This window comes from Abramis brama (genome assembly GCF_963993115.1).
Source record: "Abramis brama genome assembly, chromosome: 5".
Classification (NCBI taxonomy): domain Eukaryota; kingdom Metazoa; phylum Chordata; class Actinopteri; order Cypriniformes; family Leuciscidae; genus Abramis; species Abramis brama.
This window is the reverse complement of record NC_139967.1, coordinates 20,371,854-20,442,122: the sequence shown is the minus strand read 5'-3', so window position 1 is coordinate 20,442,122 and position 70,269 is coordinate 20,371,854. Positions and strand designations below refer to the sequence as shown.

General features: G+C 39.6%; 2 protein-coding genes and 1 long non-coding RNA gene across 4 annotated transcripts; 1 reads left to right on the top strand and 2 right to left on the bottom strand.

Annotated features, from left to right (window-relative positions):
* Positions 1-9,955: 9,955 nt before the first annotated feature.
* Positions 9,956-23,979, bottom strand: LOC311083407 (myosin heavy chain, fast skeletal muscle-like). Its single transcript, XM_084114892.1, has 41 exons — positions 23,954-23,979; positions 23,761-23,797; positions 23,015-23,233; positions 22,777-22,920; positions 22,537-22,693; positions 22,403-22,430; positions 22,117-22,231; positions 21,871-21,963; positions 21,682-21,745; positions 21,490-21,588; positions 21,305-21,408; positions 21,077-21,215; positions 20,807-20,925; positions 20,563-20,712; positions 20,308-20,478; positions 19,916-20,216; positions 19,752-19,816; positions 19,582-19,669; positions 18,494-18,611; positions 18,276-18,399; positions 18,035-18,171; positions 17,674-17,929; positions 16,372-16,614; positions 16,090-16,266; positions 15,846-15,991; positions 15,671-15,761; positions 15,198-15,587; positions 14,996-15,122; positions 14,230-14,348; positions 13,820-14,016; positions 13,550-13,733; positions 13,291-13,456; positions 13,083-13,207; positions 12,670-12,978; positions 12,353-12,556; positions 11,146-11,271; positions 10,887-11,057; positions 10,671-10,775; positions 10,486-10,581; positions 10,238-10,369; positions 9,956-10,096 (listed from the first exon to the last, which is right to left on the bottom strand). The coding sequence occupies exons 3-41, from the start codon at positions 23,219-23,221 to the stop codon at positions 10,082-10,084; spliced, it is 5,802 nt and encodes a 1,933-aa protein (XP_083971018.1). The 5' UTR covers positions 23,222-23,233; positions 23,761-23,797; positions 23,954-23,979; the 3' UTR covers positions 9,956-10,081.
* A 13,847-nt stretch (positions 23,980-37,826) lies between these two features.
* On the bottom strand, positions 37,827-51,714 carry LOC311083410 (myosin heavy chain, fast skeletal muscle-like). 2 transcript variants are annotated; one of them, XM_084114898.1, is made up of 41 exons: positions 51,670-51,714; positions 51,491-51,526; positions 50,328-50,546; positions 50,090-50,233; positions 49,850-50,006; positions 49,716-49,743; positions 49,457-49,559; positions 49,199-49,291; positions 49,010-49,073; positions 48,818-48,916; positions 48,634-48,737; positions 48,413-48,551; positions 48,070-48,188; positions 47,824-47,973; positions 47,566-47,736; positions 47,173-47,473; positions 47,010-47,074; positions 46,814-46,901; positions 46,590-46,707; positions 46,384-46,507; positions 46,142-46,278; positions 45,798-46,053; positions 45,465-45,707; positions 45,182-45,358; positions 44,948-45,093; positions 44,767-44,857; positions 44,295-44,684; positions 43,209-43,335; positions 42,853-42,971; positions 42,576-42,772; positions 42,309-42,492; positions 42,038-42,203; positions 41,440-41,564; positions 41,018-41,326; positions 39,368-39,571; positions 39,160-39,285; positions 38,898-39,068; positions 38,709-38,813; positions 38,490-38,585; positions 38,249-38,380; positions 37,827-38,031 (listed from the first exon to the last, which is right to left on the bottom strand). In XM_084114898.1, the coding sequence occupies exons 3-41, from the start codon at positions 50,532-50,534 to the stop codon at positions 38,017-38,019; spliced, it is 5,790 nt and encodes a 1,929-aa protein (XP_083971024.1). In that variant the 5' UTR covers positions 50,535-50,546; positions 51,491-51,526; positions 51,670-51,714; the 3' UTR covers positions 37,827-38,016. The 2 variants fall into 2 exon arrangements, with proteins under 2 accessions (XP_083971024.1, XP_083971023.1); XM_084114897.1 differs by having other exon boundaries at positions 37,910-38,031; positions 50,328-50,542; positions 51,487-51,526; positions 51,670-51,683.
* A 14,138-nt stretch (positions 51,715-65,852) lies between these two features.
* Positions 65,853-66,926, top strand: LOC311083415. The gene is made up of 3 exons (XR_014606289.1): positions 65,853-65,944; positions 66,298-66,354; positions 66,846-66,926. It is a non-coding gene; the product is annotated as an uncharacterized lncRNA (long non-coding RNA).
* The last annotated feature ends 3,343 nt before the right edge of the window (positions 66,927-70,269 follow it).

Here is a 70,269-nt window from a genome sequence, read left to right as displayed (position 1 = left end):
AAAAAGATGAGAGAAAAGTGATCTGCCGTTTATGGCTCTGTATTGATGATGTCATCAATAGAGCTTACAAGGCTGTACCTCATTTTATTCACATGTTAATCTATTCTCAAGCAATCATGTGGGTCAATTCATATGATTGATTATTAATCATACACATATGATATCAAAAAGCATTGTTATAATTTGAACAGTTTAATAATATATAATGCATAGAAAGTTTTAAAATGCCATGTTATTTTCTCACACACAGACATCAACAATCGGCGTATGAATCTCAACAATGGTGACATTCAAATGAAAAGCTTCATGTTGCAATGTATGCTGGGTACCACCATAGTACATAATTCCCAGAATGCATTGCTGCATGCATAAATTATGTAGCTGAATTGTATTATTTTCTTTTATTTTTACCATGTGCTTTTATTTTTGTTGTTTTTTGATGTGACTTTTTAGTAGCTTGATTTGTGATGTTTAGAGTTTATCTGTTTATCAGAATATTTTGTTTGTCACCATTGTTGAGGTTCATATGCTGACTCTTGATATATGTGTGTGTTCCTGTAAATTTAAAAGTTTTGTGATTCGTAAATATGTAAAACACAAATGATCTGATCTCATGACATCACGTTGTAGTATCATAATACTATTACAACCAATTCTTCATAATCAGAGAACAGACTTTAGTCAACATCAGTAAATCACCCACTAGACATTGATACCCCATCATCAAAACACAACCATTAATACCAGAGTATATTGTTTCTTGGCTTTTATTGCCATAACAAGTTTGTCTTATAAAGACATGTTAAAGAAATAAAGAGTCAAGAGCCCAACTAAAGAAAGCACTAATCACGATCATGGTAACTTCAAATGAAATATTGTCAATACATCATCAACATCTAAACCCCCGTTATTTCTCATTAAGTCTGATTATGACAGAAATAAAGTCAGTCTTCTTTTCTCTTCAGTTGATTTCATCTAAAGCTGTGGCTTAAGTCAGTTGTTTACAGTAAAATCTCACTGTCAAATTTACTGAACAAAAAAGTACAATTCTGCTTTGCTTTGTGTGATTGTATGTGTTTTTGCACATAATGCTATAGTGGAGATATGTTGTTAGTGTTTAATGTTCTGTTGGGATTTAAAGGGTTTCTGTTAAGTTTTGTGTGTCACCATTGTGTTGAAGAGTAGAGCCTGTGCTTCAGTCCAGGATGAGCAGAAAAACACTGATGTTATGCTGCATGTTGCTTTATTTAAAGACAGTGACAGAGTGACTGTGTAGTTGCTGATGCATTGATGATGTTTTTAAGTTTTTCAACTTGTTCATGTGTGATGATGATCACTAGTAGGATTTAGTTAAATTGATGTTTATAGTTAACTCATAAAGTCTTTTTCTTAGTGGATTCAAATGAAATAATCTCACAGTATAAATATTTAATGGCAACTGACCAATCAATTTCCTCAAATGAAATGAGTTATCAGGTTTTTATTCAGTACATTATTAATAACAGTAACATACTGTAAAGATTACAGTAAAGAACTGTAAATTCACAGCTGCTCGTTTTGTTGCTTTTACAGGTGTGCTGTATAATTGTACAGTATAATTGTAGTTTATGATTTACAGTACTCTTGTTAAATTTACAGGCTTACTGGCAACCAAAATTGCCAGTAAGTTGCTGTAAATTCTACAGTAATTTTTTTACAGTGTACAAAAGACAAAAAGGTCGGAGGAAAATAACTCGAAAATGAAGTGTTACTATCAGACAAGTAATAAAACCCGCGTTAATATTAGAAAAGTTTTGTAGCGCTGGAGAGACATTAGAGAGCGGGAATGCCTGGAAACAGGCGCCAAGGCTGATACTGTATGTTTACAGTATATGGCTGCTGTGTATGTCCTTATAAGACAAAACTCATCAGTCTTCTGTGTTGAGATTGCAATGCAAAAATGTGTATATCTTATTTAGTTTGAAAACATACAATATATTAAGAAATAAATATACCCTTCATTTAAAATCAGACAATAAGTCCGTAAACAAAATATATTGAAATCAGGTTAGGATGGCATTCCGCTAATCTACAGTATGTTCCATTAAAAAGAAATACAATCTAAAATATTTTTTATGTTGTACTATATGAAAGCTTTTGTACAGAAAAATATGAAAGTGAAACAATATTTTGTTGTAAGGAAATTAAATTATGAAAATGGAAACATTTAAGAAATAAAAATGCATTTGCACCTGTTGGGCAATTATTTGTTATCAAGCCAGGTAAGAAGGATCAGTCTATTAACTGTCCAAGAGGACTGGATTCCAATGATTGAAAAAAAAGAATACAGCACAACCCTTATTAAAGAATTTATCTTGTTTTATTTCTTTTTTTAGTACCATCGTGGCCGATGTGGCAACACTTGGCGGCGTAAACGCCAGTGGGTCTTCGGGATGCTAGAGGTTGATGGTCTTTCCAGAAGACCCATTCTGAGACTCGTCAAGGACCGCTCAAGGCAAACACTTATAAGCCAAATTCAACGACATATCAGACCTAGAACATCAATCCTTACGGATGAATGGCGTGCCTACAACAGACAGCTTTCCCAGTACGGATATCGTCAGTATTCTGTCTGCCATAAAAGACACTTTGTTGATCCAGGGACTGGTGCTCATACTCAGCATATTGAGCGTGCATGGCAGAATTACAAGTTGGAAATATGGCGTCGTAGAGGAAATCGTACTCCTGAGTCATTGAAAACTCACCTCAAAATGATAGAGTGGCACCACTGGTTAGGTGTACGCCATTATGATGGTGTCTTAGGTAGACTTATTCATGATGTAAAAAAGCATGTCAAGACAATATAAATGTGTGCGATGCTGTAATTAACTGTTTTTGCAGTGATATGGACCAAATGCTGCATTGCTTAACCCCCACCATTGCACTGTTTTAATTCAATTTTGGGTGAATCGTTCTCCAAATGCAATAAAATATAATTTTATCAATTTTAATTATTATTATTATTGGATGATTGATTTAATTTCTCTAACACCTATTCATCTTCTTTAAGACATTTGAAATTGTCTATTATCTAAAAAAAACACATTATGAAATGAAAAATATCCATGACGCTGTTATAAAACTATTTGACAGATTATTAACACTTAATGACATTTTAATGACAAATTAAATGTGTACCACTTTACTTGAGGTCAAGAAATATATTCATGACACCATGTAAATATATTCATGACACCGTTATAAAACTATTTGACAGATTATTAACACTTAATGACATTTTAATGACAAATTAAATGTGTACCACTTTACTTGAGGTCAAGAAATATATTCATGACACCATATAAATATATTCATGACACCGTTATAAAACTATTTGACAGATTATTAACACTTAATGACATTTTAATGACAAATTCAATTTGTACCACTGAAGAAAAAAAAAATTGGTCATAAATTCATGACACAATTATAATGCCGGCCTCATGACAGTCAAAACCAACCACATGACAGTTTAATGTACTGTTAACCCATAAAGCTAAGTAGTTTCTTAAATTTGATAATTAATCTGCTATGTCATATTTTCTAACAGATTTATGACAGGTTATGTTTTCTTGGTAATGTCAAGTTGTCATTACCAGGACACTGACAAGTTGCGTTGTCTTGGTAATGTCAAGTTGTCATGACAAAGACACTGACAGGTTATGATGTATTGGTTTATGTCAAGGTGTCATAACAAAGACATTTCAAACAATGTCATCTTTGCATTAAAAATGTCATAATTGAGCGAATGACACTTAATGACAGTTGTCATAAACATGCATAAAAACTCCTTCATATTCATGACATGTGTCATGGCATGATTATGAAGGTGTCATGTTAGTCTTATGCACACCCCTTCAAGTAAAGTGTTACCCATTTCTATTTGAAAAATGTTGTTACTCATTAGTTCTTTAGGAGGTAAGGCTGTGGTCTAAGCTAAAAGTGATATACATGTAGATTTTTTTCCTTTTTTGGAGCGAGCAGGGGGCGATTTGAGTGGAGCGCGAAGCAAACCTCGTTGAGCGCTGAGCGATAATGAGCGGAGCGGCCTGATGTAGCTTTGAGCGGGGGGAGCGGAGGGGTGAACAGTTCCGTGAGCGATGAGCGGAGATTCTCACCGCTCCATTCTGCTCACATGCTCTGTATCGATCACAAGTTCAGTATGCCGTACCACAAGGCTCAGTACTAGGACCGTTGCTGTTCACTCTGTACGCTACCCTTAGGAGATATCATTAGGAAGCATGGCATTAGTTTTCCCTGTTATGCTGATGATACTCAGCTCTGATTTCTTCACTCCCAGACGAAACTTACCAATTCACAAAATTAATGGAATGGATTACTAAAAATTGGATGACTAGTAATGTCCTACTAAATGCTACTTAATTCTGAAAAAAAAAGAGATTCTAATTATTGGACAAAAAACGTCCTCACGTAATAACCTAGAATACTGTCTAACACTTAATGGCTGCTTTGTTAAGTCTTCATTGTTGGTTAGGAACCTGGGTGTGCTCTTTGAATACCAGTCTTTCATTTGAAAGTCACGTGTCTAGTATCTGTAAAACCGCATTTTTCCATCTTAAAAAATATCTAAATTTGACAAATGCGGAACAATTAGTTCATGCTTTCATGACATCAAGGCTAGATTATTGTAATGCTCTAATGGGTAGTTGCCCTGCACACTTAATAAACAAATTACAGCTGGTCCAAAACGCAGCAGCTTGAGTTCTTAACAGAACCAGGAAGTATGACCATATTAGCCCTGTTCTGTCAACACTGCATTGGCTCCCTATTAAACATCGTATCAATTTTAAAATATTGCTGATTACTTACAAAGCACTAAATGGTTTAGCGCTGCAGTACTTGAGCGAGCTCTTAACGCATTATAGTCCTTCACGTCTATTGCGATCTCAAAATTCCGGCCAGTTGATAATACCTAGAATATCAAAATCAACTGCTGGCGGTAGATCCTTCTCCTATTTAGCACCAAAACTTTGGAACAGTCTTCCTAACATTGTCCAGAAAGCAGACTCACTCTGTCAGTTCAAAGCTAGACTAAAAACACATCTCTTTGACCTAGCATACACATAACACATTATAGACTTCTATAATTCCATATTAGGCTGCATAGATTAGGCCAGCCGGAACCAGGAACACCTCCCATAAATCCTGATGTACGCGTTACATCATAAGAAGAATGGTCTCTACTCTAATATTAGTCTCTCTGTTTATACCGAGGTTTACCGCAGTCCACCGGATCCAGGCCGTATCCAGATCTGACGAAGGACCAGCGCCTGGACGCGACGACAACGCAGTCCGGAAGTGTCAGTCTCTCCTCTTCCGCCGGATCCAGGCCGTATCCAGATCCGATGAAGGACCTGCGCCTGGACGCGACGACAATGCAGTACTGAAGTGTCAACCAGTCTCTCTGTTTACTGAAGTGAGGTGGACCCCGGCCGTATCCAGATCAGATGGTGGATCTGCACCTGAACCATGACGCATCCCTGAAGTGCCAGCCTCATCAGCCCTGTGAAGGCCTCATCGACACGACCAATCTGACTTCTGACCTGTAACGCTGCCTGGATCATAATCATACACTGTTCACTCGTTGGCCAGAGGAGAACCTGGGTTCTCCCAAGGTTTTTTTTTCTCCATTCTGTCATCTGATAGAGTTTTGGTTCCTTGCCACTGTTGCCTTGGCTTTTGGCTTGCTTAGTTGGGGACATTTAATATTTAACAATATTACTGATCTGCCTTATTAAGGGTGGACGATGATGCAATTTTCTTCTAGAAACAAACTTTGTTGTATTATTTTCATGTTATCAATGTGAAGCTGCTTTGATACAATCTGTATTGTAAAAAGCGCTATATAAATAAAGGTGACATTTTAGAAACAGTATTGACTGTTTTAGTTATATTTTACAGACGATAATAGCTCCAAAAGAAAACAACAATCAGCAAGGTGTTTTGTTACTGAATGATTATGATTCAGCGTTTTGATTTTGAACAAATCGTTTGAATGAATGACTCACTTATTAACACGGCCACTTGCCGCCACTTATTGACGGTTTAATTTAATGTTTAAAAGAATCATTGCATTTTTTTTTTTCTTGTATATTCAAACATTTATTTAAAACATTAATTTTAACATTAGGCTATTTATAGCAGTTGCAATTTTGCAGTGTATAGGCTAAATTATTTAATTTGATTGGTACAGCCGAGTTTTATTATTATAGGCTAACTGAATTTATTGATCAAATGTAAGAATTTGACATGACACATGATGCATAGCCTACATTTAATAAGGTAAAAATAAAATTTTTACCGGCCTTTATAAATGTAAATAACGCCAAGACTGATCTTGCCCCTCAGCAGGGGTACAGCACACTATGCTGCGTCTCAATTCGCCTACTTATACTACACCCTAAAAGTATGTACTCTTTGGTGAAAAAAGGTAGGTTACATACTTTTGAGTGTGTAGCAGAAGAGTAGACAAGCTTGGGACTATCACGTCATAAAATAGCGTCTTTAACAGTTGCTCTCTGTCACTTAGTTACACGCATCCTCTCACGTAAACAGACCAGTTAATCATATTGTCAAAGATAAAATCCTCCACATTTAATTTAATTTAATTTACTGTATTTGAGAGAAATGCAGTAGCACGTTTATCTGCAGTCGCGGGTCTTTCATGCGGAGACTCTCCTCATATGCATAATGCATTTAAAAGTTAATGGCCAAATAGTGGATCTTTATAAAAGTTCACGTTGTTGTTGCAGATGAAATAGCACAGATACAATTACATAAATATTTTTTATCAGCTTAACCCTATAGAGGGTTTGCACCTACGTCACGGTTTGGTCAGTTACCCGAATACGCATATTGGAGATACTCGGATGTAAACAACAGCATGGATTGCACTATTTATGTACTACTGAACACATTGTTAAACTAATTTATGATGTCTAAACCACAGAAAAAAATATGTGGAAGCTACTAAATCATATAGAGAAGGACTTAGTAAGCAGGAAAGACCGTGAAATTTTGACAAACTAAAGTTAATATGTGGTAAAGATCCGAACGAGCTAGCTTCTTAGTCGTGGACTGACGACCCGACAATTCTTCCTTCTATTTCTTATCCCGACATAGGCTACGTTCAGATTGTCAGTACAAATCCGATTTTTGTTCATATCCGATTGAAATCTGATCAGAATGAGCTAACGTGAACAGCAAAAAAAATCACATGAAATTTGTTTCAAGCTAACTTACATCCATATGTGGTTTGAAATCCTATTCAAATCACATATCAGGAAATCCGCTTCAGTCTGAACGTTCTGATCGGATTTCGCGTGGTTTATGTGACTTTCTCACGCCGTGTAAAATGTAAATGTCAGACGTTGTTATAGGAAACATGCTTAAAGTCGCTGCTGAAACAAGACTGTGTTGTTGCAAAGTTCCGGACGAGCAGAAAATTATTATTTTTTAAACATATTTTGAAACCGTCGGAGATAAGAGTGCGAAAAAAAAGCTGTGCATACCAGCCTGCTACAGTTCTGCAGCAGGCTCAAGATGCAGTAGTCCAGCTCGGCGGCTACACATTTCCATGTTGTAAAATTTAAATAGGACAACATCTCTATTGCAAATGCAAACCCCTCCATCAACGCAACGTCATTGCCATAGAAACCAATGCAGATATTCAAAAAAACGAAAGAGCTGCATGGACACACAAATCGGATCTGAACAGTTGCGATACACAGTGTGGACATCATTTTAGATCAGATTCCAATCAGATACAAAAATAATCGGATTTGGACTGACAGTGTGAATGTAGCCATAGTGAACTACTTTACGTCAACATTTTAGCCATAGTCAAAGTTTCATTTACACATGTGGTTGATGAGCTGATGCTGTGCCTCTCTCAACCACAAACGCCTTCTTTCATCAGTTTTTTGCACTCTTCTCTTTAACTTTTGGCAGTCTATAGAACTCCAAATGTTTTTTCCAGGTGCGACTGATTAGTAGCCTAACCAAAACACAGACCAAAACACAACCATTTTTCAGCAGCAATAATCAGTCAAATTTGCGAGTCTTTTCAGTTCAGTGGCGTTGTTTATATTCAGTGCCGCCAATATGGCCGACTTCTGGATTGATGACGTGTTGTGAAAACCCTCTATGGGGTCGACAAACGCGCCGGCGCGTTTTGCTGGATTTTTTTTTTTTCACATAGCAGCAAAATAGACTTAAAAAAAATAGGCCTACTCCGTCATTTATGGTCATACAGACTTAAGAAATATGAAAAAAATAAACTGTAAAATGTCTACTTTTTTATGTGTCCACTTACAATCGAAACAAAACATTGTGCTTTTGCAAAATAAAGAAAATAAACAGGGTATGCTATCTGCCTCTTGGTCTCGTGAACTTTTTTCTGGAGCATGTCTCTAAACTTAAACAAAACTCAGTGAATACTAGTCACAGAGGTATGAGCAATAAATCTTTATGAACATTTAAGTTTCTGCTATTAAATGATCTAATTCAAAACGAAAACAAATAGTATCTGTTTATGTAATCTGTATGAAAAGAGATAGATGTCAGTTGGTCTCATGGCATCTCATTATCTACTAATGTGAACGCCTACAGAGAGCGCACACTATTGAAATGCAAATGAACTGAGGCAATCCATGCAAACCTGTCAACGCCCACATCAGCTCGATAAAAGACATCAGGTTTTATCAGATTAATGTACTTTACGTCGTCTTGCGACGCTGTGAGGAATAATAATAGCGTAAAAGTAATATAGCCTAATCCTGGAAAAAATGTACCTCAGAAGTGCTGGTTTCGGTTTCATTTCGAGGAGCAACGGATCCAGCTGAGGATTGGGAATAGTAAGTTCTTTATTCTTAAGTGCTTTGTTCTAATTGTGATGTAAACCGCAAAAAGACAGCCGCCAGACTAAAAGACCCCCCAAAAACGAGCGTCGAAGTTTGGCGTGCTGGTGATTCGTGAAAAAGTCTAATCTAAAAAAGTCTAAATTCTTAACCAGTCCTAATTAGGACATTTGGGCCTGATGGGTAAGGAGTGAGATTTGGTTTCTGATGGTTGTATTATGTCATAAACAGCTTGAACAACTGACTTTTTATTCTAACTGTGGTTTACTTGTTTTTGTTTTTCTGTTATTTTCTGTTATTTTTTTATTTATTGGTACACACTGTGTTTATCTTTGCTTTTTGTCACTGTTTACACTCTTAATTGTGTTTATAATCAATAAAAAAAACCTGGGAGGAAAATTTTTTAATTAAAATAAAACAGGTGGTGTGCCAAAGTTGTAGGCTGCGGGTAGTTGTGGGTGGAGCTGTGATTTCACATGAAGGTGAATTTATGTCTACACTTCTGTGAAGCCCTGACTCTGCCCTAGTACAGTTTGTGTTAAGCCATCGCAAGTCTGGTTGTTTTATGAGAAAGAGATGAAATGTAGTTGAAATAAACGCGTTAAGAATCCGAACAGCTGTTGCAGCGGAGGAGGAGGACTATTATTCTATTGAGAGGAACCATAGAGAGGAACTGATGAACAACTGACGGCACGGTTTGATGTCTGGTTGACCAATCAGCGGAAAAAGGGGTGTTTCACTCCCGCCCACATGTAGAGATGAATATTCAAGCTGATTGTTTTCAACCCCAGAACATAAAAACGAAATATCAAGCCAAAATCTTTTTTTTTTAAAATGATAAATGGAAAAGGCGCAGTGTTCTATATTTCTTTCAATATTAAGTAAAAAAGTGAATGTTCGGAAGATATCGTGTTATTCCTGACAAAGCTATTATGTACTTTTATAACTTTAGAAATATTTCAGTACTTAAGTGATAATGTCATTATTTTGATCAATTCATTATTTTTTATTTATTTGTGAGTAACATTCCTCTAAAGATCACTCCAAAACAAATGTTTGCACATGGTAAGGACAGATTTATTTCAAAAAGAATTTTAAAAGTAATTCTACAGAACAATCATATTATATGACTTCAGTAGAGGCTCCCTTTGGGTTTGAGGGTTTCACTCTTCTTTGGCCTAAAACAAAATGAAGCACATTCATAAGTCATGTAAATAATCAGTACATTTTCAAGAATAAGCTGAATACTACATATGTTTCTACTCTGTAAATGTGAGAACGATTCTACTGAGTACAGACTCTGAAATTATGCAACTGACCTTTCCAGCATCACGGCTCTTGGCTCTGAGCTTGTTGACCTGAGACTCAGAAATGTCAGCACGCTCCTCAGCCTCCTCAAGCTCATGCTGCACCTTCCTCAACTTGGACAGGTGAGTGTTGGCTTGCTCCTCCTAAAGAGTAAAATTTTTACCATGCTTGTTAACTAAGCTGTGGAGCAGCAGTGATATCTCACCAGTAAATAAATTACTAATTAATTAATAATCAATGTGCAAAAATATATACATACCGCCTCCTCAGACTGCCTCTTGTAGACTTTGACCTTCAGCTGCAGCTTATCAACCAGATCCTGAAGTCTGTTGATGTTCTTCTTGTCCTCCTCAGTCTAAAAACAATTTCATAGATTTATTCTAAATATTTTACTATAAATGCATGTATTAATGACTCAATGGATTTAGTCAGACATGGTCATACCTGATAAGAGAGCTCTTTCACTCTCCTCTCATATTTGCGGACACCTTTAACAGCATCTACTCCACGTCTCTGCTCTGCTTCAACTTCAGCCTCAAGCTCACGGACCTTTGATAGCACATACAAATTCTCAGACAAGTACAATTGTAGTCATTGGGAACCTGAGATAATGCTTTAATCTTAAAATTATGTTTGTTGTGATCCCTTAAAAGTTCTCACCCTGCTCTCCAACTTCTGGAGTTGTTTCTTTCCTCCTTTCATGGCCAGACTCTCAGCCTCATCCAGACGGTGCTGCAGGTCCTTCACTGTGACCTCCAGATTCTTCTTCATCCTCTCAAGGTGAGAACTGGTGTCCTGCTCCTTCTTCAGCTCTTCTGCCATCATTGCAGCCTTTTGCATTAATACAGAAAGTCATTAGATCCACATTTTTCAAGTACGGAAACATCTTTTGAAACATTTGGCAGCTACTGTTGCTCACATCAGTGATGGCCTTCTTGGCCTTCTCCTCTGCATTTCTGGCTTCCTGTACAGTGTCATCAACTTCACTCTGGACCTGAACAAGGTCAGCCTCAAGCTTCTTCTTGGTGTTCAGGAGACTTGTGTTCTACAAAATTAAAAGCAATAGTTTAACCATTTTGAAAGATGCTCTCAATTTCCTTCATTGTAAGTAGGGATTCTCCAATCAGGATTTTTGCAGCCGATCCTGATCATTCAGGATTTACATAAAATGTAAACTCTCTGTTGACTCCTTACACCCTGAAAGGCATTTTTAATGATTTCACATCTAAGTGGCATACTTTTTCATGCTTGACATGATGATTATTAGAAAGTATACATGACATGTCATGAAATCAAGTTTGAGCTTGTTCACAATCATGTCAACTGCATCTGATCCAAATTCTGTGTTGAAATCTCAAAGCAATCAAAAGTTATGGCATTTAGAATCATGGTAGCCTTTTATCAAAAGTCCAAAAACCTCTCCAAACAAGTGATTTACTGAACATAAGAACTACTTACATGTGTAAATGCCACAAAGCATAAAAATATTTATAATAACATAGAATAAGTAACAAGCAATAAGATCCCGAATGATGACTGATGATCTTCCAGCGCTGTTTCAGCTGTGCGCTCCAATTCTATGGCACACAGTAAATCTCCTGTCAATCTGAGCGATCAAACCAATCAAAGTGCACTCCACATCATCTCTACCTACCATACCCAAGATCCAGTTTCCATTTTTTGAACTTTCAAATGACATCGGAAAAACTGCGTCATTATCGCGACACGATCAGATCCTGGAAGTCCTATAGCTTTAGCCAAGCAGCATGTCATGTTACTCCATGAGGATTTTCTTAAGAGCTACGCATCATGTTATGTTGTGTGGGCTCATTTGAATCGAGGCAGCCTGTTCTCAATAAAGATGTGCAATTTACTATGTTTTATTGATGTTTCGCAAAGTTGCAAAACAAATGTGGCACAAAAGCCTCATCTGTATACTGTTTACATGTTTACAACATTACTGTTTACCATTTTTATGGTATTATGTCAATCAATTGCGATCAGTTAGTCAAATCGGCCAAATTTAGTGACTACCGATTGAGTCATAGAATGTGATTATCGGCCGATACCGATCTAAGGCTGATCGATCAATGCATCCCTAATTATTAGAAACAAAATGCCCTTACCTGAGAGTGCAGCAGCCCAACACGCTCACTGGCGTCCACCAGCTCTTGTTCAGCCACTTTGCGGCCTCTCTCTGTCTGCTCCAGAGCAGCTCTCAGCTCCTCAATCTCAGACTGCATCAGAGTGTTTCTGCGCTCCACCATGGCCACCTGCTCCTTCATGTCTTCCTGTCCTCTCTGGGCATCATCAAGGTGCAGTTGGGCATCCTGAACATAACAATAGCTTTAGAATAAGCTTTCAGTGTGCTTCCTGGTGACCTTAACCTAACAAAAGTTAGATTATACAAACATATTACTACATCCCAAAGTAAGTCAAATACCTTGAGTTGTCCCTGAACATTCCTGAGCTGTTTCTGGGCCTCAGCAGCCTGGCGATTGGCGTGACTCAGCTGAATCTCCATCTCATTAAGGTCTCCCTCCATCTTCTTCTTGATTCTCAGGGCATCATTCCTGCTCCTGACTTCAGAGTCCAGAGTGCCCTGCATGGATTCAATGACTCTCTGGCTGTTCCTCTTGATCTGCTCCATCTCCTCATCCTTCTCTGCAAGCTTCCTGTCAATCTCACTTTTGACCTGATTTAGCTCAAGCTGGACACGAAGAATTTTGGACTCCTCATGCTCCAGGGTGCCCTATGAAATATAAAAACAACATGTTATTTCAAAATTAAAATAATATTTAACAACACAGTAAAATGGTTTGAGCAAGAATGACATATTAATCTCCAGATACTCACTTCGGCCTCTTCCAGGGCAGTCTGAATCTCTGACTTCTCAGTCTCCACTGTCTTCTTGGCCTTTTCCAGTTCATGGATGCTCTTACCAGTCTCACCTAACTGCTCTGTCAGATCTGAAATCTCCTCTACAAGATATAAAGAAAATATTATCAACATAAATATATTGTGAGTCACTACAGATTTAACACCGTAAGACATTAAATCTTACGCTGCAGATTCTTGTTCTCTCTCTTGAGGGTCTCCAGCTGATCCAGACTCTCCTCATAGGAGTTCTTCATCTTGAACAGTTCAGTGCTGAGTGAACGAGCCTCTTTCTGGGCACCTTCCAGCTCTGCCTGACCTTCCTCATACTTCTGCTTCCATTCTGCCAGGACCTTTGGTCAAGATATTTCAGGGTCAGGTTTCATATGTAACATGTTGAACAAAGCCCATTCTGGCCATGCTTTTCAAAGAGAAATTGATTGTACCTTGTCAAAGTTTCTCTGCTTCTTGTCAAGGTTAGCAGCCAAACCATTGGCTCTCTCCACATCAATCATGAGGTCCTCCACCTCACCCTGGAGTCTCTGTTTGGTCTTCTCCAGAGATGCACATTTAGAGTTTACTGCCTCAACTTGTTCCTCTGCCTCTTGCAGACGCTGAGCCAGCTTCTTTCTGTTATATTTTTTGTAACATTTAGTCAGAAGATACATGCAATTGCACAAATTATTAACACATATCACTTCTTTTGATGTTCATACTTGGACTCTTCAAGCTCCTCAGTGCGCTGGATGGCATCAGTTTCATATTTGGTTCTCCACTGAGCAACCTCACTGTTGGCCTTTGACATTCCCCGCTGCAGCTCAGCCTTTGCCTCCTGCTCTTCCTCAAACTGCTCACGGAGCAGGTCGCAGTCATGACGGGCTGATTGCACAGCATGGGCCAGTGCGTTCTTAGCCTAAAGGACAAAGTCACATAATATTTACATTAATTCATTTAGCAGACACTTTTATCCAAAGTGACTCACTAATTAACAATACAAAATGTGATATTAGCTTTATTGTATTACATTAGCTTTGTTGTATAGTGTTGTATTAAGTTTTTTGCATTATATTAGCTTTGTTGTGTAGAAAGTGGAAATTATGTGTTTGTTTTCATTATGCTATATTACCTTAACCTCCTCTTCAATATGCCTCTTAAGCTCCTCGATTTGCTGAGTGAAAGCTTGTTTGCCTCTGGTGAGCTGAGAAACCAGAGCCTCCTTCTCCTCCAGCTGACGGCCAAACTCACCTGTATAGATTTAAATTCACTGTGTCAGATTGTGCTGTCTCTATCAGTTAAGGCCCTTTCACACTGGACGCGATTTTGACGCACGAATAATTCGCGCGATGGTTTTATTTTTTGATCAGCTGTTTGTGTAATGAGTGCTTCCACATCGAACGTGAATGTGCTGCGGCGAAAAAACGACTTTTATTTTTTTCGTTTCGATGTCGATTTTTTTTTACTTTTGCGGCGACAGAAAAGGCTTCAGCCAATCGCATACTACAAGGACAATGATCAACTCGGTTATCATGACTGTGAGAATGTTGTGTGATAGTTTTAGTCGTTGTATAGTCCTGTGCTGTGTAGGCTAGCAGGCTAAACTACATTTGGGATAGAAAGCTAAACGTCAAAGATAGAGACAGAGACCGTGTTTACGCGGCTCATGTGATGGGTTTTGACGCGAACTATTCGCACACAAACTATTCGCTTTTTCGTTACGCATCCGGTGTGAAAGGGCCTTTACTATCAAAACAAACTCTTTGAGAGCAAAATGTAAATAAGTGTGTTTTCTTCTGATAAGACTGTCAGAAATTCAGTGCTATATATGACCTTAATACACCACACTCAGTTACTGTTGGAATACTATTAATTTATTCATGATTGTCAATAGTTACCATTTTCAGTTTGAAGTCTTGCTCTATGAGCACTGAGGTCATTTAACTGGCGAATATTCTCATCATTCTTGGATTTTATTTCACTAAGTTGGTCCTCAAGTGTGCGGCACATCTTCTCAAGATTAGCCTGCAAATACAAAAGTCATTAGATAATTGAAAAACTTCAACATGTTATGTATTCTTTAAACATAAAATGTCCTACTTTTCCTTTGGCAACAGCTTCCATGTTGCTGGAAAGATCGTCAATCTCCATTTTGTATTCACTCTTCTCTTTCTCAAGCTTCTGCTTGACACGCTGCAGGTTGTCGATTTGCTCTCCCAGCTCAGCCACACTGTCTGCCTGCTTCTTGCGGAGGGCACCAGCAGTAGCTTCATGCTGGAGGGTGGACTCTTCAAGATCACGACGCAGCTTCTGGAATTCAGCTTCACGCTTCTTATTCATCTCGATCTGAGCAGCAGTGGCTCCTCCAGCCTCCTCAAGCCTCTCACTGATCTCCTCAAGTTCCCTGGAGAGATCAGCTCTCTGCTTCTCAACCTTGGCACGAGCAGCGCGCTCAGCCTCGATCTCTTCCTCAAGTTCCTCAATGCGGGCCTATGGTGGAAAGTAGTTAATTTGATTTGAATTGTTCAGCATTTAATTATATTGATTGTAATGTTGAAAAAATCTCAAAATACCTGAAGCTCCTTGATCTTCTTTTGGAGTTGAGCACCCAGAGATTGTTCATCTTCTATCTTGCTAAGCAGCTGGCTTGTTTCAAAGTCTTTCCTGTGGGTGTTCAACAATAAGTGGTTTGCAAAACAAAAACAAATCTTAACAATAATGTTTTCAAACATTTTATGCTTTAATTACTTTTTTATTTTCTCCTCTGATTGCTGCTTGTCATTCTCCAGGTCCATGATGGACTCTTGGGCTAATTTCAGGTCTCCTTCAAGCTTTCTCTTGGCTCTCTCCAGGTCCATGCGGAGCTTCTTCTCTTGTTCAAGGGAACCCTCAAGCTACAGGACAATGATAAATAAAATATTTTCACAACAAAAACAAAACAAAAACAAAGCTAATTTGATGAATTAATAACATGTTTACATTATCAACTCACATCATCAACTTGCTGCTCAAGCTTTGTCTTGGATTTGGTCAGGGTGTTGACTTTGTCCTCCTCAGCCTGAAGATCATCCAGTGTCTGCTGATGTGACTCTTGGAGGGCTTTCTTCTCCTTCGTAAGCTTGGCAATGCTCTCATCCTGAGCTGCCATTTCCTCTGTCAAATTCTTCACCTGTGTGATTTTTGTTTCAAATAAGCTTATATTTTACACTTCATTTTCTATATTAACACATAAAACAGAGATTAAATCTAATCTTAAACCAACTCAATCTCCAACCTTATTCTCAGTGGCATGTTTCTCCTTCTCCACTTTAGCCAAGGTGAGCTCCAAGTCATCAATGTCTTTCTTCAGCTCAGAGCACTCATCCTCCAGTTTCCTCTTCTTGGCTGTCAGTTCAGCATTGATTTCTTCCTCATCCTCCAGTCTCTCAGTTGTCTCTTTGAGTTTAGCTTCAAGCTGGATTTTGCTTTTGATCAGACCCTCACACCTCTCCTCAGCATCTGAGAGATTCTCAGCTTCCTGTTAAGAAAATAGGTTGCTATATCATTGGAAACCACATTGCTCATTTTAATGTGTCAGACTGCAACTCATTCTGTGTGTGAAGAAAATTTAGTGTTAAATTTAGGGAAAGTTAATGCGACAATAACGCTTTAACAGTTAACAAAACTGTAACAAAAACAGTTAACGCTTAAAAAAAAAAAAAAAAAAAATGTAGGCTTTATTTGACGCTATGAATCACCCGTAGGTCAAGCCAGGGTTGCCATATATACGTTTTTTTCCCTACATCAGACATTATTTGTAGCTCCTCCCATCCAATAATTGCAAAGAGCTTTGTGCTTTTGTTACTTCTGACAAGAAACGAAGTCTCAGTTTTCAAATTCTGTAAATTTTCTCACGAAATTCAAACAATTAAATGTGATGTGATAGATCGCTGTAACACCACAGTTCAAGCAGCAGCACAGAGCGCGAGTCTATTCTTCCACTTTAATATATCTTGAAAAACATGCATGAATCTCAGAAGGTATTCTGATTTCATATATATATGAAATATACAGTATAGGCTACAACTTACCGAAATCTGTATCATGACTCATAATCACTCAATCTGTATTTCGACCGCAGAAAGACGTCAATAAAACAGCTTGTGAACAATAACAACTTAATGTTACATTTACCTCAGGAAAGTTATCAAGTTTTTACTCAGAGTTTGTTAGTTAGCTATAAAAACACTAGAGAAGAGCTTATTTACTGTTAAATATATATGTATGTTTGAATAAATTTGCAATGAAGTGTTAATGAAAACTACTGTATAACTGAGTTGTACAAACATTTCAGCTTTTATTTGAGTGTAAATTATTACATCTGGATATAAATAGCAGTTGGATATAATAGCTCTGTTGTTTATTTAAAATTCTAATATTATAGTGTACCAAATGAGAAGGTTCCCTGTATTGTTTGCAGCATTATTTGGGAGAGATTTTTTTTCCTTAAGAAAAATCAAACTATTGGTATCAGTATTGGCATTGGCCGATATCATTCTGAATAATCAGCTATCGGTGCATCTCAAAAAATACTCACAGATGCTACTTGTAGCTGTAGATCATTTTTCTCTTGCAGCAGTGCTACCATCTTCTCTTCAAGTTCCTTCTTTTTGGCTTCAGCCTTGGCAAGATCTTCTTTGCATTTTACAAAGTCCTCTTTCATGGTTGCCAGCTCTTTCTCAGTTTCGGCACTCTTCAGCAGAGGCTTAATCTTGTAGTAAACCTTCATCCATGGCCAGTGTTTGACATTCATGAATGAACGGATGTTGTATTGGATGGTGTAAATGGACTCCCTGTGAAAAATTCATAATTAAATGCCATAATCATTATAATTATTTAAAGTATTATTTGTTTGCACAGTTATTATTGATGTCATCTTTACTAATGACAATACTCACCTCCTTTCCATCATCTTCACAAACTCCCTCCTCATCAGGTAACCACGGCAGAGAGCCTGAGTCATTGTGACCAGAGCAGCCAGTTTCTCATCACGCATCTCCTCAAGAGTACCCAGAAGACCAGCTTTGAAGAACACCTGAATTTATGTAAAACAGTAAATCAAAAAATCTTGATTAAACCTGTATAAGCTAAATGAACATTATCACAGAATCTTTGAAATTTGTAAAGCTAAATATGAACCTTTGTGGTTCCAAATCTGTACTCGTCATGATTAACGTCGATGGATCCCAGGAGTTTCTCGCTGGCCTTCTTGTTATCCATAAACTGTCCCTCTGGGATAACACTGGCATTCAGCACCTTGTATCTATGGAAGATGGGAAGATTTATCAAAATGATTTATATCTTCTAATAAAGAGTCTCCAACAGGAAATGGTATTTTCATGTGGTGTCATTTATACCTCTGTTTGAAGTCACCATAGAGGATTCTGCTGGGGAAGCCCTTTCTGCAGATTCTGATACCCTCCAGAACACCGTTACACCTCAGCTGGTGGATAACCAGGAAGTTTTCCATGAGACCTATAACGAAGTTTACACCATTAACTTGGTAAATTAACTTCATCATATAAATTTAATTTATATTCAATTCAATATTCAGCCCTATTTTAACGATATGAAACGCAAGTATCAAGCGCGAAACGCAAGTAACTTTGTGGGCGGGTCTTGGGCGCTGTTGCTATTATGCCAGCGGGATAAATGACTCTTGCGCCCGACGCAAATCTAAAATGGGTTGGTCTGAAGTAGCTTTATTATTCATAGGTGTGGTTTGGGCGTAACGTGAAATAAACCAATCAGAGCGACATCTCACATTCCCTTTAAGAGCAGGCGCGCTTATTCCATAGCGGATTGCTATTATAACGGCGGATTTGCCAGGAGCGGCTCACAGCTGAGGAGACCAACGTTCTCGTCAGGGCCGTAAAAGACAGAGAAGTGACATTGTATGGGGATGGGAGAAACCCACCCAAATTAGCGTCGGTTAAACAGGCGTATACAAATTTGGTTAAATGTTTAAGCTAGATTTATGCCTATTTTTTCACATCTTCATGGACACAACAATGATTTCCCTCGTGTGTTAATATTTTCCTTGTAATAGTGTATGGTTTTCTAAAAATGAGAACTTCTGCATCTGTGTGTAGATGAGATAAGCAAAGTGCATGCGCGTTGTGCACACGCTACATTGATTATGGCCAAGCATGCGCCCTTAAAAAAGCATATGAATAACATGCGCAACGTGTGCATTTCCTGGTCAGTGGCGGAATTGTTTTATAAACCTGCAGAATAGCATCAGGGAACGTTTGCGCCGGAACACGCCTCCTCTTTGCGCTGAACCGCCCCCGGGTGTGCAAATGCATTTCCTAGTTTACCGACGTGCGTCTGTGGAGGGAAAAGTCCGCTGTGCAAAATAGGAATGATACATGCGTCGGTGTACAAAGTCAATTGCGCTGGGTGCAAGATAGGGCCCATATCTGTAAACTTTTTAATACTTTACCTGGAGTCTTGGACTCATTGGGAATCAGGCAACGCACAAAGTGAGGGTGAGTGCTCCTCAAGTTGGTCATGAGTTTGCCCAAGTTCTCCTGTGAAGAATAGAAAGGGGTTGCCATGCTTTGTATTTCTTTTTTTCTTCAAATACAAAAATATTGCTGTCTCTATACATACCCTGAACTGGGAGGAAACAGTCTGCATGGAACCACCCTTCTTCTTGCCTCCTTTTTTACCAGTCTCTATTGAGATAAAGATACAAAAGAACATGTATAAATGTAAAAACAAGAAAGAAAGTGCAAAGCTAAATAAAAGTTTGGATAAATTGATTTTTTCTTTACCCTCAACAACAGGTGGGTAGAGAGTAGCCAGCAGTTTGACAGAAGACTTCTGGTACAGCTGCACAGCAGACTCATTCAGTGGATCCTTGTTCTTGTCCAACCAGCCAGTAATGTTGTAGTCCACAGTTCCAGCATAGTGAACCAGGGAGAAGTGGGCTTCAGCCTTGCCTTTGGCAGGCTTTGGTTTCTGGAAAGCATTGTTCTTGCCAAGATGCTGATCATATAGCTTGTTCTTGAAGGAAGTGTCTGAAGCCTTGGGGAACATGCACTCCTCTTCAAGAATGGAGAAGATACCCATGGGCTGTTCATAAAAGAATGTTGTTTAAGTATTACAATTTTAAGATTTCAAGCATAGAAATTGGAAATGAATAAGTTCATAAACCAGTAAAAACCTTCTCAATGAGCTCAATGCAAGCAGCCAAGTCCATGCCGAAGTCAATGAACTCCCAAACGATGCCCTCCTTCTTGTACTCCTCTTGCTCCAGCACAAACATGTGGTGGTTGAAAAACTGTTGCAGTTTCTCATTGGTGAAGTTGATACACAGCTGCTCCATGCTGTTGTACTGGAGGAAGAAACAGAACCATTTATTGACTTCTGAATATCACTCAATGTGCCATTAAAAAAGAGATAAAAGAATCATTCTTACATCAAATATCTCAAAGCCAGCAATATCCAGCACACCAATGAAGAAGTTTCTTTGTTGTTTTGTGTCCAACATCTGGTTGATACGAACGACCATCCACAAGAACATCCTCTCATAGATAGATTTGGCCAAGGCGCTAACAGAGTTGTACACCTGTACGTAGAATAGAGTGGACATTATTCTGCTTCTGCAATAATTACCCAGAATTTTAGGTTAAACACATGGCATGCTGGAAATGTTACTATACCTGTGGTACGGTCTGGCCTTTGGTCACAAACTCATTTCCGACCTTGACTCTGGGGTAGCACAAAGCCTTCAGCATATCAGCAGAGTTCAAACCCAGAAGATAGGCAACTTTGTCAGCCTCTGCAATTAAAAAAGTTGCACAAAAATCCATCCCTTTTCTTGCCTTGAAAACTAAATGAAAACCACCCTTTTCTTTGTGAAAATAGAAATAAGGATCTCTCCATTCAAAGCACTCCATGTTATGACACATATTAGTACAATTTAGTCTCACCCTCTGTGCCATCAGGCTCAGCCTGCTCCTCACGCTGCTTCTGCTTGAACTTCATGTTGCCATGATGAAGCACAGCTCCAGTGAACTTGTAGATCCCCATTTTCTCCTCATTAGTAAAGCCCAGAATGTCAATAGCAGTCTGAAAATTACAGAGAAGAATGCACTCTAGGATCTTTTCTGCCATATATAAACATACAGTATGTCAGTATTCAAATAGCAATGACTCACATCAGTAGCAACCAGCTCCTCTTTATCATCAATGCTGGCCACTGTGATCTGACCCTGACTGCACATAGGGTAGTCATAGGGGTTGGTGGTGATTAGCGTCATTTCTGTAAAATACACAGATTTTTTGAAACAGTGTCTTACAATATTATCTGGCATTTAACACTGAATGTAATGTGTGCACCTACCAAGCAGCTCAGGCTTATGGTTGGTCATCATCTGGTAGAAGATGTGGTAGCCTCTCTCATCTGGAAGCTGGAATGTCACTCTAGACTTCTCCAGCAGATCTGTTGAGACAATGTACTTGAGTCACAATCATCTGAAGAGTGACAGATAAAGACAACTGTTCAGGATGGATCAATTAAATCATGTCCACCTACATGTCTCAATGTCAGCACTAGCCAGTTTTCCAGTGGTGCCGAAATGAATTCTGATGAATTTACCCTGTTTAAATCATAATAGTATAATACATAAATAATAATTATTATAATCTCTTTATAGAAAACTCTGTACAGTAAAATTTAACACAACTGACCATCTGTACTGTAAATAAACAGTGGTTCACTTACAAAACGAGAGGAGTTGTCATTTCTCACAGTCTTGGCATTACCATAAGCCTCAAGCAGAGGGTTGGCAGCAATGATCTGGTCCTCAAGAGAGCCCTGTGATGTTTGAAGGGTTTTCAATTATTCATTTTTATAGTCATTTCATGACTGAACACTATTTATAAGCATTTCACAAATTCACATATCATGTGAGATGAGTGTAAATCACCATCATTCGAAATAATATGTATGTAGTTTTATATCTCATACCTGCATTTTGCCAGGAGTGGGATCTTTCTTCTTTTCACCACCTGCCACTGCAACTGTGGCAAAGTACTGGATGACACGCTTGGTGTTCACAGTCTTTCCAGCACCAGATTCTCCACTGGTTTATGAGAGATTATAGAAAACAGAAGTTTAAAAGACATGTAGACTTTTCAAAGTATATTCAGAAGTTCATTCTTAAATTCTGTTTTGTAAATATCTCCATATAGATTTGCCATTTACATTATACTTTAATTTTTGTCATGGTCTGAGATTAAATGAAAATACTTACGTAATCAGGACAGACTGGTTTTCTCTATCTGTTGATTGTAAGGTGTAAAATATCCGATAAATATTTATTATATTAACAGCATCATCTAATTCACCTTAATTAATTCTATAGAATTCAATTCCATAAAGTCTTACCAGTCAGCATGAACTGATATGCGTTGTCAGAGACAGAGAAGATGTGGGGTGGGGCCTCCATACGCTTTTTGCCTCTGTAGGCAGACACCACTTCTGCATCATACACTGGGAGCCACTTGTAGGGGTTCACAGTTGCACAGAAGAGTCCAGAGTAGGTCTGAAATGAGCAGAGACATGGTCAGATTCCAACAACACAGAAAAAATGAACTTAAATGCTTTTTATGTCGTTTCAGAACTTACGTAGATCATCCATGCAGCATAACGCTCTTTGAGGTTATACAGCACAGAGGCTTCATTGAGATGGGTCATCATGGCCATGTCCTCAATCTTGTCATACTTGGGAGGATTCATTGGGTAGACATCTTCTTCCTTAGCAACTCTCTCCTATAAATTTGATAAATTAGATATTAGATATAAAAGAAAACAATGTAATAAGTAATTTAATGAGCATCTACATGAAATGTGAATTCAAATTTACCTCCTTAGTGTCAAGCAAAATAACTGTGGCTTTGCCACCCTCTTTGCTCTTGATTGTTCCCTTGAGGTACAACTCTTTGGCATCAGCCACATAGCAGGCAGTCTTGGCATCAAACGGTTTGTTCTGAGCCTCAATTCTCTCTTTCTCAGGCTTACGAAGGTAAATGGCAGCCTTGCCATAAACGGCCATCTCAGCGTCCGTACTCATGGTGGCGGCTTACTAAAATTTGGATAAGAAACATTGACATGCTTTTTGAATCAATAAAATAAGTATTGATAATCAAACATTCTATCCACATACAGTATTCATCGAGGCACTCATGTAGTTAAGGTCTTTATAGAATATTAAAGTGAAAAGGCCTATTCAAATGTAAAAAGTGTGAACACAATAGTCCTTAATTTATGGCGTCTCTAATTAAATCTTCTGTCACAATATGCATTTTGTTGATACGTTCTAATACATAAAAAACTGCATTAACAAATGAAACTAAACTTTTTCAGCACTTGTTTTTTGTTTCAGTTATGTACCACATGTTATATAAGTTATATACCACAGTGTCCATATTTATAAAAAGTGTCAAGAGTCCCACTTAAAATCTGCCAATAGACAAGTATAAAATTCTTAAGTAATTTATCACAAAAAAACAGCACATCTGCGATAAACTAGAGTCTACATGCATCTGCAAACATGCTAATATTCAACCATGTCTTTTTAATGCAGTAATGCAGTGTGTTGCTACCACCTACCTTCCTCCTCTTGAAGACCAGATGAAATTTTAACACCCTGTAAAGGAATTCAGTTAAACAAAAACTACATTTAGGCATATATGGTAATTATAATTATAAATTATAAATTTAAAGACTTTTATGTCATATCAATTCACTTAGTATGACCTCTTACTAATAACAACATCAAATGCAAAGTATTTCACCTTCTTACCACAAGCAGGAACTCCTCTAGGCTCCTATGAGACTGGCTGTGCTCTCCTCAAAACTTATATTGAGGTCGATTTGCACACTAAGCAGAGGCTATAAATGGATAAGCTTTAGAGTCCTAATTTATGGTAAGAAGCTACACCTATTCTCAGTCTTCTACAGATATAACATCATTTTACACATCAGTTATAGGTATCACATACGTTTGACAATGCAATAGTTTGATAATGTGACCATATTTTGAATAAATTACATGATATTCATGGTCATAATCATATATATGTTTTTAATTTACATATTTTTAAATATCTTTTTACATTTATACTTCATAAATATTTAATTTTTAGTTGACTGACAAGAAAAAAAATCCTTTTACAAAATCTACATCTATTGATTTTAATTTGTGGGGAATTATTTTCAGTTGCAGATTAAATTGGAATAATATTAAAACAAACATATAAAAGACACATTTGATATCTAATATTTTTCACAAAGACAAGCACATATAACAGAAATGGGCATGTAAGTGATTGACTGCATGGAAGATGCCATCCAAGCTGTCCCATAAAAAAAATACCATGATAGTTCACTCCCAGTGTATGAGTACGAGTGTCTATTTATACCTAATGCTTTTTATGATTGGGATGGGTAGACTATATTACTCGATGAGGGGAAAGATTCAGTGATTTTTCCATTTGCTTTGTCGTGAACACTGCTGTGTTTCCATTTTTATTTCTGTTTATTGCAATGTTTCCATATTTTAATGTTAGACATCTTTAAACTTAATTAGAAGTGGTACAACAATTTGGACTTATTCAAAGTTTATACTTTAACATGACTTTTAAGTTAACATGGAACAAATGACAAATTATTGTTGCAATTAGTCATCACAACAGTAAAGAACATCTAACCTCAAATGCCAACGATATTGTCATGTATGAATAAAAGGAACGTCTCGGTTACGTATGTAATCCTCGTTCCCTGAGTAGGGAACGGAGATGTTACGTCGTGACGACGAATGGGGTTTCGCTTAGAAAGCCTCTCATCTTCGAGAAATAAAACGAGCCAATGGCAAAGAAATGCCATGGGTCTGCGGAATTTGCATTGCGTAACTCTGCCATATAAGGAAGTACGCTGGCAACATGCAGACATGTTTCTTCGCTGAGGAGCCGAGACTGAACTCCGGCGTTCCAGCGGTACACTGGAAGTGGCAGGGAGACGTAACGTCTCCGTTCCCTACTCAGGGAACGAGGGTTACATACGTAACCGAGACGTTCCCTTTCGTGGTCACAACGAGTTATGTCGTGGCGACGAATGGGGTTCCCAGTCTAATCATGCCACCTCGGCTGTCTTCCAGTGCCCTGCACAAGTCTGAGATCCCTGTCGTGAGACTAGCACGGACAAGGTTATTTTCGTAAATGAAAACTGAAACTAAGACTAAAACTATTGGTCAAAAAACATTTTCGGAAACTGAAATAAAATAGAAATTTCAACAAAAATGAAAAACTAAAACTAAACGAAACTAACAACACTTACTGAAAAACTAACTGAAATAAAATAATTTTTGTATAGTAGTTAGTTAGTTACGGTGACGCATTGCTGCCACATACATATTATTTTTTTCCCCTCAATTATGTCGCAATAACGAGATCTTATGTCATTAAAACGTCATCTTTTTCTCATAATAACGAGATCTTATGTCATTAAAACGACATCTTTTTCTCGTAATAACGAGATGCTATGTCGTTAAAACGACATTTTTTTTTGGCCTTATAAGGACATGTGTAGTCATGTACAAAATATGCCTTTATCCACATAAAATTGACAGCCTATCGCGCCTTTATCACAATTCAAAAAGCTTAAGCAAATAAGCAAAAATCTAGCAAAGAGCTAGTAAAGGATACTAATTACTAATTAAATAATGTCAAATATTAAATGTATGCTATTGATTAGAGTTACCATAAAGATTTTTCTAGACTTGGACTAGTCGCATGTATTCAATCCTGGGTGCATTTATTCCGCGCTTAAGCGCATGCATAGAACTTGCCGCAAAGCACCGGCAAAAGTAGACTAATAATAATAAATGTGTCTGAAAAAAATAACGAAGCATTTTAATTATTTATTAATGAACTAGTCTTTTCTAAATCAGTGTAGGCTGCCTGCAAACATATCTCCATACATCTCTCTCTAATTTAGTCTCTAGATATGCGCCTTTCATATACGGACAGGATTAGATTGCTTTCGATTGGATTTTTTTCGATTTGACATTTTTTTATAAGCTTTATATAGATAGCTATATTTCTCATGTCTGTGAGGCTTGTCTATACACTGTTTTTCAGTTCATTTTTGAGACGCGCTCCAATTCACAGAGATCATGAAAGCGCGCCCTGTTCGTTTTCTTTTATTTTACAAAAGCACAACGTTTTCTTGTTGTTGTGAGTTTACACAAATAAAAGTAGTTGCGACTGATGTATTATTCTTTTCTGTATGACCAGAAATGATGGAGTATTTTAAGTTGTTTCCACTGTTGATAGGAAAATGCGAGTGATGGCACTGGCGCCTCCATGTCATGCAGTGCGTGCTCCATACTCCGCACAAACACTTGGATATGCGCTTAATAATAGCGAATATTTATCTAGGTTAATGTTAGAGCGAGCGGCCATGCTAGACGGATAATCCTCTTCATGTTTAACAAATCAAATTTTGTTGCATTTTATTGCGCCAGTTTGAAAAGCGCGGCTGAAACACTTAGCCTATACAGATAAACGGCCAACGCTGGCGTTAAAATTTTTAATTTTTGTTTTGCATTGAATACCATTTAAAGGATTTGCTGTGCACCGCAATGCCATCCTCCCATAGAAAGACACATAAGAGCCACCTATATTTTCTTTAAAGGGTTTCTATGGGAGGAAAACGCTTAACATATAATTAAATGCATTGCGTTCATATTCTGGGCTCATCTGCTTTTCTGTAGGATAGTATGGTTTATTAATAAGGTGTGTACAGCATTTGATCTTTATCACTGTAGTAGCCTATTAAGCCACATTAAGCTTTTTCTTTATTATAAAGGTTTTCTATGGGAGCAAAAGGCTTAGCCTAATGTGCAATTAAACGCAATGTTCGTATTCTGGGCTCATCTGCTATTAGTGTGTACAGAATTTGATCTTTTAACATGAATGTCCATTGGGGGCTGCTATTTCTTCAACTTTTTGAACGTAGAAGTGTGATAAAGGCGCGATAGGCTGTCAATTTTATGTGGATAAAGACATATTTTGTACATGACTACACATGTCCTTATAAGGCCAAGAAAATATGTCGTTTTAACGACATAGCATCTCGTTATTACGAGAAAAAGATGTCGTTTTAACGACATAAGATCTCGTTATTACGAGTAAAAGATGTCGTTTTAACGACATAAGATCTCATTATTACGAGAAAAGATGTTGTTAAAACGACATAAGATCTCGTTATTACGAGAAAAGATGTTTTTTTAACGAGATAAGATCTCGTTATTACGACATAATTGAGTGGAAAAAATAATATGTATGTGGCAGCAATGCATCACCGTAGTTAGTAAATAGTTTTTGTAATTAATAAGCTCTCATCCTGTTGCCTACCGGAAAATCACTTTTTTCCATTCCACTGCCTTACTTTATTTTTCAATGTATGACTGTTGCGCTCGAGTCTCGCGTATTTTGCATCGTTTCGCGCAAAAACGCGGCACACTCAAGTTAAAATAAGTTAAACTTTTAAAAGACATGTCTCGAGACCTTGCACTTTTTCCCATTCCACTGCCCGCGTCTTTTTTTCCGTTTTTCAAAGCAAAACCACTTTCTGTGTGAACCAGCCCTAAGAAGCAGAAATAGCCAATTCAATATTTATATCATGACAAGACTTTATGCAAATACAGCTGTATGTTAATTCCAGGTAAGATAACCATCTCATGTGAAACTAAACCACACATGTTAGATTAGATACCGCACTGAGCAGAAAACGGAAGAAAAAAATAGCATGTCTAGGCCAAATATAGACATAGGCTACATTTGTCAGGGTAGAAGTAGGCCTATACTAAATGTCTGGTCTGAATAGAACATTTGAAAATGAGTATGACTATGAGTATATGATTTGAAACGATGCAATAGACAAAAAGCATAAATGTATCAATACAAGAATAATGTTTGAAAGGATTAATCATAGAAATAACCTTCAAGAATAATCATAATAATCATACGCATATTTTTTTTTTCTTATACACCATGTTTAACAAGATTTCATTTTTAATATGAATGAGTATACTTTTTAGTTGCATATGTTTGGTTCTTTGTTCATCTTCAAACTATTTAAAAAAAAATTATTATTATTAAGAGGTTTTCACAAGAGTTAACTGTAAACTACAAACATTAAACTTTGCTGAAATTAAATATCTTTAACTGGAAGTGTTCTGTTAACTCTGCTAAACTACAATTACTAAAGCTAAAACTGAAACTAATTATATAAAAACTAAATAGAAATGTGTTCACAAAATAAAAACTAAACTAAAACTAACAAAACCATTAATGAAACTAACTAAAACTAAACTGAAATTTATAGGAAATTTGAAAATGATATTAAAATAAAAACTAATTTGAAAATGCAAAACTGCAATAACCTTGGTACACTGGGAAGCATATCTCAGTGGAAATATGCAATCAGTGCCAGCCCGAAAGGGGGGGACATCCACAGAATACACATATGACCCGGGAGGGGGCAGGTGGAATATTTCAACTCCAGGGGTGGCAAGGTGGCTTGCCAAGGGAAAGACACATGCTCAGAGAGGCTTACAGTGGAAATACACATGTGGGGGTCGCCCAGAGGGGGAACCATGCACATGGCGGCACCTAGCCAGTCGCGAAAGCTGCCGGTGGCATAACTCTGGCGTTGACGTCAACAGTGCTGGAGGAACTCAGGGCCTCTTGGGGAGACGCACCTGAGGAGAATAATCGCACGTATCCAATTCGTGGAGTGGAATGGCGAGCAAGCGAAGACACCTTAGCGGGTCCTAGTACCGGCTGGTTGAAGCGAGTATGTAAGAGGACACTGGCTCCACTCAGAGGTTATAGAACCTGGCGAATGTGTTAGGTGTCGCCCAGCCTGCAGCTCTGTAGATGTCTGTTAGCGAGGCACCATGCGATAGAGCCCAAGAGGAGGCCACACTCCAGGTGGAGTGGGCCTTCACCCCAAGGGGGCACGGTCGACCTTGCTGCTGGTATGCCAAAGCAATGGCGTCCACTATCTAGTGAGACAACCTTTGCTTGGAGAGAGCCTTTCCCTTCAGCTTCCCACCATAACAGACAAAGAGCTGGTCTGAGGTCCTGAAACACTGCGTTCTGTCTACGTAAGCACAGATGGCACATACTGGACAGAGCAGTGCTAAGGCTGGGTCTGCCTCCTCCAAGGGCAGCGCTTGCAGGTTCACCACCTGGTCTCGTTTAACCCTCTGGGGTCGGCAAACGTGCTGGCGCATTTTGCTGGATTTTTTTCACATAGTAGCACAATAAACTTAAATTACTCCGTCATTTATGGTCATACAGAAAAAAGAAATATGAAAAAAGAATCTGTGAGATGTCTATTTTTTATGTGTCCACTTACAATCAAAACAAAACATTGTGCTTTTGTAAAATAAAGAAAATAAACAGGGTATGCTTTCTGCCTCTCCGTCTCTGTGAACTTTTTTTTCTTGAGCACGTCCAGGGCTTGACATTAACACCCGCCAACTCGCCAAATGCAGGTGGATTTTGCTTGTGGCAGGTAACATAGTCACTCCAACTAGCCACTTTGGCGGGTTGAATAATTGTAGTCTTTTCAAAAGGCATCTGAAATACATGTGACACTACGACACTACAACTCCCATGAATATTAGGGCTGTCAACGAAAATTCTAAATATATATTCGAATAGTTTTAAAAAACAGAATTTCGAAGGTGAAAATGAATATTCGAATATGGAAAAACGCCCGTGGTAGCACAGGCGCGGCTGTCTGCTTTTTCGAGTGGGCGCGCTGCCTGAGGGATCAGAGACAGGTAACAGGAAGAAGCGTTAACGTTAAACAGAAACATTACTAAAGTGTAGGCTACTGTACTGACTGAATAGATATTGCATGAATAAGGTAGGTTAGATACAGCAGTTTCATGCACTGCAGGTTTCCACTGGTTTGATTATTTACCGTTTCATGTCAAGGAAAGTTCCATGTTTACTACAGCACAGCTCGCTCGGAGCGTTCAATGTCGGTTCTATATACTGTAAAACTTCAATTAATGTTAATAATATATGTTTCAATCACTGAATGAAGCCTGCTATATTTGTGACAAGAGTCGCGACCTTAAATTGCTTGCACAAAACTCTTGATCAGCTCTCAACATTTGCTTATCGTTGTTGTTCATTTAAACCGTTATGCGCAGAGAGCGTGACGCCTCATTCGCACCGCAAGACCTCCAGACGCACGTAAACGCGTCTTTACATTGACTGAAATCTAGTTCAAGTAAATTTTAGCACGCCATAGTCAACTTTTATCAGGTAATTTCACAACAACAAAAATGTGGCTAGTAAAAATGCTGTGTGGCTAGTAACTTTGGAAAACCACTAGCCACATTGGCTAGTGAGCAAAAAAGTTAATGTCAAGCCCTGAGCACGTCTATAAACTGAAACAAAACTCAGCGAATACTTGTCACACATTTATGAGCCATATATCTTTATACACATTTAAGTGTGTACTTTTAAATGATCGGATTCAAAATGAAAACAAATATTCTCTGTTTAAGTAATCTGTATAAAACCAACAAGATGTCCAGTTTCTCAAACGCTTGCTCATTAGTTTTAATGTGACCACGCCCATGCGCGCAAAAGAGATTGACATGCAAATCTCCACGTTAAAGGGATAGTTCGGCCAAAAATGATATTAAACCCATGATTTACTCACCCTCAAGCCGTTCGAGATGCATATGTCAATCATTTTTCACACGAACACATTTTCAGTTATTTTAGAAAATGTCTTAGATCTTTCAGTGGTTATAATGTCAAGTTATGGGGTCCACCTCCTTCAAGTCCCAAAAATGTGCATGCATCCTTCACAAAAGTAATCCATCCGGCTCCAGGGGGATAAACAAAGGCCTTCTGAGGGTAATCCGTGCGGTTTTGTCGTAAAAATATACATATTTAAAACTTTATAAATGAAAATAACTGGCTTCCGGCAACGGTCGACGCGCGTTCACGGGAGATAGATGCCGGCGTATGATGTAGGATGTTACGGTCATTGCCACGTCCTGACAGTGGAGGCCAGGGAAGGACCAGCGTTCCACGGAGGCCTGCTCTGACAGGGGTCTGACGACAGAGGGGGACGAGAGTGGCGAGGCTCGTGAGCGGCGCTCATTGTCATCCAGGACCTCTGGGGGCTAGAAGGAAGGGGCATCAGTTCTTAAAAACAAAAGAAGGAGTGGCCCTGCTACCAGCTCCTGAGAAGAACTGAGCCCTAACTCCAAGCTGCCCGTCTCAGGAGTGCTGCTTAGCCTGGCATTTGAGCTGGCTAAGGGGCGGAGATGGGCGGTGCCGCCCTCCTGCGACCTCCTCCTGCCCAGGGCTGGTAAAGGCTGTAGAGCTGGGGAGGAGCTGCAGGGAGGTGCCCTCGGCGGGAAGCAGACTAAGGAGACCGCACGGACGGATGGCGGTTGGTGCAGAAGGGCCTCAGTCTACTTCTGGGCGGTTGAAAACTGCTGGGCGCAGTTCTCAACCACACCGCCGAAGAGCCCAACCTGGGATATGGGGGAGCTGAGAAAACGAGTTCCCAGACACCCTCACATCAACCTGGCTGAGCCCATTCCTGGACCACACTTGTGGACATCACCTGGCCCAGAGATCACGCAGGTACCGATGTCGCCCATAGAGCGAGGTCAGTAGTGTGCGTGGTGGATCGATCAGCCCGGACATGGGAGGCATAGTGTCCCTGCGTGGGGGCGTGGTCGAGTTTCCACGATCTGTCAGTGTTGGCCAGGGAAGGACCAGCATTCCACAGCGGCCAGGTTTGCCGGGTCAGCACTGCCTCGAAGGCAAAGACAAAACACAGCACTGCATGTCTGTGCCACAATAGTGACAGAGAACATACAGACTATGATCGCTGCGACAACGAGTGCAGTGAAGGCAGAGGGCGCCCGCGGGCCGCCATAAGTCATGGGAACTCTCGCAACCCGGAAGCGTCCTGATGCTTGTCCGGGAAGAAAGGCACTGGGGGTGAGTGCTGGTAGTGCAGCACGCGCCGCACCCAGGAACCAATCGTCCAGCCTACAGCACTCGGGGGAGCACTCGGCACTCGCCACTCCAAACAACACTTTCAACTGCACGGGAAAGCATGGCTGTCAGCTCTGGATCTGACTCGACTAACGCTGGCACTCCAGAGGGAGGCAACGCAGTCGAATCCTCATTTCCAGAGGAATCAAGCCTGCCTTGTGATGCTGTGAGTGACATGACATCATCTGCCGGAGCCCCGAATGAAAAACTGGGTCCTCGAGAGGAACCAGCCACACACGGAAGCACCACGGTTTGCGATGTGGAGGGGGGCCTGGCCCGAGGAATGACTCAACGGTTATATGCCACACCATAACCCTCAGATCACCCTGGCCACCAGCCAAATTATCTCCTCTCAAGGAAGAGATAAATTGGGGTGTGGCAGAGGGGACTCTACCCACACAGAGATTATTGAGTCTCGATCTATAAACATTGCGATGGTCATGTTCCTGCAATGAAAACATGACTCATCCACAAGCGCTGCTGAGCGTGATTAAGCCCTACACGCGAAACAGCACTCGTGACCGTTAGGCAGATGGATCACGTGCCCACATCCAGAAAATGCACGGGCGAATCGTCTTGAAAAAGATGTGCCGTGTGCAGCTCTTTTAGAGAGAGGAAAAGCTCAGCAGAGTGCTGAAGCGCCCAGAGAGAAACACACACACTGTCCGCAGATCACTGCACAGATCAGCAGCAGGCAATGCAATCTCACTGGAACGCGCCGTCGCACCAACACACTGAAGAGCCGCTCATCTCGTAGAGTGAAGATGATTTATAATGGCTTGTGGGAGTGAAGAGAACTCCAAAGCGAAAACATATCTGCATGTTGCCAGCGTACTTCCTTATATACCCACGCGGTAAGGCGGAGTTACGCAATGCAAATTCCGCAGACCCACGGCATTTCTTTGCCATTGGCTCGTTTTATTTCTCGAAGATCAGAGGCTTTCTAAGCGAACCCCCATTCATCGTCACGATGTAACTCGTAGTGACCACGAAAGGGAACTAAAGGATTTTTTTTAAATCATTGCTCATTTTAAGGTTTTAAAGACTCACTTATATTTGATTAAAAACACTGAATTAATCTATTCAATCTTACATTTCCAGCATCACAGCCGGAGGCATTGATTGTAGGGGGAAATGTAGGGGGAGTACAAGGAGTCCAGAGCTTTACATAATATTGACAGTAACAAATATACAATCAGGATAATAACATGAACAGGCAGACAGACAGTGATTATATCACATACAAAAAAACAAAAAAAACAAAGGCATGCATGCAGAGCCAACCGAGCGCTGATGAGGGGGCGTCTGAAATACCGAGAGGGGGCGATCACATTAATGCATACTCCCAGCTAGAAAATACATAGGCTATTACATTCCTTAAATTTTATAGAAAAATTATAGGTAGGCCTATAAATAGGTCTTTAGATCACCAGATATGCAGTGTATATAAGGCCTACACAATCACGTTACCACGGCATGACAACACCACCAGAATCAATGTATGCCTGCTTAACCCACATGCTCAGCTCATTGCGACCCATTTAACGGAATATTATGATTAAAACAACCTGAACCGCTACAAAGACAATATAACGCTGACATCAAACATTTTAAATCACAAGCAAAATATTTAATCTTACCTTTAGCCTCAGTAGAGCTGCAATCTTCTCTTCGATGAGTGAATCCTCCTCAGCAGTAACTCTTTCCATTCGTCTGTGCTTTTCGTCTATGCAACATGCTGCATCTGTGCTCAGAAAATACATTCTTCAGTGTGAGATTCTTCTCGCACATAGCAGTCGAGACCCCAAATGTTTCAAGGCAGTCAGCACCACTGGCATGGTTTGGAAAACGCTGGAGTAATTTGAAAGAAGTTTGAACAACGTCACTTTCTCATCCTGGCCTGTGCAGTGTTTGCCAACACTGACATGCAACGGTGAACTGAGACTCCACCATTTTGGTGTTTGTTAATCCAGTAGTAGTTGCACTTTCCCTGCATTCAAAAAGTTCTCACTACCAGGGTCCAGTGCATCCAAAGCTGCCATGTAGTTGCTAATACATTCGCTGAAACACATGGACATTTCTCCCAAAACGGAGTCAATAATGCTGAAAAAACAGCCGCTTGCACTCCTGTTCAATGTTCACTTCACGCTGACCAACACTTTCATCCACAATGTAGTCTTGCAGAGTCTTACTGGCCTGTCGCTGCCGTTTCGGAGGGGCAGGAACCGCATCATCTGCACCTATACTTTCAGCCCTGAGTTTCGCAAAATCTGCATCTGATCGTAGACTTTCAATGCAAGAAGGGCTGCCAATGAGCCGAATTGCCGTCAATAGACCCGTTTGTTCAGTTTGCTGCATCCTATTCGGTGGATCCATCAGGCCCAAAACTTTGTACATCACACAGGCAAGAAATTTGAAAGTCGGTTCTGTGATGGCCTTGTGAAGTCCAATAGCTTAAATTTTACGCCAGTGCCTTTACTTGTGGTTACGATTTCATTCAGAAAATCCACAAGCGTGTCGTGCGATTTCAGCACCACGGATACCGTCCCAAGGTGTCCAGTCCATCGTTGATCCAGCAACCTTTTAAGCTTCTCTCCATTTTACTGTGCAGCTACAGTTGGCTTTCTCATAAATTTGTAAAGTGCACTGCAAATGGCAAAAAAATCTCCAACAGCGCTCTCGGATGAAACTGCATGCACTATAACCAAATGTAATTGATGATTAAAAAATGAATGTAGCACACTTCTCTGTTTATTTTGTTTTGAATATGTTTCTGCATGCCTCCTTCTCTTCCAGACATTACGCTGGCCCCGTCATAACATTGACTTAGTGTTTTATTTGTATCGAGACCAACATTTGACAGCTCTTCAAGCATGATGTTTGTGAGTGACAGGGCATCGCACTTGTCTGTGGTTAATACTGACAACAGCCTCTCTTTCACTGTGCAGTTCTGGTCAACATATCAAAGAACAATAGCGATATTCTCATTGCCCGTTGGGTCCTTAGTTTCCATCTACTTTAATTGTAAACCATGACTCCCCAACATCTTTAACAATGTGCTCTGTCACGACTGTACTCATCAGTTCAATAAAAATTTCTCAGCGTGTAATTAAATAGAGACAGGAACAGTCCACTGCCAGCGTGACCTCTGTCATCAACTGAATCAATAGTACCCCTCAATGATTTGATACCAGGAATTCAATAATGTCTATTATTGCAGACACATAAAGGTGGTTTTGAGAAAGCTGATCTGAATTAACTAGGGTTGAAATCTATTTTCCTGTGGAACATCGCAATTGCTGCTCTTTCCAAATAGCCAAGCATGCCAGATGCTCTTTACAGTTAGCATGTCTGTAAAATCCTTTCGTTTTATCTGTTGCATGCTTCCAATTGCTAAAACCAGTGCTTGTAAACACAGTCACTTCCGTCAAATTTCCGACAGGGAAAACAAAATGTCTAATCTGCTTGCTCTGAATATTCTTGCCATTGCCTATCATTGTACCAATTTGGCGCAAATGCTTATTGTCATTTTTATGTTGTTGTTTCTTTGGAAACTGCTTGAGACAAACCTGGACTGGCTTGTCTTTACTGAGGTCCTCTGGTACACTATATGGTGATGGCGTCGAGTCCTTGCTTTTGGCGGGCTGAGTGACTGGCAGTGGCGTAAGCGAGCCTGCATTATCAGTGTCCACACTGCTTATTTGGAGCTCAGATGAGCCAGAGGAAGTAGCAGCAGGTGTGGGTTATTTCTTTTTAATCCATATACGAATGTCAATTGTGAAACAATAGATGCAATATGCAACCTTGAAATTATGGAATGTCCGTACTCCAGTCCGTAGCCTTCGTGTGAACTTTCTGTAGTGCAAGAAATTTAACGTAATGTTAGGGTGAGGGAGCGCGCTAAATCAAACTACCAATCAAAATTCGACTTTGCCTAACAAGTAAATGTGATTTTTAAATAGCATATTTTATCATTAAAATCCCTTTAACACTCATGGTGATCTGAGGGGGTGAGAGAGTCCTGTGATACTTTTGTACTTTTCCAACATTGGTGAGCCAGCCAAGAGGGATTTTTCAAAAAGGCTGGGAAAGGTAAGAAAATTAGTTTTTCTTTATTTAATACTGGTTTTTGTCAGGGAACCCCCTCCTTTAAATAATCCAGAAAAGAAATCAAGGACAGAAGAGATCGTATTTTTCCACACATATTGATCTCCATCGATTATGCAGCTGACATTTGGACCCTGAATTTAGGAACGTTATGACCTTCCAGTTCGCAGATTTGGGTGCCAGCATGTCCAGAACAACAACTCAGTCAATCTCCAATAATGCAGTTGTTCCTTAACCTGTAACCAAGAAGACTAACACACACACCGACAAACAGCTTTTCCAAGGTTGGATTTGGCCAGGCTCTAACTATAAACAGGAGAGTCCTCTCCAAACATCAAGATAATACGTTCTTTAGCTATACTTTAGTCTAACTGGAAAGTAAGGCTTTAACCACAAAATGGTCACTCAAACTATTGGTTCCAATGACCCTTGTGACCTAGTTGTCATGGTACCCCAGAAAAGCATATGGATGTATTGACATGTTAAAGAAGTCCATAATTCATTTCTGGAAGCCAGGCTAAATGAGCATGCACTGTTACTGCATTTATATCAAATACAGACATTAAAGAATACATGAAAAGAACATTTCAGTAATCACACTGGTAACTTCTATAACAAAGTAAAATCTCACAAGCCTTGAGAAGTCATTCAACTCATTTGATATTTAGAGGAAAAAAATATTGATTAATACCTAGTTTATAATTACTCATTACATATACACTGAAGCAATATTGTATTCCAAAATCCACCCCCTTCACCACCATGCTGAGGGGGGTGCATGCCACATTATGGCTGTGACAAACGTCAGAAATGGCAGTTATTTTTACAGAAAGTGCCAAGAAACACTCATGTTTAAAAAATTTACAATCTTCATCAGGGCTTCAAGCTCACTCCAGGAATGGTTACCTCTTGGGCACTATTCAAGGGTGTTTCTATTTAGGACATTTGTGCTGCGGCGAGCTGGGCATCACCGCAAACTTTTGTGAGATATCATAGACTGCATGTGACTGAGCCATCTCTGGTACTCTGGTATCAAAGTACTCCACACGTGTCATTCACTCATATTTTTGTATTTCAGAAAAACACCTTGTTGCTTGCTCATTATAGGGTATTATATTATAAATGCATGCATTATATTATAAATTAATTAAATTATATTATATTAAACAAATGATAAATGTGATAGGTTACAGATAGCTTTTTCCAAGTATTATATTTACTTTTTAGATTTATGGATCATCTGTAGAGGCTTAATTGTGCTAACTGGAAGGCTAGTTCACAGAATATTGCAATAGTCAATAACATCAGTCCAGGGTGGAAACTTTATAGCAGAAATGTTTGAGCGAATGCATTCAGTAAACATGATAATTAAAATTTATGAAAACTTTTGAACTTTTATGGAACCTTTAAAAGTTCAAATTTGGATTCAAGACACTTTTGATACTCAGCACTCTTGTGATGCGAATAATAAGGTTTAATGTAATCATACAGATCAGATATTAGTGTTGTAATAGTGTATCTCTTTGAAAAATCACACAAAGGCTAATTATTTGCTGAAATAAACAGGTTTATTAAGAAAGGTACTTTTACAATAAACATTCATATTATATGACTTCAGTAAATGCTCCTTTCAAGTGTTAAAGATTCATTCTTCTTTGGCCTGGGAAAGAAGGAAGAGTTAAACATTAGTCTTATTAACAAAAAATGTTATTCACTTTACATAATGAAGAGAATACAGATGTGTAAATGTCATACAGGATATGTAACATCAGCAAAATGCAATTATTATAGTTCCACTACTACTTCTAAGAGGTAGTTCATGTATTTGGATAAGTTGAATAAATAATGCAAAAAAAAAAAACTCTACTTAGTCTAACCTTTCCAGAATCACGGTTCTTAACTCTGAGCTTGTTGACCTGAGACTCAGAAATGTCAGCACGCTCCTCAGCCTCCTCAAGCTCATGCTGCACCTTCCTCAACTTGGACAGGTGAACATTGCCTTGCTCCTCCTAAAGGTTTTTAGGAGGTTTTTATATTGTTCATGTACCACGTTTCATCAAATTAGAATTCCAATATAAATAATCACAGTGTCAAAATATTCGATCAGATTTTACATACCGCCTCTTCAGACTGCCTCTTGTAGACTTTGACCTTCAGCTGCAGTTTGTCAACCAAATCCTGGAGTCTGGTGATGTTCTTCTTGTCCTCGTCAGTCTTCAGAAAATACACATTTACAAAATTAAGCATTGATCCTTTACTAAAAATAGGCATTGTCAGTACATACACTATTATACAGACTCTTTTGTCCGAACAAACTTGTGAGGAATATGGTCATACCTGATAAGTGAGCTCTTTCACTCTCCTCTCATATTTGCGGACACCTTTAACAGCATCAGCTCCACGTCTCTGCTCAGCTTCAACTTCAGCCTCAAGCTCACGGACCTAAAGAACATATTATTTTTATTCAAACAAATCATAATATAACATACTTCACCTTGCCCATATCATAACTATAAAGAGGCTTACTCTGGACTCCAACTTCTGGAGTTGTTTCTTTCCTCCTTTCATGGCCAGATTCTCAGCCTCATCCAGACGGTGCTGCAGGTCCTTCACTGTGACCTCCAGATTCTTCTTCATCCTCTCAAGGTGAGAACTGGTGTCCTGCTCCTTCTTCAGCTCTTCTGCCATCATTGCAGCCTTTTGCATTGATACAGAAAGTCATTAGATCCACTTTTTTTTTTAAGTGCACAAGTGTATTTTGAAACATTTGGCAGCTACTGTTTCTCACATCAGTGATGGCCTTCTTGGCCTTCTCCTCTGCATTTCTGGCTTCCTGTACAGTGTCATCAACTTCACTCTGGACATGAACAAGGTCAGCTTCAAGCTTCTTCTTGGTGTTCAGGAGACTTGTGTTCTACAAAAGGGAAAGCAACAGTTTGAACATTTTGAATGATGCTCTCAATTCCCTTAATTTCAGGGAAACAATATGCCCTTACCTGAGAGTGCAGCAGCCCAACACGCTCACTGATATCCACCAGCTCTTGTTCAGCCACTTTGCGGCCTCTCTCGGTCTGCTCCAGAGCAGCTCTCAGCTCCTCAATCTCAGACTGCATCAGAGTGTTTCTGCGCTCCACCATGGCCACCTGCTCCTTCATGTCTTCCTGTCCTCTCTGGGCATCATCAAGGTGCAGTTGGGCATCCTGAACATAACAATAGCTGTAGAATGAGCTTTTGATATGATTTCTGCTAGGCTGTATGTAACGAAGTTCAGATGTTACGGGAAGAAGGAGGCGGGAACCGGCGAACATTTAAAGATTTTAATAAATAAATAAACAAATACAAAAATGAAAGTAAAAGCCAGCAGCCCCTCACGGACGACTGCTGGCAACACAAACAGAAACAACACATGAACTAAAAATCAGGCCTGTCCTCTCTCGCTCTTCACTGTCGTCGCTCCTCCTTTATGCCTCCGCTCCTCCGTGAGATATGCGAGACCGGTGCGTCTCACAGGTGTGGCTCATCATAATTACGCCACCGGTCTCGCGCCGTCCTCCCACGGCCCTCGACCTCGTCCTGCTCGCCACATACCCCCATCGCCCCTCGCAGGCCGGGGGGTACTCCCGAGGCTGCGCCTACTCCCCCCCCCCCCTCCCCGGGGGGACCAATCATGGCGGCTGCGGTACCTGGGGGTATGGACAGACGAGGCGAGAGGAAAGGAGACGGAAGCATGAGGAGCGACAGAGAGGAGAGAGGGGAGAGAGGAAAAAAAAAAAAAAATTCTTGATCCGGTTCCCGGACACACTGCCGCTCGGTCCTCAAACAGCTGAGAGTCACTCGCGGTGCCATGCGATGGTACTGGACATTCGTTGGGGGACGGCTCGACGCCCTTCCGCCTCCTGGCGGCCGGCGGTGACTCCTCTCGAGGGCAGCCGGCAGCGGGTTTCCCGTTCCCTGCTCCGCCCCCATCATGGCCGACGGCAACAGGCTCCGGCCCACGGCGAACGGGAGCGACTCCTCCGCTCCCTCTTGACGGCAGCCACCCCTCCTCGATCCAGGAGCACGGTGTCGAGCTCTCCGTCCCACCAGATCTTCCATCGCTCCAGCACCATCGCCTCGGGCAGCAATCGGCGGCCGACGCTCCCTCGTGCTGCCCGACCTCCTCAGCACCGCGATTCCTCCCAGCAGCGAGGGCTCTCCGACAGCGTGTCCCTCCCTCTTCCCGGGTTTCGGCACCAGTGTAACGAAGTTCAGATGTTACGGGAAGAAGGAGGCGGGAACCGGCGAACATTTAAAGATTTTAATAAATAAATAAACAAATACAAAAATGAAAGTAAAAGCCAGCAGCCCCTCACGGACGACTGCTGGCAACACAAACAGAAACAACACATGAACTAAAAATCAGGCCTGTCCTCTCTCGCTCTTCACTGTCGTCGCTCCTCCTTTATGCCTCCGCTCCTCCGTGAGATATGCGAGACCGGTGCGTCTCACAGGTGTGGCTCATCATAATTACGCCACCGGTCTCGCGCCGTCCTCCCACGGCCCTCGACCTCGTCCTGCTCGCCACACTGTACTTACCATAAGTTAGATTATAAAAAAAAAAAAAATGAATACATCCCAAAGTCAAAAAGAAGAATTCCTATGCATACCTTGAGTTGTCCCTGAACGTTCCTGAGCTGTTTCTGGGCCTCCGCAGCCTGGCGATTGGAGTGGCTCAGCTGAATCTCCATCTCATTAAGGTCTCCCTCCATCTTCTTCTTGATTCTCAGGGCATCATTCCTGCTCCTGACTTCAGAGTCCAGAGTGCCCTGCATGGATTCAATGACTCTCTGGCTGTTCCTCTTGATCTGTTCCATCTCCTCATCCTTCTCTGCAAGCTTCCTGTCAATCTCTCCCTTGATCTGGTTTAGCTCAAGCTGGACTCGAAGAATCTTGGACTCCTCATGCTCCAGTGTACCCTATGAAAAATAAAACAACATTTAAATATAAGAATGAAAATACACACACTGAATGAATACAACACTGTATGATGGCTCTAGCAAGAATTCCATATTGATCTCCAGATACTCACTTCGGCCTCTTCCAGGGCAGTCTGAATCTCTGACTTCTCAGTCTCCACTGTCTTCTTGGCCTTTTCCAGCTCATGGATGCTCTTACCAGTCTCACCTAACTGCTCTGTCAGATCTGAAATTTCCTCTATAAAGAGAAAAACATATAATATGTATAATAATGCACATGCATTAATCATATGTGCTTACTTTTTAATGCTCACTGGGAATTAGAACATTTAAAGGGATAGTTCAACCAAAAATGAAAATGTTATCATTAATACTCACCCTCATGTCATTACAAACCCATAAGACTTTCGTTCATCTTTGGAACACAAATGAAGATCTTTTTGATGAAATTTGAAAGCTTTCTGTCCCTCCATAGACATTTACACAATTGATTATTTGACGCTTCAAAAAAGTTATAAAAAGATCATAAAACTAATCCATATGAATTGAGCTCTCAGATTTCATCAAAAATATCTTAATTTGTGTTCCGAATATTAACAAAAGTCTCACGAGTTTGGAACGACATAAGGGTCAGTAATTAGTAAAAGAATTTTCATTTTGGGTGAATAATCCCTTTAAGTTTTTTTTCTAATTTAACGGTTTCATTCTTACGCTGCAGATTCTTGTTCTCTCTCTTGAGGGTCTCCAGCTGATCCAGGCTCTCCTCATAGGAGTTCTTCATCTTGAACAGTTCAGTGCTGAGTGAACGAGCCTCTTTCTGGGCACCTTCCAGCTCTGCCTGACCTTCCTCATATTTCTGCTTCCATTCTGCCAGGACCTTTGGTGGAGATATTTTAGGATAGAGTTTGTTTAAAAAATGTTGAACAAAGCCCATTCCAGCAATACTTTACAAAGAGAATATAATATGACTAAAACTGTTTACCTTGTCGAAGTTCTTCTGCTTCTTGTCAAGGTTGGCAGCCAAACCATTGGCTCTCTCCACATCGATCATGAGGTCCTCCACCTCACCCTGGAGTCTCTGTTTGGTCTTCTCCAGAGATGCACATTTGGAGTTTACGGCCTCAACTTGTTCCTCTGCCTCTTGCAGACGCTGAGCCAGCTTCTTCCTGTTATGTAATAGACATTATTTTGAATTCTTATCTATAAAATAGCTGTGAGAGTTAGGAATATTATACAATAATATACATACTTGGACTCTTCAAGCTCCTCAGTGCGCTGGATGGCATCAGTTTCATATTTGGTTCTCCACTGAGCAACCTCACTGTTGGCCTTTGACATTCCCCGCTGCAGCTCAGCCTTTGCCTCCTGCTCTTCCTCAAACTGCTCACGGAGCAGGTCGCAGTCATGACGGGCTGATTGCACAGCATGGGCCAGTGCGTTCTTAGCCTAAGGGATAAAGTCGCATAATATTATTGTATTATTGTTTCTACAGTAAAGTAATTCATGAATTGATTATGATGTATTACCTTAACCTCCTCTTCAATATGCCTCTTAAGCTCCTCAATTTGCTGAGTGGAAGCTTGTTTGCCTCTGGTGAGCTGAGAAACCAGAGCCTCCTTCTCCTCCAGCTGACGGCCAAACTCACCTGTATAGATTTAGATTCACTGTGTCAGACTTTTCTATGTCTCTCTCAGTTTATTTAAAAACAAATGGATGTAAGATTTTATCAGTGTTACAGTCAGAAATTTACAGCTGAATAATCTAATACACTATTATTTTTGATTAATTATTGTTGATAATTAATATTGATTATTGTTGATAATTATTGTTAATTATTGACATTAATTACTTTTGATATAATATTCATTTGTTCATGAGTTACCATTTTCAGTTTGAAATCTTGCACTTTGAGTACTGAGATCATTTAACTGCCGAATGTTCTCATCATTCTTGGACTTAATTTCACTAAGTTGGTCCTCAAGTGTGCGGCACATCTTCTCAAGATTGCCCTGCAAATACAAAAGTCATTAGATATTTGAAAGAACTTCAAGACTTGTTGTATGTGACCCGTGCTGGCAAAATGAGTCACAATGAGCATATTTTCAAAAATGAGTTATTGTTATTTACTTTTATTGTTATTAAAAAGCCTTCATGTATGATGATGTATGATTTGTTGGAATCAGACAAAAAAGGACTGTGCTACACCTATTTGTAATCAATAGAGTCAGCAAAGTATATTTTGAGAAAAATCTAGTTAAAGTTAAAGGATCCAAAACAAAATCACCTTGCAACCATACCTTAAAATCCCTGGTAATACCACCAGATTTGGCACACACCAAATCAAAACCAAATATCTATAGGAAAAAAATATATATATTTTTTTTTTCCATGATACCACAATTGTTTGATTAACATCAATGAGACAGCAGCCTGTATATTGAGACCTACTGTAATGCATGTAATCTAATATAATGTTACATATCAGATGTTTTTCCCCAAAAGTTAACCAAACGTTCACTTAAGGCATAACAGATAATGTTTGCGCTTTGTGCTTTGTGTTGATCTGTCAGTCAGTGCAAGTAAGATCGTTTTGTTTACATCAGCATGAGTTTAAAAATCATATTTCATTGGTTCAGGCATACGCCATCGAGAATTCGCTATGAATATTAAAAGTTGTGCAGTCGTTGCGAGTAAAGAAAAATGGCAATTTTTCATGGATTATTAAAACAAAGGAAAGATTTAGGAAGGTACACCTCTCAGAAAACGTAAAAATAAAGATCATTTTAGATGTTTCATTACTATTTGGAGCATTGGGATCGCTAGAAGAGGGCTTAATGAACCAATTTTTGTGAATGAAAATGAAATTCAACCAAAATTTACATTTGCCTGTAGCTCGTAATTAGCACATGCGTATTCTGACTCATTTTGCCAGCATGGGTCACATATATTCTTTAGAATATTTCCCAACCTTTGCTTTGGCAACAGCTTCCATGTTGCTGGAAAGATCATCAATCTCCATTTTGAATTCGCTCTTTTCTTTCTCAAGCTTCTGCTTGACACGCTGCAGGTTGTCGATTTGCTCTCCCAGCTCAGCCACACTGTCTGCCTGCTTCTTGCGGAGGGCACCAGCAGTAGCTTCATGCTGGAGGGTGGACTCTTCAAGATCACGACGCAGCTTCTGGAATTCAGCTTCACGCTTCTTATTCATCTCAATCTGAGCAGAAGTGGCTCCTCCAGCCTCCTCAAGCCTCTCACTGATCTCCTCAAGTTCCCTGGAGAGATCAGCTCTCTGCTTCTCAACCTTGGCACGAGCAGCACGCTCAGCCTCGATCTCTTCCTCCAGTTCCTCAATGCGGGCCTATGGTGGTAAGTAGTTAATTATATTTTTGGTTATCTGTATTTGATCATAATGATGTAATGTTTGAAAAATCTCAAAATACCTGAAGCTCCTTGATTTTCTTCTGGAGTTGAGCACCTAGAGATTGTTCATCTTCAATCTTGCTGAGCAGCTGACTTGTTTCAAAGTCTTTCCTGTTGAACAATAAGTACTTGTAAAAAAAAAAAAACATAACACAACAATAAAAAATTTCAATGTTTTCAAAGATTTCCTGCTTTAATTACTTTTTTATTTTCTCATCAGATTGCTGCTTGTCATTCTCCAGGTCCATTACAGACTCTTGGGATAATTTCAGGTCTCCTTCAAGCTTTCTCTTGGTTCTCTCCAGGTCCATGCGGAGCTTCTTCTCTTGTTCAAGGGAACCCTCAAGCTACAGGACAATGATATATAAAATATGTTCACAGCAGAAAACAGTTGATTTGATGAATTAATATAATTAATTTACATAATCAACTCACATCATCAACTTGCTGCTCAAGCTTTGTCTTGGATTTGGTCAGGGTGTTGACTTTGTCCTCCTCGGCCTGAAGATCATCCAGTGTCTGCTGATGTGCCTCTTGGAGGGCTTTCTTCTCCTTTGTAACCTTAGCAATGCTCTCATCCTGAGCTGCCATTTCCTCAGTCAAGTTCTTGACCTGTAGGATGTTTTGGTCCAAATAAGCTTAAATATTACAATTCATATTATATATCAATATATAAAACAGAGATTAAATCTAATCTTAAACCAACTCAGTCTCTAACCTTATTCTCAGTGGCATGTTTCTCCTTCTCCACTTTAGCCAAGGTGAGCTCCAGGTCATCAATGTCTTTCTTCAGCTCAGAGCACTCATCCTCCAGTTTCCTCTTCTTGGCTGTCAGTTCAGCATTGATTTCTTCCTCATCCTCCAGTCTCTCAGTTGTCTCCTTGAGTTTAGCTTCAAGCTGGATTTTGCTTTTGATCAGACCCTCACACCTCTCCTCAGCATCTGAGAGACCCTCAGATTCCTGTTCGTAAAATAGATTGCTATTTCATTGGAAACAACCTTGCTCATTTTTAATGTTGCCAAAATTCAGTTAATTTTAAAATATACTCACAGATGCTACTTGCAGCTGCAGATCATTTTTCTCTTGCAACAGTGCTACCATCTTCTCTTCAAGCTCCTTCTTTCTGGCTTCAGCCTTAACCAAAGCCTCTTTGCATTTTGTAAAGTCCTCTTTCATGTTTGCCAGCTCCTTCTCAGTCTCTGCACTCTGCAGCAGAGGCTTAATCTTGTAATAAACCTTCATCCATGGCCAGTGTTTGACATTCATGAATGAACGGATGTTGTATTGGATGGTGTAAATTGACTCCCTGTGAATAATTCATCATTAAATGGCATAATCATCATTAAGTTTGCACAGTTATCATTGATGTCATCTTTACTCATGACAATAATCACCTCCTCTCCGTCATTTTCACATACTCCCTCCTCATCACGTAGCCACGACAGAGAGCCTGAGTCATTGTGACCAGAGCAGCCAGTTTCTCATCACGCATCTCCTCAAGAACACCCAAAAGACCAGCTTTGAAGAACACCTGAATTTATGTATAACAGTAAATCAAAATATATTGATTTAAACTGTATAAGCTAAATGACCATGTTCACTGAATCTTTGAAATTTGTAAAGCTAAATAATGAACCTTTGTATGTCCAAATCTGTAGTCATCATGATTAATGTCGATGGATCCCAGGAGTTTCTCACTGGCCTTCTTGTTATCCATAAACTGTCCCTCTGGGATAACACCGGCATTCAGCACCTTGTATCTGTGGAGAATTTATCAAAATACTTCATATCTTTTAATTAGGAGCCTCCTAAGAAATGTTGTTTTCATGTGGTCCCATTTACCTCTGCTTAAAGTCACCATATTGGATTCTGCTGGGGAAGCCCTTTGTGCAGATTCTGATACCCTCCAGAACACCGTTACACCTCAGCTGGTGGATAACCAGGAAGTTCTCCATGAGACCTAAAACGAACAGTTTACACCATATATATTGAGGAGAGAGTCTCCTCATCCTCATCATATATATTGAGAACCAAAATATCTGTACTTTAAAAAAAAAATAGTTTACCTGGAGTCTTGGACTCATTGGGAATCAGGCAACGCACAAAGTGAGGGTGAGTGGCCCTCAAGTTGGTCATGAGTTTGCCTAAGTTCTCCTGTGGAGAATAGAAAAAGGTTGGCATGCTTTGTATTTATTTATTTTTTCTTCTTTTTTTTTTTTCTAAAATAAAGCAATATTGCTGTGATGTCATCTCTATACATACCCTGAACTGGGAGGACACAGTCTGCATGGAGCCACCCTTCTTCTTGCCTCCCTTTTTAGTAGTATCTATTGAGATAAAATACAAAGGAACATGTATAAATGCAAAAACAAGAAAGAAAGTTCAAAACTGAATCAAAGTTTTGTTAAATAGATTTTTTCTTTACCTTCAACAACAGGTGGGTATAGAGTAGCCAGCAGTTTGACAGAAGACTTCTGGTACAGCAGCAGAACAGAATCATTCAGTGGATCCTTGTTCTTGTCCAGCCAGCCAGTGACATTGTAGTCCACAGTTCCAGCGTAGTGAACCAGGGAGAAGTGGGCTTCAGCCTTGCCTTTGGCAGGCTTTGGTTTCTCGAAAGCTTTGTTCTTGCCAAGATGCTGATCATATAGCTTGTTCTTGAAGGAAGCATCTGAAGCCTTGGGGAACATGCACTCCTCTTCAAGGATGGAGAAGATACCCATGGGCTATTTATAAAAAAAAATTGTTTATTATCAAAAATTGGAGATTTGGAGAATAGGATCAATGGAAATTAATAAATTCATAAACCATTGATAACCTTCTCAATGAGCTCAATGCAAGAAGCCAAGTCCATGCCGAAGTCAATGAACTCCCAAACAATGCCCTCCTTCTTGTACTCCTCTTGCTCCAGCACAAACATGGTGTGGTTGAAAAACTGTTGCAGTTTCTCATTGGTGAAGTTGATACACAGCTGCTCCATGCTGTTGTACTGGAGGACAAAAAATGACAGAAACATTTACTACCTTCTGAATATCATTCATTTTGACATAAAAAGAGATAAAATAATCATTCTTACATCAAAGATCTCAAAGCCAGCAATATCCAGCACGCCAATGTAGAAATTTCTTTGTTGTTTTGTGTCCAACATCTGGTTGATACGAATGACCATCCACAAGAACATCCTCTCATAGATAGATTTGGCCAAGGCACTAACAGAGTTGTACACCTGTAAGTAGAATAGAGTGGATATTTTATTCTGCTTCTGCAATAATTAGCCAGAATTTTAGGTTAAACACATGGCATGCTGGAAATGTTACTATACCTGTTGCACGGTCTGGCCTTTGGTCACATACTCATTTCCGACCTTGACTCTGGGATAGCACAAACCCTTCAGCATATCAGCAGAGTTCAATCCCAGAAGGTAGGCGATTTTGTCAGCCTCTGTTAAATACATTTTTAAATAAATTATATTTGCTCTATAGAGTCTTTTGTGTAAAATTATAATAAATCAGGGACTAGGTACTTTCCCTTTCATTTTTAGATTTATTGATATGCACGCAACTTCTAGTTTATATTTACACTAAACATTTTATACACAGTTTCTGTTATCAGCAAAGTCGGTGCAATGGTTACTATTTTAAAGCCCAGGATAACACAAGTCTCACCATCTGTGCCATCAGGCTCAGCCTGCTCCTCACGCTGCTTCTGCTTGAACTTCATGTTGCCATGATGCAGCACCGCTCCAGTGAACTTGTAGATGCCCATTTTCTCCTCACTTGAGAAACCAAGAATGTCAATAGCATCCTGTAAATTACAGAGAATAATAAAATATATGATTTGCCATATTTAAATAGAATATGTCAATATTCAAATAGCAATGACTCACATCAGTAGCATCCAGCTCAACTTTATCATCAATGCTGGCCACTGTGATCTGACCCTGACTGCACATGGGGAAGTCATAGGGGTTGGTGGTGATGAGCGACATTTCTGTAAAATACACAGAATTTATGAAATAGCATCTTACAATATTATCTGAAACATTGAATGAATGAAATATGTGCACCTACCAACAATCTCAGGCTTATGGTTGGTCATCATCTGGAAGAAGATGTGGTAGCCTCTCTCATCTGGAAGCTGGAATGACACTCTAGACTTCTCCAGCAGATCTGTTGAGAGAATGTACTTGAGTCACAAGCATCTGAAGTGTGACAGATAAAGACAACTGTTCAGGATGGATCAATTAAATCATGTCCACCTACATGTCTCAATGTCAGCACTAGCCAGTTTTCCAGTGGTGCCGAAATGAATTCTGATGAATTTACCCTGTTTAAATCATAATAGTATAATACATAAATAATAATTATTATAATCTCTTTATAGAAAACTCTGTACAGTAAAATTTAACACAACTGACCATCTGTACTGTAAATAAACAGTGGTTCACTTACAAAACGAGAGGAGTTGTCATTTCTCACAGTCTTGGCATTACCATAAGACTCAAGCAGAGGGTTGGCAGCAATGATCTGGTCCTCAAGAGAGCCCTGTGATGTTTGAAGGGTTTTCATTTATTTTCAATTGTTTTTCTATTTCATTACTAAACACAATTTATAGGCATTTTACAAATTCACATATCATATAGTTAGTGAGATGAGTGTAAATCATCATCTTTTAAAATAATATATATGACATATTTTTGTATCTCGTACCTTTATTTTACTGGCCTCTTTCTTGACACCTGACACTGCAACTGTGGCAAAGTACTGGATGACACGTTTCGTGTTCACAGTCTTTCCAGCACCAGATTCTCCACTGGTTTATAAGAGATCAGAAGACATGTAGACTTTTCAAAGTATATTCAATCTTTGTTCAGTCTTAAATTCTGTTTTGTAAATATCTCCATAAATTTTCCATCTATGTTATACTTTTCATTTTTGTCATGGTCTGAAATTAAATTAAAATACTTACGTAATTAGGACAGACTGGTTTTCTCTATCTGTTGATTGAAATTTGTAAAATATCCGGTAAATATTTATTATATTAACAGCAACATCTACTTCATCTTAATTAATTCTGTAGAATTTAATTCCATAATGTCTTACCACACTGCATGAACTGATATGCGTTGTCAGAGACAGAGAAGATGTGGGGTGGGGCCTCCATACGCTTTTTGCCTCTGTAGGCAGCCACCACTTCTGCATCATACACTGGGAGCCACTTGTAAGGGTTCACAGTTGCGCAGAAGAGTCCAGAGTAGGTCTGAAATGAGCAGAGACATGGTCAAATTCCAACAACACAGAAAAAATGAACTTAAATGCTTTTTATGTCGTTTCAGAACTTACGTAGATCATCCATGCAGCATAACGCTCTTTGAGGTTATACAGCACAGAGGCTTCATTGAGATGGGTCATCATGGCCATGTCCTCAATCTTGTCATACTTGGGAGGATTCATTGGGTAGACATCTTCTTCCTTAGCAACTCTCTCCTATAAATTTGATAAATTAGATATTAGATATAAAAGAAAACAATGTAATAAGTAATTTAATGAGCATCTACATGAAATGTGAATTCAAATTTACCTCCTTAGTGTCAAGCAAAACAACTGTGACTTTGCCACCGTCTTTGCTCTTGATTGTTCCCTTGAGGTACAACTCTTTGACATCAGCCACATAGCAGGCAGCCTTGGCATCAAACGGTTTGGCCTGAGCCTCCATTCTCTCCCTCTCAGGCTTACGAAGGTAAATGGCAGCTTTGCCATAAGCGGCCATCTCCGCGTCTGTACTCATGGTGGCGGCTTACTAAGGAGAGAAAATATCAACTTATCCATTACAAATTTCATAAATATTTAACAAAGGCAAGACACATAAAATATAAAACAAAAAATTGTGTTAGGAAAGAGGCATATTCCTAAGTGTAGGCTTACAAATGAATACAGACACATAAAACAATACTACATTTAGATGCTTCAAGCAAGAAGCAGGTAAGGGGCCCATTAATGGGAAAAATGTCGATTGAATATGTCTTTCTGGTGATGAAATTGAAATGCAGGGGATGGCACATACAGTACAATATGAATTGTGGCATATATGAAGTTTCAGGACCGACTATGAGTCTCACTTGTGGTCTCTCTGCCTGAGTGCATCCTCCTGCTACGTGTATGTATGAAACAGACAAATATTTCCTGACAAATATTAAGAAATTTATGTCACAGATTTGTTTTCATTATATTAACTTTTCTAATGATTTATATTTATGCAAATCTCATGATGGATTATGATAGCAACACTGCATCCCAAGTTTGAATTTAATCAGTCCATCAGTTCTGTAGTTTGAACCAATTTCATGTTTTGCTCTATTATAGCATCATCAATTGGCCCTTTCTCGCTTCTTTTTCTTTGTCCTCAGACTGAGTCTGCACAAAAATTTGTCAAATGTCCTCTGCATTTGGGCCAAATTTGTATAAATTTCTCACAAGGGGTTCTATGGGCTCTCATAGACTCAAAAGTGGAAGAAGAAAAACAGAATACAATACAAAACAATAAAAGCGAATACAATAGGTGGTATATTTGGCACCAAAATAAAGGGTCAATGGGACCCCTTCCTTAAATTCAAACACATTTCTTTGTAAATAAAATACATAGGTTTTTAAAAACAGCATGCTTCACCAGTTTCCGTCTATAATACAGACTATAACAACTGTTTTCCTCTACCCTAATCCACACACTGAATCAAACTCACTTGCCTTTTGTCCTTGAGACCAGATGAAATGTTCACTACCCTTGGATAAAAAAAAAAATAAAAAAAAATAAAAAAAAATCATTACAATGTATTAATAGAAATAAAAAACACAATTACTTTGAGTACAGACGCATAAGTGATGATGTTAAATTCCTTTCAGTAACAGTCAGCACAGGCTCTTACCACTTGATGGAACTTCTCTTCTCTTCTCTGCATCTCTTCTGGTCTACCCTCTTGGCTTTTATAGAAGTTGATCATGCACACTAAGCAGAATCTATACATGGGCAACCTCATATATTTTGATATATGATGAGCTTCTTGACCCATTTTATAAGAAATGTATGGACAGACTGACAGACATCCTACCTGATGAAATCAGTTATAAGTCAAACCTTTATTGTTCAAAAATATGTCACAACTTCCATTTCAAAGTTCTTGTGTATTATAATTATTTATTTTTAGTCTATTAATATCTTACTTTGACATATGACACACACTGAAGTAAATAAATCCTTTTTTGGAAAGAGGGTACATTCAGCCACCCCTCCCCCTCCCCCTCCCCTTTTTTTTGAATCAGAAAACATTTCACCTTTTCACCCATGGAAGTTCTTGTAGAAGGCTAATGTGGCAGACATTGGGCTAAACACTAAAATATGTTACAGATCTGACAAGATATATTGTTCAAGAATATAGAAGAATATAGAAAAACACTGTAAAATATGTCTAATACAGTGAAAACACACAACAAGTGTCAGTTTTTCTTTGTAGAAGAAAGCCAGTAGTGATTAAAAAGGCACATTCCCATCCTGCAAAAACCCCTTTGTTATAATTTCTGCAAATATTCAAAGATTGTAGACATTTCTTGGTCTTCAACAGCTACAGTCTAAGCCTCAGTCAGCCACATGGAGACTAAAATGATTCAAAACCACATGTTCACCCTTGAGTGGTCAAAGCCAGCAAACAATGTTAATTAACAGAATATCTCGTCTGTCGTCTCTCATATTTCTCGTTGTACGTCATTAACAACTAGATGTTCAGTTTTTGTAATTTTTTTGTAAATGCAGTTGTCACTACCTTAAATTACTAAACTGTGTGTGTACAGAACAGGATTAAGCACTAAAAGGTGAACTGACAGCTGAATTTAGCTGCAGTGCTTACGTGGCCTTAGAACTTCCTTCTAGAGGTTTAAAGCTACATCCACCAAACTCGGCTCAGACCTTCAGACTGTTCTGACTTGGGTTGCTATATCTTTTCTATTGGACTTTCGGTTTTCCTAAAATGATGATCAAAACTCGGAAAAGTCCCATAGACTTACATTGATGGAATGTTCAAATGAGCCAAGGCTGTTTAAACTCCAACTGACAAAAATTCTAATTTAAACACCTAGAAGCCCACTAGACTTAATTAAATGTGCCAAAGGTCAAAGGATGACTACAATCATCCTCTCACTGGCAGCACTCTTTGCCTTCCTCTGTGACTTCTAATTACATAGCTCTGGCATGAAACTCTGAATGGTGCAGGCTGATAGGTCTTTAACTTATTGGTAGCAATCATGTCGTTATCTAAATAGCACAGTTAGTGTTGCATCAGTGGCCAATGAGCTTGCTGCTCAAACATTCAAATAGTTGGCATTGTTTGCTGTTACAGTCTGCAGCACACTTTTAGAACCCTCCACCTTCCCCAGCTCCACCTGCATAGATCTGCTACAGGGTTAATTCATGTGCAGCAGCAGCATGTCTTAAATGCTCACAGAAATGTCTGTGAAGGTGTTCGCAGTAGCAAGTCTCGGTGCTTGCTCTGCAGCAGCAGCATAGCAGATCTTTTCCGCCAAGACCAAATACATTAACATTGCTATATCCATTACCATGCCAATCTCCATTACCATACCAATCTCCCGAGAGTTGTCATGACAGAACTATGAGTGATGTCATTTCCTGACACAGCTAAAAGCCTACTAGAGGAGAATTTTCAGTTACATTTTATTTTAAGGTGTCCTTGTTACAGTATAATTATATATTTAAGTAAAGAGTAATACTAATTAACTACATGTACTTAGGGTTAGGAATAGGGTTTTGGTGTAGGGTTAGTTGCATGTAATTATGCATAATTTATAGTTATTACAAAATGTGTCACAATGATAATGTAAAATAAAGTGTTACCAGATTTTCCAATCATTTAAGCATATGAATAACGATGATAACCATATATTAATTTAATGAACTGATCTAAACTGCTTTTCATAACAAAAATGTGTTATCTCATAACACTCTATACCAACAGATACCTGATCCTGCTGGCAAACTTACCTTATACAAATACTCAGAGTCATTCCCCTTAGCCTGACCTTTCAGTTAACCAAGCTGTAATTTCAGCCTCCTCAACAAGTTTTCCACATCTCAAGATGCATATCTGGTAATTAAATCTTTTTAGTTATTTTCTATTAGGACTTTCTTAAATGGCAACATGAGTTTAGATGCTGGAAAATCTTATGTCTATTCCAGCCTGTGAAACACACATGGTCCTTTTGAACTGCTTTAACCCATAGTATGCCCTTTAACCTAATAAAAAATTCAAGAGAGATTATCTCTGCTTTAACATATGTTATCAGCTGTATGCCACGTACTCTCTGTGTGCCATATATATACTATAGGTTATTTATTTTTACACCCAAGTTTCATCATTTAACCTGAAGTTTAATGTTGTGCAACTGTGTATACAGAAAGTATTTATGAGCAAAGACAAGGGATGGTTGTACTGATCTGGGTGTCATCAAGACAACCTATTGTAAGGCGGGTGCCAGTAAGTCTGGGCTACCATGCGAGAAAGCAAAAGGCTCTCCTGAGAATTAACATTTGAACTCTCTCTTGCGTATGTAACAGCAACATTCGAGATGCACCACACAGTGCAGCTCACACCTCACTTTTACAGTCGCATAATCTCCCCCTGCTCCCACTCTTAAAACTAACTAAAAACCTATGCAATATTAAATGTGTACAATAAGTAATTATACGTTTGGTATCATTTGAAATGTCTCAGTGCAACTGATACAAATGTCTCATTCCCAAAGAACGTTTTTAAGAGTTTAGAGATAGCTTGCACACAGAGGAGGTTGCGTCTTCCAGGCAAATGGCCTCCTGCTCTCAAAAGGTGTAAACTCTGAATGCAAATTCCCATTGTTAGCAAATGTTTCCATGTGAAAGAAGTTTCTGTCTTGGTCTGGGTATATAATGAATTGCAACAAGAGGCTCGGGGTGATTTGTAATTCAGATTAGCCTGTGATGCTGAGTGTATGCAAAACTTTATTCCAGAGCTTTTGATGTTTTCTATTTATTATCTTTGAACTGATTATGAAATTGGCATGATACATTTACCTGACATAATAAATTGTTACATTTGATTTATTCCGACTGACTCTGAAATTGTTTTCCCAAGTAGATTAAACAGATTTGTATGTTACTGCAAGTTTTGCGTCAGATTAGTGAAGACTAATATTTGGCACTAAATCAAGTGTACGTGGTTTGCAAAGACAAGAAGTGAATTTCCGTTTAGGGCAGCAAACGTGCTGCTTGACCAACCTAAATCCGGGTGTCTTACCTCTGTTTAAATTTAATGTTACTTTAGATAAGTGTACGTGGGAAACCATGGCATGGCCAATCCAAAGCTATTATAAGAGAAGTAAAGTTGGTTGACTTATCTGTAGTAGTGACCATACCTCTACAGAAGTAAACGTTACATTAAATTCAAGTGTATGCAATTCCATGGGGGCTAAACCAAAGTATCTTTGATTGTGTAAGCGTGAATGCGACTGTGAATGTGAAATCTCAGGTATATAGCAATTACCTCAAGCTTGTGAACGTGAGACCCGCGTTAAGCATGAGGACCTCTGAGCGACATAGCTTCCTAATATGAATGGGTAAAATATAAGTAAAGAGTTGAAAAGAATAATCAAATGTGCTGCTAAACTATTACATGATTGACCAAAAACTGACAAAAATTGACAATCTAACCCAAATTCAAGGTTGTTATAAAATGGAGTCAGATAAAAGCTTAAATGGAATTAAATTACTTTGCTGCACGGAAAGACAGTAACAAGCAGAGACCTTCACCCACTCTATCGGATGCCGCCTTTGGACCAATCCAGACGGGCTTACACTATCAAACAAGTAGTAAGCTAGTTAGGGAAAGGTTGTTGCCAGTGAGAAGTAGTTTTGTTGACATTTTCTCTTTTGGCTTGAGTGTAATAGTATTGTCTTTCATGTGTTGTGGCGATAAGGAAAAACGTAAGGTGCGTGACTGGAAGGAGGAGGGAAATCAATTATCCGGAAGTGAGGAAATGAGTATATAAGGTGGAGTTAAAAAAAGAGAGAAAAAGGGAACGGGTTACCTGAGACGAATCCACAGTCAGTGAGACGCGAGACGCTGTGTTTGGGCCAAAGAGTATAGAAGTACCAAGAGGCGAAACTCAATAGAACGTTCCATTGCAACAAACTCACCCATGCGCAGAGCTGCAGCTCCGCCATCTTGGACTGAACGCAACACAGCTGTCATAGAATTGAACGATACCGGTTCAAATTCAAAAGCGGTTAAATGAACTAAAAAGTAGTTTCTAGTTTTTAATATCTCTAGAGCAGACATCCCATGTCTCCCGGAAGATCCGGGAGTCTCCCGCATATTGATAGCGGCTCCCTGATGCCCACAAATTAGCTAAAATCACCCGGAATCTAGAGCGAGCGAGCGAGCAAGAGCGCGCAGCTCCAAACCGTGTAACGTAGAGCACACGGCAGAAAGGGTGAGGAAGCGAAATATCAACATATCAACCTAAAATGTGGAACACAACTTGTTCAGATTTTTTGCTTTCATTTTCTTGCAGTTCTAGAGTAAAATATATTGTGTAATATATATATTTTCTATAAAATATAAATAATTATATTTTAAATTTGTACATTTTAATAAACTCAAACTTATATAACTTTTTTCTGTTTCACTTTCATAATTTATTTCACTTCAACAATAATCTGACAAATTAAAACAAGACCAACCATAGGTCTAAATTCCAAAGCATTCCTGAATTAACAGTTACAACCATTAAGTTTGGATAGTGATTTTCATGTTTATGCGAAAAAAAGTTAAAGGGTTAATTTAGTGATAACAATGAATTAATAAAGCGGTCATTTGCCAGGTTAGGTGTTCATATATCTCTGAAAGTATGCGATTTAAAAAGCCAATTTCGAGTCTTGACAATTTCGACCAAATACATAACATTAGCAAACTGTTACTGCGGTTATGGGATAGCTTACATTAACGTTACAGCACCTGTTATCGTTGACGTTAGCTCACTTTAAAGTTAATAAAAACCTTTTCTACTTTACCTCTCTGGATCTTTGGGGAATCTATGAAATGCTAGTTGATTGGTTGTACACTGGTAGTTGTTGCAGTTGATGGCAGAACACTGTTTTCTTTGTTTCCAATTATTTCCAGACATAATGTTAATGCTGTACAGTAGTTGTGCTAACGGTAAAGCCGTTGGTTCAGTCCAAAATGGCGGCCGCGCTACCGAAGCGCCACCTAGTGGCTGTTGTCAAAACTGCAACGGAGTTTCGCCTCTTGTTACTTCTATACTCTTTGTTTGGGCTGTGCGTGGATCTAGAGTGAGCGGGAGTTGCCTAGCGATTGGCACTGAGAGTGCGCTGCACCTCTGTACACCGGCTGCACAGCGAAGCTTGTCTTTAAGGCTGGCGAGTGAGCAAGTTCTCCAGGTTATTCCCTGTTTTACCCTCACTTCGAAAACTTTCCTTCCTGCCATTATCGGCCAACGCACTTTCACACACACACACATGCCTGCACGCACACGCATGCACCACCGGCTTCAAGCAAACCAAACATTCACGCAACCACTTTCGCCACGTATCTCGTATCTGTGTAATACAGTGAAGTGTTTCGTTATGTTTTAACGGTTGATTTCATTGTCAGTTTGATTTATTGTATTTTCTTTTTTATTTATTTTTTCTCCAATACAAAAACCAGTGGTGTAAATACTGTAGGATTTTGAACTTGAACCAAAGTTATTTGGTGTGTATTTAGTTTGTTTTGATTCTTTGCTTATGGTGAAACTGAGATTTTTGTCTGATTTCTTTGAAAATTATGAAAATATAACTGTGAAACTGAACTTTCTTTGTGTGATCTCTGATTCATGTTTATTCGTAACTGGTGGCTTAAAGAGCTATTCTGAGGAAAACCATTTGACAAGATTGAGCTTGTCTGGCGCCCAAACTAATTGTTTTTTTTATACATATATCTTTCATTTGTTGATTTACATTTCGTTTGGGCCTGCCACCGTTACAGAAGTGGCGCCCGAACAGGGACTGAACTGAACTCTTTAAGAAAAAGAAAAGACACTTGAACTGAACTCTTTAAGAAAAAGAAAAGACACCTGAACTGAACTCTCTGAAAAAAAAAAAAAAAAACTGATCAAATTGTCAATTTTGGTGGAAAGTGTTATGTGAGTGTATATGATTACTTATTTTCTTGGTTGCAGTAATTGAGGGTTAGCTTTAAGGTAATGATTAAAGTGTGACTTTGAATTTGAATACGTGTTAGAACAGAAATTGTAAATTTTCTGGGTTTATTTGTTTATTGAACACTGAAATAACATTGTATTTTATTTTATTTATTTTTTGCTGACATGCATTACATTTTGCATAACATTTTACAAACTTCATTGAGTTCTCCAGAGACACCAGTGAATCATGACCACAACACCATCTCCTTTGTCAACGTGTGTGGATATTGAAGTTCCAGATGTTGCAACCCCAATTTGGCCCATTGCATCACTTCCCCGGTTTACTCCTGGACCTCTTTCACCTCCGGTCTTCCATGGCCCATACATCCAAACGCCTTCCAGCTATCCAGGAGGCCATGGAGCCCAGGTGCAGTTCGCTTCAGCACTGGCTGGCAGCAGCACTCCAATGCAAACCCCTACCTGGAACCAGGGACCAGGTCCTATGCATCTATGCACATCACCTGAACTTTCTACTCCCTCTTCAGTGGCACAGCAGGATTTGCCTGGTGTACTTTCCACTCCTGGTAGAGAAATGCAACAACTTACTTCACAAGTTCAAGGTAATTGGGATAAACTGCTGGACTCCATAAAGAAACAGGAGAGAGCAATCTCTGAACTTACCCATGGGTGGAAAGCAACTTCTTCTCAGCACTATGACCAGATTACCAGCCTTGCTACAAAAATTAAGGACAACCAGCAGCAAGTTCTCACACTAGTTGCTTCAAATAAAAAACAGGATGAGGAGGAGACTGATCAACTAACTAAAGCCATTAAACTCATGATTACAGGCGAACTTCAAAAAGTTGAAACTACCTTTGTCTCAGAGGTGCGCTTCATGGTGGATCAGCTTCAGCAGGAACTTCAACAAGATCTCAAAACCCTGCAACAGAACTTTCAACAAAGCCATGACCAGCTTACAACTGAAATCCATCAGCACAACGTCCAAATTGCTAGTCTATGTACAGACTTTAAAAAGTTTCAAACTGAAATGGTGGATCGAAGCAAGATGCACGAAAAGAAATTAGCAGATCTAATTAAGGAGAGTATACCTTCACTACCTGGCACTACCTCCCTCTCTTCACTACCATCCGCATTGACTGCTCCTGCAACTCCTCCCACTACCACAGTGGTAAGAAGTGACCACCTTAAGATAACCTTTCCCACCTTTGGAAAGCCATCAGATGACCCAGACCCTTTACTATATTTGACACGCTGTCTAGATTTTCTAGCATTACATCCCTTGGTTGATGCAGACCTGCTAGCCACTTTCCGAACTGTACTCTATGGAACTGCCCGTGACTGGTGGGAGGTTGCCAGATCCTCTGTAACAACATGGGGTGAGTTTGAATCAGCTTTTCTTTCTGCCTTCCTATCTGAAGATTACGAAGATGAGCTGGCTGATCGGATCAGAACGAGGACCCAGGGAGAGAAGGAATCCATCAGGGATTTTGCTTTCTCATATCGAGCTCTCTGCAAAAGGTGGAAGCCTTCCCTAACAGAAAGTGACATGGTAAAAATGATCCTTAAAAACATAAAGCCCCATCTCGCCAGCCAGTTACGCAGCAGGGTCAGCAATGTTGAGGAGCTAGTGAAGCTGGGACATCAGTTGGAGAAGGATTACTTGCAACAAGTACAATATGAGGGGCGCAAGGATTTTAAACCACAACCTACCATGCCACAAAGACCAATCTCTAGCCAACCTGCGGAGAAGCCTCAAGTACAGTGCTGGCGGTGTAAAGGTTCCCATTCACCTGGAAATTGTCCTCACTTTATGTCTGCTTCCAACCAGCCATCTGTTCAGCAGCGTCCCCCCCATAACAAGCGTTTCTTCCAACCTATGAAGTCTGGAGGTCCGCCTCGACAGCCAGTTACTCCTTCCAGCAACACGGTATCTGCAACAACTACACCTTGGTCATCTGCAGACTTGGAAGAAAGCTCCCCCACTTGTTCCAATACTTCAAATCAGCTAACGGCTGTACCACAACAATTAGTGGTGCCCATCAGTATTGGTCCTTGGAGAGGGAAGGCCATTGTGGATACAGGCGCAAGTTACACCCTTATTCATGAGAGCCTATGGACTGAACTCAATCCACCTGATAACCTTCACCCTTGGACCCTTGGTCCTCTTTATTTAGCTAATGGTGAAGCAGAAGTTCCATTAGGATGGATAAACCTGCCAATTATTCTTCATAATAAGACTTTTCCAGTACAGGTTGCTGTCCTCTCCTACACAGCCCTTGCATATGCAGTGATCTTGGGATTAGATTTCATCTTCTCCAGCGGACTGCAGATTGATGTGACAGACAGGAAATATTCCTTCAAGTCTGCCCCTGATGAACACTATCTCTTCCAACCCGGCCAGGCAAGTGTACCTGTGGTGAAACCATCACACCTGGAAAAAAGACCACATCTGAACAGTGTTAATCAAAGCCTCTCCCTACTCAGTTCCATTCCTCCACCCCAACCCCCATTGCTATCACGACCACTTGATAGTCTGGATGAACAAGCATTAATAAACCTTGCTGTAAATGGTGCTCACTTACCACCTGACGGGAAACAACAACTACGGCAAATCTTGGAGTCCAACTCTCAGGTGTGTACCCTCCAACCTGGACGAACTGATGTTCTCCAACACCACCTCTATATCACACATCCAGTGCCCCTCAAACAGCGACCCTATCGCATGATTCCTTCTAAACAAGCTGTTGTGAGAGAGCAACTGGAGGAAATGTTAAAGGCAGGTATCGTGGAACCATCTCACTCGGCATGGGCATCCCCTGTTGTCCTAGTTCCAAAAAAAGATGGTAAAATGAGATTTTGTGTGGATTACCGGAAGGTCAACGCCATAACAGAGAGTGATGCATACCCCCTCCCTAACATTTCAGAGATTCTTGAATCCCTCTCTGGTGCATCGATCTTTTCTACAATCGACCTCAACAGTGGCTACTGGCAGGTGACAATGGGTCCAGATAGCAAACCCATGACTGCCTTTATCACTCCATCGGGGTTGTATCAGTTTACAGTCATGCCTTTTGGGTTAAAAAATGCCCCAGCGACATTTCAAAGACTGATGGAGACGGTTTTGGGGGAATTACGAGGTAACATATGCTTCGTTTACATTGATGATATTATAATCTACTCACCATCCATGGACCAGCACTTCCTCGATCTCCAAACTATTCTCCATCGATTGCAGACAGCGGGTTTGACTATCAACCTAAAGAAGAGCAAGTTTTGTCTTCAGGAGTTAACATTCCTTGGACATGTGGTGAACATTCATGGTATTTCCACAGACCGGAGTAAGGTAGAAGCCATACGTGCATACCCTGTACCTCGTAACATCAAAGAGGTTCAGCGCTTCCTTGGACTCGCCGGGTGGTACCACCGGTTCGTCCCAAATTTCTCGAGGATCGCTGAGCCCATCAATTCCTTGAAAAAAAAGGGTCGTGCATTTCATTGGTCACCCCAATGTCAACAAGCTTTTGAACAGCTAAAAGCCTACCTTACCTCACCTCCCATTCTGGGTCATCCCAACCTTGAACTTCCATTTATTGTATACACGGATGCCAGTGACATCGGACTAGGTGCGGTGTTGACGCAGCGGAAGGACCAGGGCTCAGAGCAGGTGATTGCGTACGCCAGTAGATCCCTGAGCAAAGCCGAAACCAACTACTCTGCGACAGAGAAAGAATGCCTTGCCGTCATATGGGCTCTGGAAAGATGGCAACATTACCTAGAGCCTAAACTATTCACGGTTGTGACTGATCACTCAGCCCTGCAATGGGTAATGAGCTCTACAAAAACCACCAGTCGTCTCATTAGATGGGTTCTTCGATTGCAGAAGTTTGATTTTGTAATTGAGTATCGTAAAGGAAGGCTGAATGTAGCACCAGATGCTCTTTCTCGGATCCACACCCAACCTGGTTGTAGCTTATATGTCAGGCAAACGGAGGAGTCAGACCTTCCAATCACTGCCGCTGCCATCTGGGAGGAGCAGCACAAGGACCCTGTAATCATAAAACTATTCCAAACACTGGCAGGAGATGATCAGCTGAAAAATCAGTACGAGGTAGTAGAGGATAAATTGTACCACACAACTCAGCTGAAGAGTGGCCAACGCCATTATCGGGTGTACCTTCCCAACAGTCTGATTCCAGCCGTTCTCCACCACTACCATTCAAATCCTTTAAGTGGCCACATGGGTATTTACAAGACTTACCAGAGGCTGCATGATATTGCATTTTGGCCTGGGATGTGGACGGATGTGAAGAATCATGTCAAAAGATGTGTTAAGTGCCAAACACTCAAAGGGGAAAATCGTAAACCTGCGGGAAAAATACAACAAGTCAGTACATCACATCCCAACGAGATGCTAGGGGTAGACATCATGGGACCAATGCCCCGCAGTACCCATCAGAATGAGTACCTTGTCTTTGTGGACTATTTTACCCGCTGGGTGGAGCTGTTTCCTATGCGGAATGCCCGTGCAGAGACTGTTGCAGCACTCTTCAGGAGAGAGATTCTGACTCGATGGGGGGTTCCTGACTTTATCCTGTCTGATAGAGGTTCTCAGTTCCTTTCTGCTGTATTCAAGGAGATATGTGGTAAATGGGGGGTCACACAGAAACTCACTACTGCTTACCACCCACAAACGAATATGACAGAGAGAGTAAATCGTAACCTAAAGTACATGATGGCGGCTTATGTAGAAGATAACCACAAAAAATGGGATCAGTACTTGCCGGAACTACGATTTGCAGTCAATTCAGCTGTCCAGGAGTCCATCGGCATGACCCCAGCAGAGCTTCACCTGGGGAGGAAATTGCAAGGTCCCATGGACAAACTGTTGCGTGGCAAGAACATCTCTCCCGATTTACCTTCCTATGATGTGGTCAGTCATCTAGTTCAACTTCAAGCTAAAGCGAAAGAGTGCTGCCAAAAGGCACAGAAAAGACAACTACGGAGCTACAATAAGAACCGACGTGATGCCTCCTTTAAAGAAAAGGACCGTGTGTGGCTAAGGAATTTTCCCCAATCTAGTGCCCAACACCATTTCAGTGCAAAACTTGCACAACGATGGAAGGGTCCTTATCGGATAATAAAGCAGCAGGGACCAATAAATTATCAAGTGGCATTGGAGTCCTCTGGGGAAGATGTGCGTAATGTGCATGTGAGTAATTTAAAAGCATGCTTCCCCACAGCCGAGGAGTTGGAAATCCAGGAGAGGAAAAGACTCCTTGAAATATTCCAAGAATCGTCAGAGGAAGATGAAGAGTTCTTGGGATTTTAATCCACACTTTCTATCCTACAACCTTGGGTTGCTTTCTCCAGGGGGGGAGAGTGTGGCGATAAGGAAAAACGTAAGGTGCGTGACTGGAAGGAGGAGGGAAATCAATTATCCGGAAGTGAGGAAATGAGTATATAAGGTGGAGTTAAAAAAAGAGAGAAAAAGGGAACGGGTTACCTGAGACGAATCCACAGTCAGTGAGACGCGAGACGCTGTGTTTGGGCTGTGCGTGGATCTAGAGTGAGCGGGAGTTGCCTAGCGATTGGCACTGAGAGTGCGCTGCACCTCTGTACACCGGCTGCACAGCGAAGCTTGTCTTTAAGGCTGGCGAGTGAGCAAGTTCTCCAGGTTATTCCCTGTTTTACCCTCACTTCGAAAACTTTCCTTCCTGCCATTATCGGCCAACGCACTTTCACACACACACACATGCCTGCACGCACACGCATGCACCACCGGCTTCAAGCAAACCAAACATTCACGCAACCACTTTCGCCACGTATCTCGTATCTGTGTAATACAGTGAAGTGTTTCGTTATGTTTTAACGGTTGATTTCATTGTCAGTTTGATTTATTGTATTTTCTTTTTTATTTATTTTTTCTCCAATACAAAAACCAGTGGTGTAAATACTGTAGGATTTTGAACTTGAACCAAAGTTATTTGGTGTGTATTTAGTTTGTTTTGATTCTTTGCTTATGGTGAAACTGAGATTTTTGTCTGATTTCTTTGAAAATTATGAAAATATAACTGTGAAACTGAACTTTCTTTGTGTGATCTCTGATTCATGTTTATTCGTAACTGGTGGCTTAAAGAGCTATTCTGAGGAAAACCATTTGACAAGATTGAGCTTGTCTGGCGCCCGAACTAATTGTTTTTTTTATACATATATCTTTCATTTGTTGATTTACATTTCGTTTGGGCCTGTGTCTAGGTCATGGGCTGATAATCATCCCTTTTAAGGTGGAGACAGAAGCTGCTTTTACATGGACCCTAATAATCTGATTGTATTTAAACTAGTTCAAATCTTTCACTGTGGTGCACTTGAATTTCTCTCTAAAAGCCCAAACTTAACATCCAAATTAGCCAGACAAGTTTGTGTTGTAAAATGCAGTCTACTCTTACTAAACTGCGGTACGTCCGTCCTTCGGATGAGACATTAAACCGAGGTCCTGACTCTCTGTGGTCATTAAAAATCCCAGGATGTCCTTCGAAAAAGAGTATGGGTGTAACCCCGGCATCCTGGCCAAATTTGCCCATTGGCCTCTATCCATCATGGCCTCCTAATCATCCCCATATACTGATTGGCTTCATCACCCTGTCTCCTCTCCACCAATAAGCTGGTGTGTGGTGGGCATTCTGGCGCAGTATGGCTGCCGTCGCATCATCCAGGTGGATGCTGCACATTGGTGGGGTTGAGGAGATTCCCCCTTCCATGTAAAGCGCTTTGAGTACCCAGAAAAGCGCTATATAAATATAACAAATTTTTATTATCATTATTACATGTTTGATATTAAACAGTGTTATTAAAAGCACATTAAAAAGCGCATTTCATTGTGCGAGTCGGAGCTCAACACGGATGAGCAAATGGCTTCGGATACGAGCCTAAATACTTTTGGAGAGTATTCAAGTAAACACACAATTTGACAGCAGCCTAATATACCTGCTGCAGTCTGTCATTAATGATAATCAAACAACAAATGACAGGAAAATCAATCACTGATCTTGACTGAATAACTTAATTAGCTTTAATAAGGCTTCATCTATATTTAATGTGTACACTGTAAAAACTAAAGGAGCCTCAAATATCCTGTCGGATACTCAAGGAACTTCAAAATGTAATTTAGGTGCCTCTAAGCTCTTTCTCCTATAGTAGGGTTACTGGAGCAGCATTGACAATCTTTGAGGTTCTTGCTGGAACTTATGGGATCCTTTAAGCACTTTGTATTTAGTTCAGAGGTTCTGGAGTCACCTTTTCATTACCACGAGACCTCGAAGTGCTTTGGGGGAAAATAGAGGAACCTGAATGCGATAAAAGGGTTATTGGAAGATCTTTTAACATTTAAGTGGTTCCTGGAAGATCTCTTATGTTAAAGCCAGCATCTGGAGGATCCCAATGGTTCAGTGAGGCCAGAATAAGATTATTATTATCCTATTATTATTATTATTATTATTATTATTATAGGCTACTTAAGTTTGATTCAGTATACATACCCAGGTGAAAAAGACGTACTATTAAATGTATTAAAAATGTACTTGAGTGTGTTTTTAGTAGACCTACAATACAAATATACTTTAATGCATTTTAATACATTTAACAGTAGCCTACGTCTTTTTCACTTGGGTTACATATATTTAGTATAGGTCTAGGCTATTTTATTAAGTAATTTAAACCTTAAAAAACAACACTAAATACTAATAATATTAATAATATGAAGAAGAACCAGGAGGAGAAAAGTTGTATTCTGTCACGAAACTGCTGCTGTCGTCGCTTCAGTGATGCTCGCGCTGCTCGCGCGCAACAACAATAGTATCCACTGACGTCATCGGGTTTGAAAGTAACGGCTCCAGTCCTCTCATCAAAGCTTCCGCCGTTTGTTCGGCTCTCCGTTACAAGGTTTGTAAACTATACATTACTACGTTTTTACAGTGTTTACCACTCGTTTATTGCACAGTATCTGGTATGAAGGTTTTAGCCGCGATGCTAACTAACGTAACGTTTCGTTGATCTAATGTAATGAACAAATGGAAATTATTGACTTATTGTCTTAGATTGATTTAGTCATTCAATTCAACATATTCTGTACAACTGTGTCGTCAAATTGCAAATTGCTGTCTGTTTTTGTTTAGCCTAACTTTACTTACTACATGTGCCCTCATTCTCTTAAATACATTACAATTTTAAAGCCATTTACTGGTCAATAAATATTATGTTGTGAATAATCAGCTTTTTTTCTTTTGTATCCCCAGAACAACCATTACATTTCTAAAATAATCTGAACATTTCAGTGGCAACATTGAATTACAGTAAGTTACCTGCACCAAATGCAAGTACTTATTACTATGAACTTTCTCTGTGTGAAATTGTATTGTTTGACTGTGTACTAGTGTTTTTTTAATCAGTTATTCTCTGAAAATCTTCCCTCATGCTCTCAAATCTCATTCATGTTACTCAGAAAAATAATATTAGGTTTGGTTCACAAATAATGCTATGCATTATTTCTTATATCTTTATCATTTGCATTTGAATATAAGACATTTTAATTCTGAATTATAAATTCAAGTTTAGTCTTTTTCGACAAAAAAAAAGGAAAAAGCTATTATGGCTTCAGAAGACTTACAACACAACTCGTAACACGAGTTGTGAACTCATTGATTATTTTTAGGATCTTTTCTGGGACATTTTTGGAGCTTAACCATTTTTACATAAATTGTTGCATTGAATTGAACTAGACAAGTGTACATAAGAATGGTTTCATGAATGATTTACACAAATTTTTTCTGCTTGTTTCATACAGTGATCGGTAAGCGATCGGTGACTGGGGTTGCATTATGCCTGAGATCTGCCTTTGGGTTCCACAGACAGAAAGTCAAACAGGTTTGGAACATCACAAGGCTGAGGAAATTATTTAAATTTCACAACTATCACTTTAATAACCTTACTAACAGTAAATGTTGTACTTTGCAGGGATCTCGGTAAGCTGAAATACAAGTTTGAACAAGAATAAAAATCCTCCTGTAGACCTGAAAATCACTGAAGTGCCTGGACCATCCACCAGAAAAGAGGAAAAACACACGGAAATCGAAGCTGCGGCACCTCTTCACTTTTCTAACTCTTTAAGTACCTCACACAAACCTGGTCCCAAAGTGACATTTTTGACCACAAACGAAATTGCTGACCATGTAAATTCTTATTGAAATGACTGGAATTCACCAGTGAACATTCACAGAACAACAGATAATTTTACTGCACCTTAACTTTGTTATAATGGAAAATGTTTTCTGCTTGTTGTGACATAAGGAATACTGTTTCCGGGTCGAAGCCTCTACTTCTACTTCCTCTATCTTGTTTCATGAGAATACTCAACAACCATTTGTGAACACTGTTGATTCAAGTCACATATTTAAGCTTTTCAAAAGCCATAGTGTACATTACAGTCTCCAGTCTCACGGCATCCCAGACTTCAACATTTTATGATTCAAAATAGCTGAATAACTAACCATCTAAGATTTCGGTATAGAGATAAAGGTTAGGATCATAATTTTCAGGAATATTACAGCACAATGAGTGTATATTAGCACTGTTTGTTTGTTTTTGGCATCTGATAGAGCTTTTGTACTTGGAAACAGTGATGTCAGACTTACCATCGGACTGAAACACAAATGTTTTAAAGTTAAGTAAAGATGGACATTTTTAATTAATCAAATTTGATTTATTTCGTGGAACATATGCGTTTCCATGCATTTTGTTGAGATGTCTTTTCTTGTATAGCCTATTGTATACATGGTTGATTATTCATGTTGCTTATGTATTATACTATTTTTTGTGTATTCATTTATATTAATCTATAGTTAACTTTTTTTCCAATGTGCATGGAAGTGTATGTATAAAAATTAATATCAAATATGTAATAAACAATTCTTATTTTGTATTTGGTTCAATTTGTTTATTATAATAGAAGTCAAAGGTAACCATAGTAACAACATGAAATTAAATATTTAAAAAAAATGAAATTTGGTTCCTGGAGGCACCCAAAGTGGTTCCACACAGTGCCTAATATAAGAGTTCCTCAGGAAACCTGTGTGGTTCTTCAGAGAACTGCCCCTTTTTAAAGGGTGCCTAGAGGATCTACAGACGGTTCCGCCGGTGTGGCAAAGTGAAGAACCCCAAAAGGTTCCTCCAGGCACCTTTTATTTTTACAGTGTATGTGCAGAAACAGAAACATGCAAGTAAACTTGAAGTAGAACCATTTAATGAGTGTTGGAAAAGAGTGGAGACACCCGGTCCAACCGCAATGCCGTGGGACACCACTTTGGGACTCTGCAACACCGTGGGACTCCTCATGGAGGGTCAAGTGTAAAACAAAGTCCCTTTGACAATGCAATCACAGCTACATGCTATGAGTTTTAACTGTACCCAGTAAGGAAGATATTTTTCTGTTGCCACGAAAATAACTTTTCTGAGAGTTGATAACCACCTTGGCAGGAGCTGTAGCATTGCTGCCACCTCGAGAGGAGTAGCAGAAGGCAGTTGCCATCACAGGAAGAACAGCCAACGGTGGAAGTACCTCTGTGACCACCGAACTCGGGACCACCAGACTCGGGACAACCAGACTCGTGACCACCAAGACAACTGGACTTGGGATCACTAGACTTTGGACTACTGGACTGGAGAGCTCTGGGATCACTGGACTGGGGAGCTCTGGGACCACCAGTAACATTTTCATAGACGCACGAACCGACATCCGCCAACTTGGATGCCAGCCCCAAATGCCTCCCTCTCTGTGCTGCACTGTAAAAATAAAAGGTGCCTGGAGGAACCTTTTGGGGTTCTTCACTTTGCCACACCGGCGGAACCGTCTGTAGATCCTCTAGGCACCCTTTAAAAAGGGGCAGTTCTCTGAGGAACCACACAAGTTTCCTGAGGAACTCTTATATTAGGCACTGTGTGGAACCACTTTGGGTGCCTCCAGGAACCAAATTTCATTTTTTTAAATATGTAAATGTTGTTACTATGGTTACCTTTGACTTCTATTATAATAAACAAATTGAACCAAATACAAAATAAGAATTGTTTATTACATATTTTATATTCATTTTTATACATACACTTCCATGCAAAAAAAAACAAACACAAAAAATAGTATAATACATAAGCAACATGAATAATCAACCATGTATATACAATAGGCTATACAAGAAAAGACATTTCAACAAAATGCATGGAAACACATATGTTCCACGAAATAAATCAATGTAAAAAAATTAAATTGACTAATTAAAAATGTCCATCTTCACTTAACTTTAAAACATTTGTGTTTCAGTCCGATGGTAAGTCTGACATCACTGTTTCCAAGTCCAAAAGCTCTATCAGATGCCAAAAACAAACAGTGCTAATATTGTGCTGTAATATTCCTGAAAATTATGATCCTAACCTTTATCTCTATACCGAAATCTCTGATGGTTAGTTATTCAGTTATTTTGAATCATAAAATGTTGAAGTCTGGGATGCCGTTAGACTGGAAACTGTAATGTACACTATGGCTTTTGAAAAGCTTAAATGTGTGACTTGAATCAACAGTGTTCATAAATGGTTGTTGAGTATTCTCATGAAACAAGATAGAGGAAGTAGAAGTAGAGGCTTCGACCCGGAAACAGTATTAAGGTGCAGTAAAATTATCTGTTGTTCTGTGAATGTTCACTGGTGAATTCCAGTCATTTCAATAAGAATCCACACGATCAGCAATTTCATTTGTGGTCAAAAATTTCACAATGGGACCAAGTTGGTCACTGGAATTCACTAGATTTGACCAACAGAAAGCTGCTTGAAAGTGACTCCTGTATGAGCTGTGCTTCATACATTACGTCGCTACACTGCTGACAATGGTCAAGGGACTTTTTTGCCTGTGTAATTTCACGAAATTCAAAAATGTGACCGCACCTTTACTCGCTGCAACATAAAATGCAATCAATACTAAAATCTTCACAAGGGACATGTGAGGTACTTAACGAGTTAGAAAAGTGAAAAGGTACAGCAGATTCGTTTTCCGTGTGTTTTTTCTCTTTTCTGGTGGATAGTCCAGGCACTTCAGTGATTTTCAGGTCTACAGGAGGATTTTTATTCTTGTTCAAACTTGTATTTCAGCTTACCGAGATCCCTGCAAAGTACAAAAATTACTGTTAGTAAGGTTATTAAAGTGATAGTTGTGAAATTTAAATAAT

Excerpts from the sequence above, each read along its gene's own strand:
- LOC311083407 (XM_084114892.1), bottom strand. The coding sequence starts at position 23,221 with ATGAGTACGGACGCTGAGATGGCCGTTTATGGCAAGGCTGCCATTTAC. Across the intron at positions 22,921-23,014 it reads TTTTGCTTGACACTAAGGAG|GAGAGAGTTGCTAAGGAAGA; the intron begins GTAAATTTGAAT and ends TCAAATTTATAG. Across the intron at positions 12,979-13,082 it reads CTGCCCTGGAAGAGGCCGAA|GGCACCCTGGAGCATGAGGA; the intron begins GTGAGTATCTGG and ends TATATTTCATAG.
- LOC311083410 (XM_084114898.1), bottom strand. The coding sequence starts at position 50,534 with ATGAGTACAGACGCGGAGATGGCCGCTTATGGCAAAGCTGCCATTTAC. Across the intron at positions 50,007-50,089 it reads ATGCTGCATGGATGATCTAC|ACCTACTCTGGACTCTTCTG; the intron begins GTAAGTTCTGAA and ends TGCTCATTTCAG. Across the intron at positions 46,708-46,813 it reads CAATGAGTCCAAGACTCCAG|GTCTCATGGAGAACTTCCTG; the intron begins GTAAACTATTTT and ends TGTTCGTTTTAG.